Below are 61,333 nucleotides of genomic sequence, written 5' to 3'. Positions count from 1 at the left end.
TTACTATAACCTCCTTAGTTTTAAAGGTATCTACCTCAAACTTCAAATACTAAGTAGATATTTTCGTTTGTGTGAAATATGGAATATATCTTCACGAAACATGATAAAGTGCCACATATTTTCATGAGCCGTGTTGAGTGAAAATATATACCATGTTTCACGAAAAATGAAAAAAAATAACCTTTTTATTTAAATTCATTATTAAAGAAAAATGGTAACGAATCCCCTTGCTTGATACACAACTGCAATTGTACAGGGCGCAGTAATATATTTATTATTTATAGATGCGTCTTGTTTTGCACGCAATATTTGGTGCTACATTGTGACGTCGCGTAAACAACTCTTTAAACGTCTGTACAGCGTTAATGACTGAATTAAAGATATTGGTATTCGATTTATGTTCTTAGTAAGACCATTTTCTATCATTCTAGATAGTTTTCAAAACAAAATTCAACAAAAATTTGTTATTTATATATCAGATTTTTAAACAAAATAGTGAAAGAAGTCCTTTAAAATAAATGAGTTTTGACTCTGCACACTTTCATACATTGGTTGTATTTATATTTCATATTTATTTTTTACAAATATGAAATATATTTGACTGATATAGCACCATATTTCATGGGTAAAATTAAATAAATATTTCTTATTATCAACCACATCTTATGTGACAAGGTTCATAACTCTTGAAGCAATATTTCAGATTTATCTCCCTTTGAACTTAAAATTTTCTTTAATAAATATTATAACTTCTTTACTTTTTAAGGTATCTTCTTTAAACTTCAAATATATATTTCTTATCATTACACACATGTTGTGTGACAAGGTCCATAACACAAGTGCGGCTATTACCAGAATTATTCCCCTTTGAACATGGAATTTATGTTAACAACTGTAACTTCTTGTCATAAGAAGAAATATATTTATTCATAATTGATTTTTCTTGCATAGTTTTGTCTTCCTTACTGTGTCCAGTATTTAATTAGTTGATAAGTTGATAGATGATAAAATTGCAGGTCAATTCTGGTAAATCTGACAATGCAAATTTCTCGTAAGCCAAGTTATGGGGACCTGTAAATAAAGTATTGAATGCTTTGAGTTTCAGGCATGCTTCACACAAAAAAAATACAAGAATTTGTAACAGAGTTACTAATGTCACCCTCCTCAGGGAAGTTTTATATGAAGCATAAAACTGTGCTATTTCAAAAGATTGAGCTATGGATATACCATATAACAGGCTTTGATAACCTTTGATCTCTAAGTGTGACCTTGACCTTGGAATTAGGGGTGCAGATGTTGTACTTGACGCATGACACATCGTCTTATTATAACAAACTTTTGTGCCAAGTTATATCAACTTCCTTTGGTAAATGACATAGTTACGGACCGGACACGAAAGTGTGACAGACAAATGGACGGAGCCTATTTCTATATCCCCCTTTTTTCTTCGAAAAGGCGGGGGACAATAACTTATTTTATTTAATACCATTTTATTTTAGTTCCATTGTGTTGGAAGTAAAAAGGTTATTGAAACACTCGAATCCGTTCCTGAAACCAACCAGTACTAAGCAATGAGTGTTAAGTTGCTTGCTCACGGAAACAACGGCTTGCCCCTGAAGGGGTTTGAACTCATACAGTCAGCAATCCTTATTTTACATTTATTTATTTTGTCACACGGACAGACTCAAGCTCTTATAGTGACTTTCCAGCTTTAATGGTGGAGGAAGATCTCAGGTGCCCCTTCATGCATTACTTCAGGCATATCTGGGCAGGGAAGAATCACGGACTTGGAATAACAAATTGGAATTATCTTACATATTTCAAAAAACGTATATTAATTATCTTCCCTTGTGCTATTGCATTACATTTTGATAAGGAATAAGATTAACAAGAGCTGTTGCCCAAGTGACCAATGCCCCCCAAAAGCATGCAGGTATTATGAAAAGAAAAGAGAATGAAAGTAACTAATTGCTTAATATTGTTCTTTGTATTATTGTACGTGTCCCTCAATGCACGACAAAGTTACAGTCTGGAAATGATTGTTGTGTGAGTGGAATCAAAATCTCGAGAGAATGAGTATCTTCAAACTATAAGTGTGACCTTGACCTTGAAGGTAGGGACATGGGTCTAAGTCGTGACATGTCGTCTTGGTGTGGTAGACATTTATGCCTAGTTATTATAAAATCCTTAACTGCATGACAAAGTTACAGTTCAGACACGGATGTGTGTACCTATAAACTCTAAGTGTGGTAAATTGAACTTCAAAATGGCAGTGTGACCTTGACTTTTGAGGTAGGTACGTGATTATTGGACACGACACATCATCTTGATGTGGTAGACATTTATGCCAAGTTATTCTAAAATCCTTAAATGCATGACAAAGTTACAATCTTATCTGGACACAAATGTGTGTACCTATAAACTCTTGTGATAAATGAAACTTCAAAATGTTGGTGTGACCTTGACCTTTGAGGTAGAGACGTGATTATTGGACGTGACACATTGTCTCTGTGTGTTGACATTTATGCCAAGTTATTCTAAAATCCCTCGATGCTGGACAAAGTCACAGCCCGGACACGATTATGTGTACCTATTAATTTTAATAGTAATAATGTAAAACTTCAATGTAAGTGTGACCTTGACCTTTGAGGTAGGGACGTAATTCTTGGAAGCGACACATTGTCTTGATGTGGTAGACATTTATGCCTAGTTATTTTAAAATCATTCTATGCATGACAAAGTTTCAGTACGGACACAAATGGTGGGGATGCACAGACAGACGGACAGACAGACAGTGCGATTTTAATATGCCTCCCTTCGGGGGCATAAAAAGATAGAAGTGAATAGTTCTGATACTTTTCTGAGACAATGGACCTTTAACTATTACAGGTATCAGTAACCTCCAACCATTTATCACCTGAAAAAGGGTTTGGCATGGTGCATTAACATATCAAATTTTAGTTCAATAACTAAATTACAGTAGAATCCCTACTAAAGACCACCTCGGATTTAAGACCACCCCGCTTTTAAGACCAGTTTTTAAAAGAACGGAATTTTCTGTTCTTTATGTCAATGGTTACATGATCCAGAATTAAGACCACCTCACTTATCCACTTTTAAGACCACCAAAATCAGTCCCAATTCATTATTTTGTTCTTTATTTGACCTCACTATTGAGACCACTGATATTAAAATCAACACCTTTAAAGATCCTAAATGTGTTGTTATGTTGTTATTATCTGCTTGATTGCTCTTAGGCATGACACAAGGTGTCAAAAGCTGTTATTTATGGGATATTTAATGAAAAAAGGTGAGAATGTTAATTTCATAGTGGTTTAATGTTGCTTTATCCACATTTGTTTTGTGAAGAAATAATGTCTGATATTGTATGTGAATTATGTAAGAAAGAAACTATTGAAAGAAAGAAAATTTGATATTAAATTTCTTCAGAAATATGTTTTCTTCCCATCAGATGTAACATTATAACATACTTTCATATTGTATTTGCAGGTTAAGATACATATTGTTTGTTCATACAAAATGACTAAAATAGGTCCTGGTCATAACGTGTGTAAGCAATGATAAGAATATTCACAATTAAGACCACCCCGCAATTAAGACCACTTTGGTCCAGTCCCGATGGTGGTCTTAATTGAGGGTTTTTACTGTAAATGCTTTAAACGAAAACTCCAAAACCAAGGTGGAGTTGGTTATGACAAGAGCCTTGCTTTATCTATAAAAGCTACAATGCTAATTTATGTTACTAGAATGAAGTCACATGGTATTCGTCCCTTAGTAAGGCATCTTTTTGGAATAAAAGAATAGAAACAACTTCACCATTCAAGGGATTTATTCACATTTACATTATGGCCCAAAATGAAAAAGCAATGGAAATAGCACAAAATACGATTTCAGTACAACAAATATAATTACGTAATGCCTTAAACTATACATGTATATCTATACAAATATATTCTGACATGTTTCTAGCATTGTGTATCTAGAGACATGACTTCAGTTACAAAAAAAGACAAAATAAACTAAATGATCTGCTAACATGTAAGTTTTCTGTACAAATCTATAAACACATACTTTGAGCATGCTGATTGTGTATAAACACACTAGTAGCTAGGCTTTCATTGTTTATACAGTAGAATCCCTACTAAAGACCACCTCGGATTTAAGACCACCCCGCTTTTAAGACCAGTTTTTAAAAGAACGGAATTTTCTGTTCTTTATGTCAATGGTTACATGATCCAGAATTAAGACCACCTCACTTATCCACTTTTAAGACCACCAAATTCAGTCCCAATTCATTATTTTGTTCTTTATTTGACCTCACTATTGAGACCACTGATATTAAAATCAACACCTTTAAAGATCCTAAATGTGTTGTTATGTTGTTATTATCTGCTTGATTGCTCTTAGGCATGACACAAGGTGTCAAAAACTGTTATTTATGGGATATTTAATGAAAAAAGGTGAGAATGTTAATTTCATAGTGGTTTAATGTTGCTTTATGCACATTTGTTTTGTGAAGAAATAATGTCTGATATTGTATGTGAATTATGTAAGAAAGAAACTATTGAAAGAAAGAAAATTTGATATCAAATTTCTTCAGAAATATGTTTTCTTCCCATCAGATGTAACATTATAACATACTTTCATATTGAATTTGCAGGTTAAGATACATATTGTTTGTTCATACAAAATGACTAAAATAGGTCCTGGTCATAACGTGTGTAAGCAATGATAAGAATATTCACAATTAAGACCACCCCGCAATTAAGACCACTTTGGTCCAGTCCCGATGGTGGTCTTAATTGAGGGTTTTTACTGTACCTATATATCTATAAGAAAACTCCCAAAAAAGTCCTTAAAAATTCTTTAATTTCAAGTTTTTTTCTTAAACAATATCAATCCCAAATTCATGCAAAAACTTCATATGCTGCAAGTTTCAAATTTTCAGGTTTTTGGTATTTTGAGACAGAAATGTTTGCTATTCAGGCAATACACATTTTGAAATTATCACTTGAATAATGATGAATAGTTTTGTTAAGACTGAAAAATGTATAGGACCATTTATAATATTTAGTGTGGTAAGAGTTAATATCAAAACGTACATTTAACTGATAAAAACAAACCCTGAATGACAAATAAAAAATTGAAAGAAGCAAGTTAAACAATTCTTTTAGCTGAGAATCAGTACAATGATTTATAAAATTAACAATATGCAACTCATTTATCAATATAGGCCACACATACTGATAAATAGTGGAGCAATCAAAGCTTAAGAAATATATGTAACATAGCTGTATGTAATGGAGTTGATCAATTTGCGTAACAGACTTATCGTCTATCTATTGTTGGTATCTTCAATTTTACAGCTAACATAAACTGTTGACAAAGTGTTGTCATCTTCATATCTACCATAAACTGTTGTCATCTTTATAGCTAACATAAACTATTATCATCTTCATAGCTAACATAAACTGTTGTCATCTTCATATCTACCATAAACTGTTGTCATCTTTATAGCTAACATAAACTATTATCATCTTCATAGCTAACATAAACTGTTGTCATCTTCATAGCAACCATAAAATGTTATCATCTTTAAGCTAACATATACTTCATAGTTAACAAAAAATGCTGTCATTTTCAAACCTAACATAAACTGTTGTCGTCTTGACAGTCATTAATTGGATATAAAATGTTGAGCATAAAGATGAGCATAAATATTTTAAAATCAACCCGCAGAAAAATGTATTAAGATTTTAAGAAAATTAAACATATTCACAATTCAAGAAATAATTAACATTTTATATCCAATTAATGACTGATTTTGCAATATTTATCACCATATGCTTCGTTACTAACGCAGTAAGGACTATTTCTTAATATTGTAACCTACTATTTGGTAATTTTCGTACATTTAAAATGTCGTTTGCAATGTGTAAATTACTTTCTTTGTTCATTTGAAAATATTGGACATTTAAGTTTATTTTAAAATTTTCATAAATATCAGCATGAATCTGGAGGCATGCTGTTACTTGACCGGGAATACCATTTCCATTTGCAAGCAAATTGGGGTCAATATATCAATGGTGCTAAAGATGGAAATGTGAAAAATGATAATAAAAAAAGACTTTCTGCTGGACAGAAAATGACTTAATTTTCATATATATTACAAACTTCAAGATTTGATAAAATACTTTTAATTGCAGACGTTTAATGAAATCTAGGCAATACTTTATGAATATATCTACTTTTAATTAGAGAATGCACAACCTTTGTTTGGAAGATTCTTTCCATTTTATTTGATCTGCCAGTTTTTAATGACACCGTGTACTCATACTGCGTTTACCTGTACTGTTTTGCGGACGCGATGACCTTTGTTTCTTAGATACGCGATGACCTTTGTTTCTTAGATATTCTAGGTTCTAATTTTTTTTTTTCAATTTGCAATATGAAAGGTCATTTGCTTCACTGGTGATAAAGCATTGCTGATGCCTTATTCTAAAACAATGGCAAACGTGTGCGTGTATCATTTCATATCCATACTAGGATGAGCTTCAATATTTATATGTGTTTTACAGACGTTTTAAACAATTCAAAATAATACAAATAATACAAAATCGATGATAAAATGTCTGCAGCCAAAACAGTGCATTTGTAAATCAAAGGCAACGTGTATCCATGGATATTTTAGTCACTTCGACTCGCTTACTTTTCTTTGTGTACTCGAATCTTAAAGCTGCAAGTCAAACTATTTCTTGAAAAAAAAATGTATTATGATTTTAAGAAATGTAAATAGATTCAACATTCAAGTTATAGTTAATTCAAGATTCAAGTTATAGTTTACATGTTGTTTGCGATTAACGACTGATTTTGTAGTATTTATCACTATATCTCTACTGCGTTACTAACGCAGTAAGGACTATTTTTGCATATTTTGATCTCTTATTGGTAATTTACGTGGATTAATAGTGCCATTTGCAATGTTTAAATTACTCTCGTTGTTTCATTGACAGTATTTTACTTTTGAATAATCATAAATCTGGAGGCATGCTGCTTTAATGAGAATAGTGTATTGTATCTCTTATGAGGAATCAACTCAGTTTGCTTATGGAAAGTCGGTTATTTTTTTTTATTATATTTTTTTTTGCTGTTTTTGTTGTTTGTTTTTTGTGGTTGTTGTTTTGGGTGGGGTTGTTGTTTTGTTCTTTTTTCTGTTGTTGTTTGCATTTATGTGTCCGATCATGAATTGATACTTTATACAGATGGAAATCGGGGTAGAGTAAATCTTGTAAGAAGCCATATGATCTGACTACATACCAGTGCGAATGTTGCATTATACTAGTGTATGAACATATATGTATTGAACGAGAATATAAAGACAACAAACTTGAACAGTATGCAGGTGACGGTTTCTGTGGTCACTTCAACAACTTCAGTTTCAGTTTTTATTAAAACAAGACATGTAATATGCAAATGGTTGTAACAAACAATTAAACAGAAATCCACTTTATAAGAATACAATTATGATTAGCTAAATAAACAAAAATAGGAGATCATATTGTTCAGTTTCATCTACTGAATTTCAATAAGATTGAAATCGGACCCGAAATTTGTGTTCCATTGTAAAGTACATGTAGTATTGAATACAGTCTCTGCCAGCATGTTTTTTTTTTTTGTCTTTACTTCAGAAGTTTCCGGATTTAGAAGTACCGGAAGTTCGTGTTATATGCACAGCCGCCCATATGGAAAATGCACGTTAAAACAGCATGCCTCATAATTCATCCCAATTGCCATGAATTTATTTCAAAAGTAAATTATTTTCAAGAAAACAAAGAAAGCAATATACACATAAAATCTACGAACATTACCAAAAATAAGTCAGAATATGCAAAAATAGTCCTTAATGTGTTAGTCACGCTGATTACTACTGTTAAATCGGTCATTAATTGCATATAACGTGAAAATTGTTTCATGAATTCTGAATATTTTACTTACCTTAAAATCTTAGTACATTATTCTCAAGGTGGATTTTCTGTCATCTGGAGGCATAGTATTTAGTCGATTACCAAACATTTATTGCATATTTTTAAGAGTCATTTTGTAGAAAATAAGTCTGCTTGTTTCTGAGTCATATTTCCCATTGCATTCGACAGGTCCGTCATTGTATAGAATGCCTTTATTTGTGTTTTTGTGCATTCATACTGATGAGGCAAGTTGTTTGTTTGTGCTCACAAAGGGAGACCACCAAAATAACCTTGATAGTCTGATCAATAATGAGTGGCGCCCCTTTATCTATGCTTCGGCCACTTTCGTTTATACAGAAATTACTTATACCGCTAATCAGCATTAAATTTTATTTTTCATGAAAATAAATTAAATTCCTTCTCGGCAACAAATTATCTACATATAGTTTGTGCTACATATATTTTTGGCAGAGAACATGCTATATCCAGCAGATTTATTGTTTGTTTTTATTTCGATTTACGTCTCATGGACACAGTATATATAGGTCACATGGCGACAATCCAGCTAATAAACTGGTGGAGAAAGACCTCAGATGCCCTTCCGTGCAGTATTTCAGGCACAAAAGGACCACTGACGTTCAGTAAGCTAGTTAGATAGCTTCCTCCCATGAAAGAATCCAAAGTCACTGTCGGGATTCGAGTGGTTTGAAGTTAACGACCTTAACCACTCGGCCACGGAAGCTCCGTAATTATTTCAAGGCAGTATTACCTATGTCATCCTCGATTTATATTGGGCTATTGACAAATACGCGAAGAAACCGAAACTATATTTAAACACTCATCACGTAACAATTAACAATACATAGCCTACTATCTTAATTATCTTGAATATCTGATATATTATACCTGATAACATTTTCATGTGAATTGTACTAATTGTCACAATATCATTTCAATGAAGTTAATCATGGTTGATAGTTTAGATAGTTATTGAAGCTCAGATAACATATCTCTGGGCGTTTTATAAGCTGAGAGACGTAGCTGAGTTAATTACTTTAAGTCCAAAGTTAACTACATTTAGATCAATTTTTACTTAGGTTAATTGTCTTTATTGACAATGAATTATATTTGAATATACCATGGCTTCAGCGGGATATACCAATGAAAACAAAAATTTTATTCGCGCACTTCGTCTGCAAGTTGATATCGGTACAAGCGTTCTAAAGGAATTACTCAAAAAACACGTTAACCAACACGGTAGTATTGCTAACTTTCTCAAAACTCACTCGAAGAAATTGAAAAATTGTTTGCAGAAATACACTCTTCAAAAACATCAATATGAGTGCCTTTATCCAGCAGGAGGACAACCCGTCGATATAGAGACATGGGATATTTCTTTGTTATGTGCGGTGTTAAACATTTGCTGTCATTTGTCTTCGATTGAGAAGCAAGCAATAGATAAAATAAGAAATACACGAAACACCGTGTTCTGTCATACATCGAACTTTAATCTAAATGATGCCGCATTTAGTTCTGTATGGACTGATCTAGAAACTGAATATGTCAACATATTGAATTGTATTGGAGATGCAAATTTTGCTCAAGAGATTACAAATAGTATGAGGGACGTCAAGGAAAAACGTATTGATGGCGATGAAATTGCCTCAGATGACATCCAAGGCTTATTAGAACGACTGGCAAGCATTACAGAAAACAGTGCATCCGATGTAGAACGACTGGCAAGCATTACAGAAAACAGTGCATCCAATTTAGAACTGCTGACAAGTATTACTAAAAGCAGTGCACCCGAGACAAAGCTAAATGATCGTGAGTACAAATTCTAATGATGATTAAGGTATAATTTTTGCAGTACTTAGTGAATAAATTATCAGTTTCATCAGTGTTATTTCCGATACGGCAAAACTAAAAATTAGTGAGATAAGTATTTTTTATCTTACTCTTCAAATCTGTTCCCTAAATGTAACTTATGAAACTGAATGTTGAACGTATTAAAAATGAATGTATAGTATTTTTTATTTCAGGCATTCTCAATCTCCAGTCTTATCTTCTTAAAGCATACATAGAATATACAAATATGAAAAGCCTTCCGATTGGTCCTTTTGGGGCAACTGATGTTGAGAAGATTTACGTTGAAGAGAATTTAGATGACATGTCTATTGAAATATATAATCGCATTGAATCAACAGGAAATTGTCATATTAACATACCATATTCAGATTATCAGAAACTTTTCAAATTGTTCCATGCTGAAGAGGAAACAAGACATATTGTTATTGCTGGCTCGGCAGGAAGAGGAAAAACTACTTTCTGTCTCGAATTGGTCAGTATGTGGTGTTCAGCCGTTCAGAAATCTTTGAATGCCGACACCAGTTTAACACTGTATGAACAAGAGCTGTTAGATCGTTTTAATCTATTGTACTTTGTTTCCATACAGAACGCTGTCGATGAAGACTCAGTAATTAAAATGATAGCAGCACAACTATTCATTGAGAACAAGGGTCTTATGAAAGATGTTGAAGAATGTTTTAAGGAAATTCCAGATAATTGTTTGGTAATAATCGACGGACTTGATGAATGGCATGATGCCTTTTCAAACAAATTACCAAAATTTGATCAATTGAATTTTTGCAGAATATTGTGGACCACAAGGCATTCAAAACTGTACCTTCTGTCAAAGCTACAGAACACTAGAATATTAGACATTGCCCCATTAAGTAAGGAAAGCGTTGAAAAACTGGCACGAAACTTCCTGAGCATCATTCATACAGATAGTTCTCCAGCAGTCGATGAACAGGTTCGGTATTTCTTAAGCGATTTAATGAAATACAAAATGCAGTTACTGGCAGAAAATCCGCTGATTTTAATGTACCTTGTCTATCATTGGTACGAAGAACACGGGTTAGAAGATTCAGTAACATTAAACTACATAGGTGTTTTAAACCTCGTAATGAAAACTAAAGAAGCGTCATCAAATGAAACACAGCAAGTTGTGAGCTCTTTCCCAAACTTGCCAAGTGCTTTAGCATACAAAAGCAATATCAGTCACAATGCCCCGGTTCTTCGACGACTATGTCCGTTTGCATACGAGTGTTGCCTGCAATCTCTTTATGTCTTTGAAGAAGGATCAGTATGTGATACTATTGGAAAGGCAGATACTCAAAAGTGCTTACAATCCGGTTTGCTCTCATCAGTGGTTCATATGACGTGCCAGCAACCGAACTCACCCAAACGTCGTATCAAGTTTTTTCATAAAACGTTGCAAGAGCTTTTAGCTGCAATATGGATTTGTTGGAAAGATCCTAAAAGCCATAGAGAACTTGAACATTTTCTTAAAGAACAAGGCACTATACAGAAGATACAAGAAATGTCGTTGATTTTAATCTTTGTTTGTGGTATAGATCCAACAAAAGCAGAGATAATTTCGAAACATGTGGCAACAGTAGCTTTAAGGGACGAGGAACTTAAAAACTATAGGCAATCACTTCAAGGTCGTTACTCATTTAGAAGTTCAGAAGATGTCTCTATGTCATACCGAAAGATAAAGAGTCTTCAGCAGTTGATACTTGAATGTCAAAAGGAGATGCAGTATAGGTACAGCAAGAATTCTACTCGCCACTATTTAGTAACAAATTTTGGTACAATTTTTGGCATGATGAGTGACGCATCAGAGTTCCAGTTGTATGATATTATTATTGCAGATAGGTTGGATAAATCTGTTTGTAAGTTGTTGAATGAAAACACAAAGAGCTTACGATCGATTTACATTGATCTTCCAAAAGCAGAGAGTACTGAGAAAATTGAACTTGCAATTTGCAAAACAACTGAAATGGAGAAACTCACTTTGGACCAAACCAGTTCGCTCATAATTTATAAATTGACTCCATTGCAAATGCAAAGACTCCGCTCTCTATCTTTGTGCCTTGACAAAATAGACAAACTGCCGGAATCCATGAGTCATCTTGTGAATATAACAGGCATGTCTTTGAACATTTCTGGGAGTCACAGAGTCGTTGAAGAGTTGGGAGATATTTTACACTCATTAGCGAATCTGAAGGAACTAGAGCTTGAAAGTATTGTTTGCGAGGAAAACAGGCACGAAAATCACCACTGCGAGATTGCAATTGATTTGAGTAATTGTAACAATCTGAAAAAATTAAAATTAGAAGATGTGCGTTCTTCCCGCGCAACACTACCTACCTCTGTTCAGCTTGAAGAAATTCGACTTTCTGGAGCAGTTTCAAATTTATCTTCGTGTATCAGTCGTCTATCTGAATCTATGTCGTTGTCTTTAATTGTTTTGGGCGATTTTAAACCATTCATCTGGAATGAACCGGACTTCAAAGCTATAAAATCGGAGTTACCCAGATGGTACTATTTAGAGTATGTTTATTTGATTGGAATAAACTTTGAAAGATACGGTATGGCTCCAACATTCAGTGCACAAAAGAACCTTAAATATTTATCCCTGGAAGATATTCAGCTTTCTAGATCAGGCTGGATTAAGCTTCTTCTAAGCCTTGTGGCAGATACGGATAGAGAGATTGAAAGCGTAGCAGAAGTGCAAATTATTACTATTACAACAACAATGCACAAGGACATAGTGTCAAGGATTAAAGGAGAAAATGCTTCAATGAATGTGAAAAGAATTTTTCTTGATCTGAAGCTGCATCAATGCCGCGACAAACTTTTGAGACTATCTGAACTCAGGTGTGCGTCCACTGTGTAGCTGGAGTGGAGAAATACACATGCCAAGTGAATTAACCGATGTTCATGAATATCTTTTTTGTGGCTGCGTCGTGTGAACGTTGTCCTTGCCTTGTTGATCTTTGTTCTCATTTTGATACCTCTAACCAGCCCTGTACATTTCACCTCTTCACAATTTTACTTTAAATGTAAATATAAAGTTAAACCTTGTTAAAGATAAACTTTGTAAAATATTTTCATATATTGTCAGCTCCAGTGTTTCGTGACAGGTAGATATCTGCATAACATAAGTTTTATCATTATATGATATCAAAAGAGATAAAACACAATAGATAAAAACAATTATACAATTACGAAATATTTCACCCAATTAAAGCCGTGACTTTATCAATGATAAACAGATATTCAATTCTTCCTTGTCGATTTGTCATTATATCCGAACTCTTACAAAACCTTTAACCTTTAGCACGAAAGTGATCAACTTTGTGATCCGTACATATTTTCCAGGCTTTAAACTGTTGGCTTTTAATCTTGGTAACCCACAAATGATCGTCTTGGTGTCTAGAATAATATCTATCGCGCTGGACAACCAGACAGTCGCGAATATTCGGCTCTACCCGTCACTGATCCACGTATGAATTGCAATATAACTAATGGAAGACATTGCAAGTTACTGACGTATACCCATTGATTAGGTCATTAAAATGCTTGATAAACAATTTGTATGAAATAATGTAAAATATAAATAACGTTAAAACGCTAATTCGTAAGACGATAGAAGTCTTTTCGGGAATACCAGTTTTCAACGACGGAATGGTACAAAAACAATGACACTGATAAAGGTTCAGATACACAGTACATGTATTGTTTTGACATTCGAGAAGATTTTAAGAAAGCCATTCATGCGAATGACACAGGATGAGATAAACGTGCAGCCAGTTTAAAGGACCTCCACTAAGCCTAAAAACATTTTATTTTATTTCTTGCATAGATCCTCTGGGTCATTTAAAGTATAAATATATGCAAAATATAAGCGAGATACTAATAGTCGGGAAAAAATAAAAATCGTAACTTTGCGCCATTCTTGGCCTGATTTGAGTGAAAAGCGTTGTAACTCTTTTCAAAAAAGTAATCCTTGAATAATGAAGTGCGCGAATAATTTGAAATTTCGCACACAAGTTATGGGTCTTGACCTATAATCAAATGGAAGATTAATCTCGAAAAAAGTATTTTAAGCACTGTCATGTAAAAAAATAACCTCAGTTGAGTCCCTATAGACCTAATTTCTAGTTTTGATGGTCTACCGACTGAGCTTATTAGGTGACCAAAGTTATTTTGTAGTGATCTTTGGCATCATACGACAATATTTTTTCCAAATCAATCGAATTGTTGTTTGTTGTTGTTGTTGTTTTGTATTAAAGGTCAAGTAAAGTTGGTCTTTTCTTAAAAAACTGCCAGTTTTTTTTTCTAAAGACACTATACGTAAATTCATATTGTGGCCACCTATAGGTTGTAGAATGTTAAGCGTGTGCACATGTCAGTTTATTTTATATTTACAAAGATACTGTGTAACAATTATCAATATTTTCTAATATCAAATTTTAAATTTGAGCATAGTATATCTTTAAGTCATCGTTGCCAATTACCAATCTGATAAAATATCAGTTCATATCTCATGGCTTCATGTAAAGCATTAGAACTTAACAGACACGGACTATCTGCTAGTATTCAGTTATGATTTAATAAAACACAATAAAAACAAGAAAACAATGTTTGTTATTGTATCTTTGGTTTATAAAATACATCGTAAAACAATCAGTAATGAATAGATTACAAAATTATACAATACTGTGAATAGGACTATGTAAATGAGACACTAACAGATATAATGACATCACTTGATGTTTATATGAGACAGAATTATATATCACAGAATATAAACACTACATTGAAATTTTAATGTTCATCTAGGCACTACATAAGGTTGTATAGTGTGTAATGTTCCGGAGATGTGCCGTCATTCGGCTATTTGTACTCTCCTGCGCATCAGTCAAATGTTCCCACTACCGTTCACTTTCTTTGAAGTGAAGAAGTGTATTCAAAGCTGCTAAAGGGGCGCTAACGTATTCTGGCTAACACGTTCTTACCAGTACAATTGAAAAATACTCATTAGAAATATTAGTAACTAAGCAGAACTACAAACATATTGATTTCACTATGATCAATCTTAAATGTAAGTCATTCATTTCTTTATAAGCTTTTTTACCTCCTTACTGGCACGAGAAGCACAATTATGGTATACATGTATAATGAATTTCCATGCTGATAAAACAAGATTTAGGAATTAATACATTTTTTCTGACAACAGCTGAGCAAACAAATGTAATATTGGATCACAGTTTTGAAATACATTGTCAAATTTTGATGTACTTTCATCAATCAATCGATTTTGTTTCTCATTTTTACACGAAATTTTAATTGCAATAATCAAATATTATATTGTATTTATTCCGCATCACGGTACCCGTAGAATGTGCTTGGTCCATAAATTGGCGGTACACAGGTGCTCTCATAAGTGGTGCCGAACGTGTCTACATTAATATTTTCCTTATTTTTATCTGGAGTTATATGAACCGCACTCGGTGACGAAACACTTGGGCATTCCGTGAAAAAGTTAAAAGGAATAAGGTGGAGGGACAGTTTATTCCACGACGTTGAGGTGGACGGAACGTCTTCTGTATGCGGAATATGGTACATTCCAAGTGTTGCCCAGGCAACGAGATCTTCATTAACAATTGTATCATTGTCAGAAACAAAACGTTCAAAGTCAACAACAGGATTCCAAGGATCGTTCTGAGCATAAATAGAGCTAGAGAGATCTTCAGTGTCGTCATACTTTGTTATAACAAGAGGATATTTCGCCCATTTAGCCGCGTTAGTGACAGGCACATAATCAAGTAAATATTTAGAACTACTTTTGTTTAAAATACGATACGCTCGCTTTGTCTTGTATTTGTTGTGTAAATATTTATCATAGATGAGATGATATCTCGGATTATCAGAATCGTCGACAACAATGTCCATCTCCCGCTCCATCTTCCGTTCACTGAGCACAAATTGGGTCTTATTTGATTTGGAATACCACGGATGACGTATTGTTTCTAAATCAACATCTAATACTGAATACCTATTTTCTTGACGTCCTATATCTAGATCTATCTTAAAATGAAATAACTGTTGATGCACATTAGCGTTTACATCGAAATATAAAGGGTTTCCGTACTGTTGTTCAAATGGAAGTTTATACGTTGCCTGAACATACCCAGTTGTTGAAACGCGTATTTCTATCTCCCCGTTTAGTCGGAAGATGTAATCGAAAATGTAATCTCCATTCCATATGGTTGCTATATGACGCACTATCAGGTGGTAATCAACTATACCTCCATAATGTTTATATCCGCCCGCGTAATTATTTGTATAATGCCTCCGTAGGGGAATACCTGGGTTTACCTCAAAAATACATATAGAATTCTTATAATGTAACGGTACTCCTGAGTTTACAAAGTTATGTGTATCAAGAAAGGACGCCGTATCAGGACAGTCGATGCCACGTACAAGCTCAAAAGATGAAGCTCCTATCATCCACGATGTTAGATACAGGTTTGATATTGTCTGTGATGGACCATATCCCGTATGAAATATCACTGCATCTTGTAAACTTATTTCATATGCAATACGTTCACTTTGAAACCTGACATCAAAAATCTGTAATCCCGTCGAGGGACGCATCCGGACGTCAAAATCCCAGTGCATATATTTCACGTGTTGCCCAAATATTGTGTATCTTTTAGCATCGGGTTCATAGAATCTAGGTCCTTGTAAAGGTTTTGCCATTTCAGATTGGCCGCGTCTAGTATACGATGAATATATATCCCTATGTTGCCGACTAGGGTTTTCGAACTTTATCTTTCTCATGCGTTTAGACTCGTATTGCTCAATTAAATCTCTGACTGTGTACACAAGTTGTCCGTTATAAACAATTTTGTCAATTTTCCACTCTTTGATATTATTAGACGTGTGATTAATTTGAAGCTCCAAACCCAACGGCTGTAAGTAGTAGCCCTCAACATCTCGGAATGACCAAAACCACGTGTCTCTTTGTCCGCTCTTTTGACCACGTGGTGCGACGTCGCGAAAAATCATACAATTTACACCTTTCGTGCAGTTATGATAGCAAAGTCCATAACTTTCAATTAAAATATGATACGCCTTTTCGGAGAAATCGTTTATCATTTTAAATAACTGATCATAATCTATATTGTCCACCGGCCTGCTTGTGTACGGTATTGGAAATCGAGCGTACGATGGATTTCTTGCGAGTATATGAGTTCTTGGATTTGGAATGGGTGAAACTAAATACTCTTCCACTTTCGGCGTGGCAAGGTTACCCCTTATCACCACTACTTTTGCTGCTCTTTTTATTCTAATGCTCCCTCTGTCTAAATGTTCCAGCACAGATGTTTTCAGTGGAATGTGAAGATCTATCATATAAATATAACTACTGTTTACCGTTGCTTTCTCGAATCTAGTCAATCCTATCTTAGATTTGTAAAGCATATAATCAAGGACTGCCTTATACTCGTCCACTGACATGTCCTGGAACACTCCAGGGTTTTCAGTGTCCACGGGAATGATTGGGATACCTATGAAACAGTAATGTATAACGCCGATATGGACGGCTAGAATAATCACAGCGGCAAGGAGTATCACAGAACAAAAGAAGATGATAATGGCGAAGAGTTTCAGTTTCTTTATAGGTCTGTCTGATTTTGTACCGACTGTTCTAGCTTTTATACCCTTCGTCAATGGGACCTGAAAAAAACACATCATGAAATAATATTTGAGGAAAATATACTCGTACGTCCAGATTTAAAATAAATGAATGTATAAAGTTGAAGTAGATTTAAAAGCGGCATGCCTCCAGATTCATGATTCATGCTTATTTTCATGTAGTTTTTAATGTTTCAAAAGTACAATATATTGTCTAGTGAACAAAGGAAGTAATTTACACGCTGAAAACGGCACTTAAAATTTACGAAAATGACCAAAAAATAGGTAAGATTATGCCCAAATAGTCCTTACCACGTTAGTCACGCAATAGAAATATGGTGATTAAAGCAGAAAAAATAGTCATAATATGCATATACATATATCATGTAAATTACTTTTTCTTAAAATCTTAGTACATCTTTCTCTGAAATCTGTTGGGTCATCTGGAGGCATGCAGCTTTAAAATATATAAGCCAACCGTTGTACACAAACGCACGTTTCGCAAACGTTTATATTTTTTTAGATATAGAAAGATATCAAGAAGAATGACTTGCTAATGTCAGATTAGATAATATATTATTGTTATCTTCTTTTGTATAGTGTCTAAACAAGTTTGTCAAATATTCTAAGTTTATAATCAACTTTATACCTTTTCAAATACAGTTTAATGTTTCGAAATATCATAACTGCAGTAAAGTAAAAAATGTTGTTTGGGTGGTTATTTTATTGTTTTCTTTAATCTGATTTTATTATTATATTTTTTTTCAAGCTATTTTGAATTGTGTGAGTTATTCCTGCATTCCCATGTTTCTCGTTTTCTGGAAATATCATTCGCAGTTGTTCTGTTATTATCATTTCACAAAAAAAAAATAAAGATTAACACTTGTTTACTGCAAGCCCCTTCATACACTTGTATTATAAACGATGTGAAGTTAATGCCGAAAGCATTACAAAACTTGGCATAATATGCTGGCAACATCTTCCAACAATTTGACTTTTGCTTCTATGCTAAAGCATAAATGTCGCTCAAGTATTTATTTAGGAAAATATTTCTCGCGATCTTGTAAACAAAATAAAACGGAGTAAAAAGCATTGCCGTGTTTTTTATCTTTCTGGTGAAGGCTGATAATGTAATTCTTTCAATACCCTAGCAGAAATCCGGAAAGAGGAAACACACAAATAAATATATAAACAGTGTAACTGAGAATATAAGCTTGATGGTTGATATATAAGCATTATAATATTGTTTTATGTACTGTTTATGAGATTTTATTTGGCATATGTCCATTACAACAAAGCAATATTCTCATATCACATATACAATTTATATTTCAGACATAGAAGTAGTATATAAAGTAAAGTACATTATTATACATGTATTTAAAAGTGCATGTTCGTTATTTCTGACAGAATTTGCCCTATCTGGTAGCTATGGCTTACTAGACCAAATGATATTCAAAGTTTAAAAATGTTTATTTTGTGATCATACTTAATTTCGATAGTTTTCATTTGATTCTTTTGATTGTTCTGCTTCGGACTGCTTCGGGTATTAAAATTTTAGAACACTAGTATTAGATTGTTGATATCAGACATCTTGGGTTCGAGCCCTTTTTGAGTCATAAACATTTTTCACCATATAAAATACAAATACTGGTTGATTCCAGGAAGCGAAGACGAGGTGCAAATACGCTACAATCCTAATGAGTGTAATATTCGCCCTTGCAACAATGCCATTTTTATTGAAATCATTTTTTTTTTCATGTAGACTTATAGTCTTGAACCGCATGTTTCTGCAGGTGGGATTTTTAGCTCTATTTTTAAATATATTACATACACAAGTACTTTAAAGTCACAAGATTTTAAAAAGAAATGAAGTAAATACCAACAGTCTTAATGAATCTACTAAGACATACATAAGATGAAAATTTTTGTTTTTCTGTTAAAATTATTCTTATAACATTAATATGGATCCTACAAATTCTGTACGTACTGTTTATATGTTTTGATTAAGATATTACTCACCCTGCAAGCAGAATCATCGTCATCGGCTGCTTTAATGGCGGTGTCGCTTGCTGCTGTACCGCCAGTGCCGTTTGCTCCTTTACCGCCAGTGTCGTTTGTATATTTACAGCCAGTGTCGTTTGTATATTTACAGCCAGTGTCGTCTGCATATTTGCTGTTAGCGTCAGTATCTTCTATAGTGATCTTGACCTTGTGTTTCACCTTTTTCTCCCTACCCATAGTAGAAGTTTCACTTATGTCTCCATTAGCCTACCATCCTGAAAATTGTAAATGTGAAAAAAAGTGTATAAAAGGCACATTATGTCTCAGATAATAATATATTTTGTTCTCCTCTAATAAGATCAAAGAAATTTATAACTTTTAACTAATGTTTAATAGGCATGTTATAGATGCTGTTCACCTACAGAAATAGCAATGTTTTACATTTTTTGTCATTAAAGTAGTAAAATGTAAATTAAATAATATTTTGACTTCCATGCAAAATACTAAATAAGTATAGCTGTATTAATCTTTGTTTAAGTACATTTGGCTTTCAAAATGTTTATAAAAACCTTAGATCTATTATTATAACGCTGTTTTCTTTAATTCAGTTAGAATATTGCATTATTTTCATTTCGGAATTCATTATCTCATTGACTAACTTCTTTGTAATAAAGAAAGAAAGAAAACAACACATGAAACTATGGTACAAAAATGTCATAAGCTGTAACATATAGGTATTTTTTACTGCATGACACAAGGAAACAACAATATATTTAGTCAAAATCAGTTTTAATGGGCCAGACGTAGACCATATGTCGGCCATTTTGAGAACAGTATGTCATCATTTAAATCGCGGTAATGGTGTTTTATTTCATTTTATTTTTCATGTTTCAGTTCAAAGTTCTACGTGTTATTTTGCATAATTTTAAATATTAAAATATTATCTTTACATTGTAACTCAATATTTATTTTTTCAACAAACAAAAACATTTAGAATATGACGTATGCACAAATTTAACGGACTAGTGTTGCTTTTGGCAGAAGTTTGTAAAATGTTGTTATGTTTTATAGATTTAAAATATTTTGCACAAAAACTTTGTTGTTTAGGTGTTTGAATAAAATATGTCAATTCTGACCAATTTATGGAAATATGCCATTACCGTGAAATAAGTGATGACGCAGAATTAGTGATGTTGAGTATAATTGGCTTTTAATGGAATACATTTAAGTTTAAAGGCAATAAATTTTACATAAAATACTTTATATTAAAAATTATGGAAGCCTTGGAGGGTCATTTTTGAGTTTCGACTTATAGATTTATTTTACTATTTTCTTATGACTTTTGATTTGTGACTTTTGATTTATGACTTTTGATTTTGGACTTATGGATTTTGTTATTGTCCCACGTGCTTGCCCCATAATTTCCAAGGAAAATATGGCAGAATATGACAACGATTCAAACGAGGTAAGTTCATTTACCTAAGTTTCCTTGAGACTTATTAAAGGAAAATATATGTGGGCTCATATGCAAGAACATAATGTTTTTCTTGTATAAGTCTTTTAAATTGATTAAGAACAGAAAATACTTTGCTTGCATTGCATTGCATTGGGTATACATCTTTTATTTTGATTTCCGGAACAGGGATATATAATCTCAAATTGACATACAGCGTATGAATCAAACGCTTTGTTTCTTATATGGGTTCCAGTTTTAAATCCAAATCAGTCTCGCATTGTTGTTTGCTGCAGTTTTAATCGGTTTTCACCCGTTCTTTCATTCTTCGTCCATCTTTTATTGAATATAGACCAAATTATAGGCATTATTTTGACAAAAAAATTTGTAGTTAAGAAGTTTCATGAAACATGGTATTTCAAAAACAATAAACCATACAGCTTTGAAATTTCACACACTTGTTTAGAACATGCTCTAAGTTAAAACTCTCTGAATTGCATTGTTATCAAATTATGCCTTTTTTCGACTTTGACTTTATGGTTTAGAATTTTCATGAAAAATGGTTTCTCAAAAACTATTTTAGCGATTCCTTTGAAACTTATAACACATATTAAGTGTTGATATTTAAGGTCAATGACCAAGTTTCGTATGAGTGGCTCACGACTCGACATACTTATGCAAATTTTAAAGCTAAAATGTTTTGTCAGAAGGTTTATGAAATATGGTCCCATAAACCAGTTATGATATAATATTTGAATTTACTGGCAGATACATCTCGGCGAGACAGAGTGCATTGTGTTGTTAACAAAATTTTTGATTTTAACATTTAATCGTTCTCCTTTTTCGACAGTCTGTGGGTTTGGGGTATGCTCATTACGAAAGACAATGAGATTTCCATTACATATATAAAGTCGGCCATTCTTCGGAAAAAAACTTGTGAACGTTATTTAATATACACATTATACAATGTATACAGTTTCTTAAAGTTAACTAGGAAATTTTTAGCTAGAGACTGTGTTTGTTTTTTCTCTCTTTTGAGCATTTAGAAATGAAGAAATAACGCGCTGACAAAGATTTTAAAAATCTTGACTTCAATAATAATACAGACACTCTAGCGTTGCTATTTTACCTAATTTATCTTATGTTTTCAAAAGCTTCGTTAGAATACTCATGATTTTCTTAGTTTTTCATCAGTAACGTATCAACAATGTGTTGTTTTGTAGAAATATGTCTTCTGTGACGTAAATACTTTTGTTGATGGCAGTGTTTATTTTTAGCTGTGCCTTAGTGTTAGCTTTTAAGTAAGGCATATGTGCTATTTTAGAAAATAATCCTTACCTCTGTATTTCTTATCTCTTTTTTTTTTAAATTAAATATAATGAAGCTCAAATGCAGTTTGTTTAGCATATCTAATACATTTTTTTACTTATAAGACAACCATTTTGTTACGGTTGTAGAATAAAAAATGTTTGTTGTTATCTGTTTAAACGCATTTATTACAAAAAAACTATTGATAGCTCTGCCAACCTGTTACGGTCTACCGTGAGGTAAAAACCTTTGGTAGTGTGGTCTCTCGGTAGAGATATATTTAGGTAGTCTGTTGAGGGTGTTGGCTGGTTCCACACAGTTTTCTTTGCTATTCTATGTCTACTTTGCTCATTTCAACCTCTTACTTATAATTTTAATGGAACACTATCTCTACATAGATAATAAATTTTCTGTATCATTTAAATACTGTTTATTCAGGTGGTAAATTACAAGTTTATTTTGGTTACATGTATAACAAAGTTACAATAAAACAATAATAAATTGTCTACATATGAGGACAATGTCTTTTTATCATTCAGGACCAGATTTAATATGATAATGTAAATAAGTACAAGTTTGAAGTAGAAATTATCAAGAGTTTTCAAGTCATATTTGTGTCAAAACCGTTTTCTATATTTTATTTTATACCTATAAATTTTATTCCAACGGATAGAAAATTCCGCATTATGTTAGTGACAAATACGGAACCATATTTGGAAATGCCGGATTATTTTTGACGTTGGTTCCGATCTTACCTTTGCCTTACGTAACATTAGGAAACGGGAACAAAAATTATAAGAGGCGTCGCCGGTTTTGCATAAATTACGACGTCGCGCCATTTTTTACGTATAAATACGCAAGATATACGAAAAATGCATTAAAAAATAAAAAAGATATAGCAAAAGTCCACGTAATTCTGGGACACCCCTCGTACGTATTCATCCGTCAGTCATAAATTTATTTTTCATTTTCTGAAATTTCTTATAGAAGTGTAGTTTAATGTAAATCATTTTACTAAAAACGAAAATGTATATAATAAAAGTAAAATTATGTTGTAGTAGCTTTCTAAGGCTATGCATTTTTCTACTTGCAACATTGGAAAATTGATATCTCACTCGACCTTCGGTCTCGCGAGATATCAATTTTCCACCGCTGCTCGTAGCAAAATACAAAGTCTTAAAAAGCTACTACTACATAATATTCCGTATATATCTCCTTTAATTTAATATTATAATGCCTAAGCTTGTACAACACGGAAAAATAGCGTACCAGTCAACCGTGACTAAATTCAACAAAGAATTAAATAATCTATTTCAAGATGTAAAATGTTAATAAAAATTTGTAATAAAGCTACACATCTAGAAAATAGCTCAGAACTTTTTAATCTGAATAAAAAATTCGTTATTGATCAAGAATAGTTTATTTAGTTTAATACTTAATGCTGCAGACGTCACTTATAATTGAATGTTCCGAATTAAAACTTCTATACATATGATTTCACATAAACAATTGATTTTGATTCTTCATGTAAAAAAAGATCAACAATGATAAAAACATATGAATGCAATTATTCTAATGCAAAAATGAGGCTAGTGGCTAAATGTACTTGTAAACATTATATGACTTCAACACCACTCCCGGCCGATGTGCTCTCTTGCGTTTGGTGATTGTATCACACATTTGCTTATTTTGCATTAATCTAAAATCAAGTAAAACTAATGTTTAAACCAAGGCAAAGAGTAACAGCAAATGGCAAAAGTTATAAGTCAAAAGATAAAAGTCATAAGTAAAAAGTGATAAATTATAAGTGATAAAAGTCATAAGTAAAAAGTGATAAATTATAAGTGAAAAGTCACAAGTCAAAACCTAAAAAAAACGAGAAAATAAGTCAGCATTGATTACAAAGATCAATTATTATTTTTGAAATAACAATCATATATATATATTCCTTTTAAAATCCATAATACATCCTATAAAGTATGGTTGCTATTTGTTGCGAATGAATAAGACGTTTGAATCTAATTACACAATGACATACTTGAAATTACACATATATAATTAAATGTTACGGTACGAATCCTATTCAGCCAGATGATGTGCAATCTCGGACGGGACAGAACTAGCCCTGTAAGGGGTTCCGGGTTCGATTCCCGGTATGGCTGCATATCTTTCTTCCCCTGTGACATCTCCCCCTGTGACATTTGGCATAGTGGAAAGTGTCCCTGCCAATCACGCGGCAGACCGAGGTTCTATTACTAGTCGGGCAGCCGTTTTGTAACCAGGGCTTGATAGAAGAGACAAAACCAGAAGGCGATTCATATAGTGCAGTTAATCTCGTAATACGTATGCCAAAAAAGAAAAGAAATATTGCATGTATTTTACGTAAAAAGTCACAAAAATTGCACATACATATATTGTGATGTAAAAACTTTACAAATTAATATTTACAGGCTGCTGAGTTGAAAATCTTTAAAAGGACCATTCACTTGTACAATAAATGGTTTAGATTTGTTTTGTCTTTAGGAAGATTCCCACTACACGTATAGCTCATGAGGCTCTTACGTTATAATTACATTTTCGTGTGTTATAAACGTTCCTTTGAACCTTAAAATGGATTTGATGTGTTTTATTTGATAAAATGACAGTCGAAATCGTATTAACATTAATGATGTTATCAGGAAATATTCCTGTAATATATAAGTTATACTTTTTAAAATGCATTAGTGGGTGCGGTAATATTTTTATGCAGTTTTAGTAAAAAAAAGTTAGTAATCGTGTACTAACTGCATTTTTATTGATTATCCTTTGACACTATAATTTCTTAATTACGGTTTGATATTGTAATGATATATTTAATAAAATTTTACAATAAATATTGATATGTAAACTGACTTCCTGATTCTGTATAATTTTTCATGAAATCCAAGGTACCATGTAATTAAGGCATTATTTTCTCAGCAATGGCAACAGCAAAAGTTCGGGACTTTTTATGGGTAAATGTACATACATACTAGTTTCAGAAAAACAAACATTTAAAACTGTTGCAATCAGTTCTAGGTTGACCCCCATATTAGGGTATATTGACTGGACTAGTACGCTTTTCGTGAAAAATTACATGCAAAGACTGTTTAAGAAATGACCCGTTAAGATATGACCATTCTAATGCACTACCTCTATTTCAAGAGTATTTACATTAGTTGCATGAAATCAGAGGGTTGTGGGTTCGAATCTCATAGGATCCAACTTTTTTGTTCTTCATTTTTTCTTTTAACAGTATTCTTGTATTTTTCTAGCTATATTTTGATGGAAAAATATGCTCGTTTTCTATTATTATCATTTTTTAGAGATATTCATTGATCTAAGAGCAAATACGACATATAAGATTTTCAATGTTTTATATACCCGGTATTACAAACTAGCCAGTAAAAGCCCTCCATATTTCACAGAATGAATCAATATACTTCTAGAAAGATTCTAGCAAACTTTGATATAAGCCCTTTGACTAAATGTAATTTTAGTGATTTTTAAAATTTAGAATGATATGATAGAAAATGTTCAAATGGGTGGGGTAGAGAAACATTTCCATGCATATTTCTATCGTGTTGGGAATAGTCAAGCATTTAACATGCATAGTTCATTACTAGAATGTTATTATAAATTTGCATCTAAACAAACAACACTTGCAAAACATATTTAAACGAGATGACACGGATATTTTTTAGACTTTCAATACATGTATTTCTTTAAAAAAGCCTTTTTAATGTATTTGTTCTGACTCATAGTAATGCCGACAACTCCAAATCCGTACGGTAAATTTTGCTTAAATTTTGCATACAGGTGTCCTTTAGGTATACCACTCAACAATGTTGTCAATTTTACAATGCCTTATAGTGCAAATTAGAGTGGTTATAACTTCATTGATAATTTACAAATATATAATGTTTACAAACCAATATTTTAAAACAACCATATAATGCAGTGAAATCGTAGACTATCGTCTTAATGATTTTCAAACATCGTTTTTGAAACTTAACCTCTAGTAACCTAGTATATATCAATAACACGAAAAAAAATCAGTATAAGTCGTTTCAAAGCGTATTTATATTAAATCTATTCTCAAAATTTAATCGTTCAACTCGGTACACAGTTGTAGTGCTGAATCAGCGTTCAATGGCATTTGTAAATCTGGCTTCAGAAGGGGTGCTAATTCTACGAATTCCTCACATTGTCTTTTTGGGCGTGAATACTTGCAAATATATACGTCTCTCAAGTTAACTGCATTGCCTAAGTCGTGAGTTTCATACAGACCTGGTAAAAAACAGTGTGTCAGGTTTACCGCAAATAACAGAAGAACTGGTTTGTTGCCTTATTTCATATGCAATCCGGTCTAACTCGGTTTGTATGAGATCCATGAAGCTCAATTTTAAGTTCTCACATTGTATCGGGTCCAGATCATTAAATACACATGTATCGCGTAAGTCTTTGAAAAAATCTACCAATGGATCCATTTTGTAGTAATGTACACCACCACTTCTCAATGCGTTGGAAAAAATCTACCAATGGATCCATTTTGTCGTAATGTACACAACCACTTCTCAATGCGTTGGTTAGATGTGCTTTTTCCAGCTACAATGCTTTGAGTACCAGCAATCGGATCTGTAGAATCGTGTCTGAAATCACAACGTAGTATTGGGTGTGGGAACGTAGTATTGGGTGTGTGTGTGGGGGGGGGGGGGCTTGATAATGTTCATTAAAGGTGTCTAAAGGTATCTTGCAATAAGGTGTGGGTCGTTATTTGAGTCCGAAACCTCTTACCATATTTTTTTCTACTATACCCATTCACATCACCATGGATACAAAATCCTTATGGTTTAAGTTTGTCTTAACCGTCCATATGTCATATAAACTGGTCCTTTTGCGTAGTATACGCGTCGGCATAAGCGATGAGCTTTCCGCATCTCAACACCATCTGGATCAAGCGCTCTCATTATTCCCATGACGTCGTCCCCATTGACGTACATGTGATAATCCAGCATTAACCTACGCCATATTGTACGGTATCTTATGCATTGTCCACTTATTTATATTTCTCTGTTTATAACATCAGGCACAGTCTCAAAAGGAGTATATATTCCATTACGCCGTTTAAAATCTAAGCTATCCACTGTACTAAATGACGTCGTAATGCCATGCCGTAACAGAAAGTACTCTATTATCAGCAGAGTTTTATTTGCTATAGATGTTGAGGGTAGGTATCTTAGCACGGTAGCTTTGGTAATGCCGAACAGTATAATGATGAAGACACAGAACAACATCAAGGTTTTCGTCCTCGTTACCTTTTGTCCAGTAGTTGTGTCTGAAATAAGAGTTTATCTTTTATCTTAATCTTTATACATTCATAGTATAAAAATGGGTAAATCTCTTAGCTCCGTCTTTTAAAGATTGATAGGTGCGATAAAAATATAACATTTAAAATGTTAGTAGAATATTTTGTTCTAACTGGTCCTATATCTATGTTTGTTCTTATGTTTTCTTTTCTCAATTGTTAAAATATACAACAAAATTAGACATTGATGCAAAATGCAAATTGTGCTCGATCACAATTATAAGTTAACTTCGTACTTGTGTGTATGAACATAGCATTTGCCGTTCTTTATGGAATTGGTCAACACTATCTAAGTACCGGTACTTTAGAGAAATACTGATTCTGTGGTAGCTCAATAAAATGCTGAATTGCGATACATGTTTAATACTGTGCACCATGCCATTTTAAGACGTAAAACTTGTAGGGGCGTCCGTGGCCGAATGGTTAAGGTTGTTGACTTCAAACCACTTGCCCCTCACCGCTGTGGGTTCGAATCCCGACATGGACTTTGGATTCTTTCATGTGAGGAAGCTATCCAGCTAGCTTACGGAACGTCGGTGGTTTTACTCAGGTGACCGTTCGTGCCTGAAATAATGCACGGAAGGGCACCTGAGGTCTTCCTCCACCAGTAAAGCTGAACGTCGCGATATGACCTGTACTGTGTCGATGTGACGTAAAACCCAAAACAAACAAACAAACGTAAAACTTGTATTCCCTGTCTACTTGTAAAACAAATATTTGTTTGTTACTCATGGACAGATTTTGTGATGAGGACAAAAAATGTATAAGCATTAATATAATGAACATATTTAGAACATAGCAGATTGCACAAAACACACAGTCACACTTGTGAAGTTAAGTGTGTGATATATTACCACTGTGGGATTATATCAAATAACATTAAATTCCCTCCTGAACACATCCTCTCCTCATTGACAAATCTCAATGAAATTATTTAAAACGTTTAAAAACATACCTGAAACCAAAGTTGCTGCTTTCAGCTTCTAAAGCACGTGTAAAATGGGTTAGCCAAAAGTCATAAGACGTAAGTCACAAATCAAAAGTCAAAAGTCGAAAGTCAAAAGTAAAACATCCAAAAGTTGAAACTCAAAAGTGACCCTCCAAGGCTTCCATAAAAAATACATTTGGCTTTCAAAATGTTTATAAAATCCTATGATCTATTATTATAACGCAGTTTTCTTCAATTCAGTTAGAATCTTACATTATTTTCATTTCAGTTCGTTCTCTCATTGACTAACATCTTTGTAATTTCAAAGATAACAATTTTTACCTGAACACTTAATTTCGGTTAATTTATATGGTATCCCCTTCACAAACATGTTAACAAGCCTCTCGTACTTACTGATAATGATTTTCACCTAGAAGTGTGTTTTTTAGATAAATATTCCGTTCCTATGAATTGAGTCATTTTGCGAATGTTTTACACGAAAAACTGGAACAATTTATTATATAATCTTATTTTCTGACAGGTTCCATATGTTCAACAGTTTTTTGTGTAAACTTTTTTTTCCTGTATAAGCTATAAACAATTCTACCGAGGCCACAAACGATATGCACCGGTGCAAGTTATGGAACTGAAATTCGTGATAGAGATAATAATCCGCAGCTGTTTTTAAATGATTAAAATTTCATTTCATGAATTAACAGTTGAAGCTATTCTAGTTCACCACTTCTTTATTATTATATTAAGGCCTCAGTGGCCGAGAAGTGGCATGATCAGTATGACTGGAAAATCGCCATATGATGATTTGGCTTAAAACCTAAGTAATGATAATAATAACAACAAAACAATAACAATAATAATAATAATATAAAGAGAAAATTGAATATCCATATACCGAGAGGAAAATAAGATTTAACAGTAACATTTTTAGCTTGAATCGTGTAATGGACTTGCACTGCATCAGATTTGGTGCATTCCATTTTTAATTTAATTTATATAGTTAAGAGATTGGTCTGTAAGACACGGTTATTAACTGGTGGTGCCGTCTGCCTTAAAAAGTATAAAACGGTGAAAACTATGAAGCGATTCGTGCTTATCTTTTGCTCCTGTCCATTGAAAACCCGGCCCGCCCAGTGACAGTCGAGGGATAGGGGTGGGGGATAATTTGTTTCCGTTCTGTTTGACCCCGCAATGCCGGGCATCTGTGGTGATTCTATTTGGACGCCAAACAAGCTTTAATACATGGGCAATATGAGGTTCTCCGTATGCAGCAGATCATTTACAGTTCTCCGCATGCAGCAGGACATTTGCAGTTCTCCGCATGCAGAAGGACATTTACAGTTCACTGCATGCAGCAGGACATTACCAGTTCTCCGCATGCAGCAGGACATTAACAGTTCTCCGCATGCAGCAGGACATTACCAGTTCTCCGCATGCAGCAGGACATTTACAGTTCTCCATAGTCAGGATATTTACAGTTCTCCGCATGCAGCAGGACATTTACAGTTCTCCGCATGCAGCAGGATATTTACAGTACTCCGCATGCAGCTGGACATTTACAGTACTCCGAATGCAGCTGGACATTTGCAGTTCTCCGCATGCAGCTTGACATTTACAGTTCTCTATATTCAGGGTATTTACAGATCTCTGCATGCAGCTGTACATTTACAGTTCTCCGCATGCAGCAGGACATTTGCAGTTCTCCGCATGCAGCAGGAAATTTACAGTACTCCGCATGCAGCTGGACATTTACAGTTCTCTATATTCAGGGTATTTACAGCTCTCCGCATGCAGAAGGAAATTTACAGTTCTCCGCATGCAGCAGGATATTTACAGTACTCCGCATGCAGCAGGACATTTGCAGTTCTCTGAATGCAGCAGGACATTTACAGTACTTCGCATGCAGCTGGACATTAACAGTTCTCTATATTCAGGATATTTACAGTTCTCCGCATGCAGCAGGACATTTGCAGTTCTCCGCATGTAGCAAGACATTTGCAGTTCTCCACATGCAGCAGGACATTTACAGTACTCCGCATGCAGCAGGACATTTACAGTTCTCCGCATGCAGCAGGACATTTGCAGTTCTCCGCATGCAGCAGGACATTACCAGTTCTCCGCATGCAGCAGGACATTTACAGTTCTCCGCATGCAACTGGACATTTACAGTTCTCTATATTCAGGATATTTACAGTTCTCCGCATGCAGCAGGACATTAACATTTCTCTATATTCAGGTTATTTACAGTTCTCCGCATGCAGCAAGACATTTGCAATTCTCCGCATGCATTAGGACATTTACAGTTCTCCACATGCAGCAGGACATTTGCAGTTCTCCGCATGCAGCAGGACATTTACAGTTCTCCGCATGCAGCAGGACATTTACAGTTCTCCGCATGCAACTGGACATTTACAGTTCTCTATATTCAGGATATTTACAGTTCTCCGCATGCAGCAGGACATTAACATTTCTCTATATTCAGGATATTTACAGTTCTCCGCATGCAGCAAGACATTTGCAATTCTCCGCATGCAGCAGGACATTTACAGTTCTCCACATGCAGCAGGACATTTACAGTTCTCCATATTCAGGATATTTACAGTTCTCCGCATGCAGCAGGCTTTTTACAGTTCTCCGCATGCAGCAGGACATTTGCAGTTCTCCGCATGCATTAGGACATTTACAGGTCTCCACATGCAGCAGGACATTTACAGTTCTCAATATTCAGGATATTTACAGTTCTCCGCATGCAGAAGGACATTTACAGTTCTCCACATGCAGCAGGACATTTGCAGTTCTCCGTATTCAGGACATTTAGAAGTTCTCCACATGTAGGAAATGTTCAGAGAGTATGAGAATCCAAAAGTTAAACCTGGTCACTATTCAACCGGGAGCATAGGCAACGAGTATTAAATCGAATAAGTAACTGAATATTTATTGACAATGTAAATGTTTATTTTTTTTCTCCAAAAAAAATTAAGAGCCCATTATACATTTGATGCCAATGAAAATATATAAAAACTCATTAAATATCAAACGAATGATAATCCAAAATAATCAAAATCATTTAGAATCCTTTAATATCAATAAAATAGTTTGACAGTTGAAAGAATGCAGAAATTTAGATAAATCAAAACCACATGGCAGTTATAGTAATCATGTATGTTTTCAAACAACATATGTTACATAACACTGTTAGTTGAATTGGAATATATGCATTCTCTAACTTAAACAGGGATGTTTATTATTCTTCCATATACCTTTAATTTGTTTCAATCTGGTACGTTTATCTTTACGAAGCTATAATAATATTGTTCCTCAGCTACTATTTTGAGAACCGTCACGCAAACATGCATAATTTAAGTAACAAGATTAAAACGTTCAAGGAAATAAAAAAAAATTGCAGCATAGATCAAATGCTCTCGTCGTCTTATGACTGTCATAGTTTTCGGCAAAGTGATAAAATGATGTTGGTATAAGAACTTGTTAGACGCATGAAGAAATAAGCAATGACTAACACTTATTGATTGATGGCGGTCACAGCCTGTCTAGTGTTCGGGATACTTTGACATTATCCATAGCAATAGCATGATAGACTGGTTATGTTTTGTTCTAGAAAAAAGTTCAAGTCGACCAGATCGATAATAAAACAATATTTTATGAAGCGCATAAAAAACTGATTAACAACAGCAACAGTTGCAGATTAAAAATCAGTTGTTATGCATACGGGCACTTTACTATTCATGTGACTGACAATACACGTAAAATCGATTGGCATCTGATGACAGAATATTTAAGGTTCTAAATACTGAAAAAGAGGGGCATGTACCAATCAAATGAATCATATCCAACTGTTACAGAATAAGTTTTATCAAGTGGCGATACAATTTATAACAAATTCGGTTCATTTATTTTAAGGTCTGTGAAGGATTAAGAAGTTATATAATGAATAAATAATATAGGTAATAAAGATGGAAACAACCAGACTACTTAATGTATTATAATGAAATATCCCATCGAAATATTTACTTTTATTGTGTATGCTTAAAACATAATGTAAGAAACAGCGTTAACTGAAGCGGTACTAAAATTCAAGTGATGTACTTTAAATGAAACGTTGATCTATTTACCACAATCTAAACTACAAATATGGTCACATGTGTATACCTTTCAATAATAAAGCATTCCATTATATAATCCACTCACAAAATCTGAAAACTTCTGTCTACAAATTCAGAAAACAGAACTCCATAAAACTGACATATTCTTTAAGAAAATAAATTCCTCCTACAACTTGCAGTCTAATAATCCAAGTTATGATTCATAATATTCCAGCGGTAATTCCACCGTGTAATTTATTCGTAGAGCTTTTCTAGCTAGTTATATTTCACTAGTGGATATACTCCACAAAGTTATTCTACTGATGCGAGGAACTCTGCGGCAGATCTCAAGGTTGTTTTGATATTAGAATGTGAAATAGTTTAGAAATAATGGCATGTTTGTGATGTACCAGCAAATAATATGCGTATTGATTCCACAATCGAGAATTACGGGAACTTTTGCACATGGCATGAATGCTAAATATATAAAATGATTTTTTTCATTATAATCTGATAAATTTCGATGCGTGAATATAAATCATTTTATCGTGTAAGGGAAGCTAATTGCCATTTAACCCATGATTGATTCAGGTTACGTGTCTGGTGCTTGTAAAACACGTGGCCTCTTATGTTATGAAATAGTTCTCACATAATTGTAAATTAATTGTTTGATTAGCACGTAGCATGTCATAAATAAAAGATGATTTTTTCATCTCGAATTATACGAAAAAAATCGGAAAATGACACTGAGATGTACATTGCAAAACTTTTATTATATCTCAATTAATTTAACTTTTGTTAATTTAAAAAAAAACTGCGCATAATTTCTAATGGGAATGGGAATCTTTTGTTTCAGATTTAAGTCACTTCAAATGTGCACTTTTGTATATATATAACGTGCAAAAACAGATGCGTCGTACAGACATTTTTGAGATAACTTGGATTGTTTTGATGGATTTAGATTCAGATTTGCAGTAACTTAATGTCTCTCCATGTGTTCAAGAATGTATAGAATAGCCTTCGATCTGAAGGTAACACTGTTCTAAAAATAGATTTTACCTTATCACCACTACATCACCTGTACTGACTTTCGGACAAGGGATTAGGGAGTTCACACTACACATAATGTTAATCAGCGTATATTTACTTTGTTTACATGCAATATTTTAAGAAATTGTAGAATGCAAACAAGTTGGAAATGGAATTTAGTGTGAAAAGAAAAGGGACAACTACACACTGTACTTTTGAAAAGTTAAATTTAAACATATGTCACAATCTGCTCTGGCCTCTATATTTGTCAATAAAACGGTTTTTGTCATTCAGGCAGAAAAAAAGTTTGACTCTTTTGATTGATGAGGCGATTTTTACAAAATGCACCAGTAATTCTAAATTGGCGATGATTTAAAAAAAACAAATATTTTGTGTGAGACATAAAATAAAAAAAACAAATGTATCTTATTGTCTATACGTTAACAGTGTATGTTAAATCACGGACCTCAATTGTCAATTCAGTTTAAATATACATGCAAGCATGCATGTACGTATACATTATTTCTGATACAGTAACTTCTGGAATCGGCATTTTTTATTAGGAAAAATAGGAAAAACGCATAGTTTTGCGTATTCTAAAATTAATAAAGAATTAATTTAAGATATTATAGTAATTAATATAATACTCGTAGCACTTTGGTGGATAGATTCATGACTTCTCCAATCTGCGTATTTTACATATTAACAAAATTTTGTACGGTATATCTGGGACAGAAAGATACTTTTTCATTTTTAGTCCCAATTTCTTAAAATCATACCATATCATATCACCATTTCTAATTTTGATAAACAGTGAAACAAAAACAAATTGCCAAGCGCCGGCATTTTTCTCAAATTGACATGCAGGGAAAGTATTGCCCCGAAAGTTATTTCTTTTTCACCATATCATCTTTTTTTTCCTGATGGTTTTAAACCATCTCAATCATGCTTTACGCAAGTTTAACCCCAGGAACATCATTTCCATTGAGAGAAATGTGAATAAAAGCATTCGTAACCATTACATGTTGTATAATCTACATGTAGATTAACCAGTTTCCTTGTCCGAAAGTTATCGATATGTTGCTATTTTTAGAACAGGTCTCTTATCAGTGACGTATACGATGCTCATCTCAAATCGTTCCCTATTGCAGATTCTTCCAAATTTCCAAGCATTCAAAATGTATAATTGAGCCATTCAAAACGTTAGGTAGCATAGCCAAAGGGCGTATAAACATATGATTGATAACTGATTTAGTACAATGTTTCCTTAGAGACTATCAAGATAATTTGATTACATGGAGTTCATTATCTTAATTATCTTCACCAATTGTATAGTATTACAATCGACATATGCACTTATTCACATTATTGGTGCAAGATCTTACAAATGATATGCTAAACCAACAGCCAATGGCGTAAATTAACAGCCAATGGCACAAAACTAACGGTCAAATATGCAAAATAACAGTCAAGGATGCTAAATTAACGGCCGAGGATGCTAAACTAATAGCCGATGCATCTAAATTAACAGTCAAGGACGCTGAACTTACAGTCAAGGATGCTTAACTTACAACCAGGGATGCTTAACTAACAAAGGTGGAAATGTCGCTCAAATAAGTATAAATTGGGCCAATTCTTCGATAAAATATTTTCTTCACATTATTATGAAACTGTGTTCTTAACTGACAAAGAATTAGCTAAACACAAACACCTTAATAACAAGCATAACCGTATATTTTTAGATTTAGACCTTGTTCTATATTGCCAAAAATGTACATAAAGAAATAGCTCACGTAAAATAGCATACACAATCACATTGATGCTATTCACAAATCAATAAAAGATCAATATCAGATTGGAGCATAATTTCCTGGTTGAGAAACATACGTTAAACATTATAATTTATAAAACAGATTATGGATCGATCAATAACAGAGCAGAACATATATTTTATTTGACTTATGCATTACAAGCTAATCGTCGTAACATACAATATACTTGTATAAGTATATATATTGAATAAATTAACAAGGCACACTACTTCAAAGGCCACAATGGTGCCTTTGCTTGAACAAACTTCGTTTTCTCTGAATAAGACGTTTTCTAATTATAATTTCAAAGGCATATACTATATACACTGTCTAACAGTATGTAGTCTTAATACAAAAAAAAAACACGCATACGTTCATATACATTTGTAATATACAGTAAATTCAAACCTATATAGAGAGCGCCTTCATTGAATGCCATACGTAATGTTAAAACTAGCTTTTTTATACAATCCCATTGATGAGGAGTGTACTGTATTTATACTTTTATACATTAACTATTTCAATAAAACAAAACAAAAATAATCGAAACTTTTTATTTACCTGTTGGTACAACTACAAATAATCAGAAATCCTGAAATTCCGTGACAATTTACCGTTGTACTTTTATTAAAAATAACTCAAAAATTGTAACATATATACGCATTCATTAGGATATGAACGCTGCATATGAATCATAAATATTCCAACAGAACACTATTCACTTGTAGAATATATTCAACCACTGGAACCACATAGATCGGTCTGCGAAGATCAGGAACTAGTAAACGCTTGTTTTGCTAAGCGTTGTTTGCACAGTATCGATAAAATGCCTCTCTATTGAGGTTTTTACTGGAAATGTTATAGTTCTAACATTGATAACATCGTAAAGGTTGTCAGTTAATCTGATAAACTTATTTACATGTCAGTAAATTAGATATCTAAATTTCTGCATCAGACTGCGATTTCTGAGTCATTTGAAAATCATATGTTTATTGCTTGCACCTTACCTTCTCAATTTGCAGAGCTATTGCTTTTTTTCCTTGAAAAAATAAATTGTGCTTTTCACATTTTACATTTTCTATAATGGACAAAGATGAATTTTGCTTCAGTGGTAAACTGAACTTAGTCTTTATTATTATAATTCCACATGTGTTTCTGTGATGATATCTATTTGAGTTGTTATAATTTTCGTATGTTTAAATGTCTTTTGTTGTTTACGATTATGAACATGGTGTCTGTAGATTATATAAGTAAAAGTTTCCTTTCTGTTTTAGTTTAAAGCAGCACGCCCCCAGATTCTCTCTTATTTTCATTAAATTTTGAAAATGAACTAAAAAGTAAAATATTGTGAAGTGAACAAAGAAAATTATTTTCGAATTGCAAGCAACATTAATTTTAATACCAATGTAAAATACCAAAAAGGTCAAAATATACAAAAATAGCCCTTACTGCATTACTAACGCAGTAGAAAAATGGTGGAAAAAAGTGCAAAGTTGTTAATAAACCGTTCATAACGTGATAATTGTTACTTTTATTTTGAACATTTTTACTTTTCTTAAAATCTCGAAACTTTTTTTCTCAAGTTTGATTTTTTGAAATATTTTCGTTCATCTAGTACATGTTATGACAATATTTACATACAAATGTACACATAAAACAGCAAGTTTTCGAATAAACAAAGGCAAAATGGTTGGACAAAGTCCTTTCAACATTAACGATTGGCACTTCCTCCGCAGTCAGTACGTCATGTATATAACTATGAACGTAGAAGTAGTATTTTGAATGTTAAAGGAAATTCATTGTTAATTTGCAAAATCCCTGAATGTAAACCTGCACCGTACATATTTTTGTTCCAAGTAGGAAATTATTCTTAATTATATCCCATCTAACAGATGTTTATTTTGTACAATAAGTACTTGTATATACGGGAAATGTCTGTCACTGACAACAAGTGTACTCCTTCATGCCATAATATCTGCACGCTGTGGTAACACCTGCAGTTCCTGAAGGCGACATTGTTTTAGGATTTTACCAATTAACATTACATACATACATATCATATATAATAAGCGAACAGTGTGTGTAAGTGAATTAATTGACAAGTTTCTCTCTTATTTATTTTACGATCGACTCGGCCAATATAATGAATTTGATTTACAAAAAACTTTATAATAATATAAGAGATTGTATGGCTGCCTCAAGTAAAATGCATTTTTTCCCCTATTAACATAATGCCATCGATAAATAACAACATAACTTAGTACCATATCTTATGTATCAATAAGCAAAATTGATTTTTAACTGATTTTCTTGTATCATTTGACGCATCTGTTCGACATAACATGTAATCGGTCATAACGAAGTAAAATATTGTACGGTATTATAGATTGTAAAACAGACTCCTGGCATTAAGGTGTAACATGACCTCTTTGGTGAGGAAATTCCTGCTACATGTAGTAACTGTAATTTTAACGAAGATTAAATCTACAAGATTATCAAATAATCTAACAAAGTTTATGTATGTGTGTGTTACCAAGTTGTTATTTCAACACAAGCATACTTTTGTCATAATGGTCCGATAAATGAACAGAATTTATATATGACATGAATAAAAACAGTTCCTCAACATTACGTATATTTTTTATTAAAACATGCATTAAAATATTGATGGGACAAAACAAACATACAGAATTATGAATGAAGGATGACTGTCCAGATGCTGTACTTATCATCATATTTTCCCTATATATCCTGAAGAAACACAGACCGTATATGAAGAAACACAGAAGGTCCCTGAGGATGGTTTGCACGGACAACACGTGCAGCTTTTAGGAGATCTATATAACGAGCATGTAGGTAAATCAATGTCACCTGAAATGCTCTCGCAAGTTCGGACCATTTTTTTTTTTTTGCAAAATTGCGCAGAAATTAGAAATATATAATTCGTAAAAAACATAAGGAAATATTTTCCATACAGAACTGTGTGAGCCAGATGTTCTTTGAGCCTTACCACCGGCGTCAAGGCACCACTTGTTTCTGTACCAGGTCCTGTTTTCTTTGTTTTCACTTTCATTGTTTTCATGATTACAAGTTCTTTTAGTATTTCATTGAAAATATTATTTATCATGAACAGATTAATCGTATCTTTGAATATCTTCTACGCTGTCATAGCCCTTTTGAGCATGCACGAGAGGTGAGAAAGAACGTTGTAGTATGTAACACTAATAAAATTGAACACGGACATGATGTTCTGGAATTAACAAGAAAAAAGTCATTTTATATGTCGGGTAGTCTTTTGCAATCAACAAAAGTAGCAAAACTTAATAGCTTAGTTTTAAGAACAAAACTTGGCCGAGTGGTTAACGCGTCGGACTAGTAATCTAAGGCTTTGCTGACCGCGTGGGTTCAAACCATGTCAGGGGCAAGCCGTTGTTTCCTTGAGCAAGAAACTTTACATTCATTGCTAAGTACTGCATGGTTGGTTCCAGGAACGGATTCGAGTGTGTTTCAATAAGCTTATAGCTTCCAACATAATCGAACTAAAATAAATTTGTATAAACTAAACTAACAAAACTTGACTTCTTAATCAAGTATTCGCTGAAATTTTCGGTAGAATTAGGTAAATCTCTGTGAAGGCCAGGAAAATTGTAATTTTGATTTGTTTTTCGTACAGAAACATCCCAGCGTTTCCGTTGCAGACTCGTGTCATGACCAAATGATATTTAGAGTTTGTTCATATTTCTGTATTATTCACATAAAATATAATTCTGCTTAAAGTATAATACTTACATTCACAAAAATGTAAGCAGTTGAATCAGCACGAGTTGTTTTAATTACTTTATCGTGGTTAGAACATTAATTTCATATACATGTATATTGTATATATTACTATCATAATAGCTTTATCAATTAATATACGATTTAAAATTGTTTATTGTCATAAATACAAATCGAACAAATTCTTTATTGTCATAATAATATTCAGTACTTTTTTTATAAATAAAAGTTTCTGAACGAATTTTATTGACGTCGGTCCTCTAAGTCTCGTTCTGGGACAGAGTTAACCCCCGTGTCGTTTGCAATTGCTTATTATAATACAGTCAAATAATACCCCTTTTGAGATAATTCAAGTATTTCAAAAATATTTCTAGATTATTATTTAAAAATATTGATTTATACTTTGTAAATGGTGTAAATCACGCAATCACATACCAATCAATTACATGTAGTTCATTCGTTTAAATCAGATCACCGTTCTGTTGTATTTTCGGTTTGTGTTTTATTTTATGACTGGAACCGACAGAGACCTATTGATTTAGTCACAGCCGGTCTTTCTTCATGTCGCATATGTCGCAACATTCGCCCTGTGAACAGGAATAGGGAAATATGCACATCGAGATTTGCACCAACGTGGTCGCTCAGACCTGATCAATACATGGCAATACCATGTATGAATGAAAATATTGCAACACTAACATCAGTGAAAAGATTTTTCCATAAAAAATTCAAAAAGCAAACTGTATAATTTACATACTCTATATAATTTCAAGACAAAAGCAGGCATAATGCGATATTAAAACTACATGTCTATGCCTTGTGCAATTTGAGGTACATGTAGTTTAAACACAACGCTCTTCAGTAAATGGAACTACTGTTGATAGAATATTGTCATTTTTAAACAGTACTTAAATTTACAACAGAACACTATATATATGGATAATTTTGCGCATCATTGTGTCAATTTTCATTATAAATCAATGAAAATGAGTTTTAACAAAATCTGTAATTATACATTGTACATGTCATCTCCTAACAATCATTCAAAATACTGTCAATTGTCACAGATAATTTCAGCGTAAAATTTTACTTCATTTTTTTATAACAATTTAAAACTGGGGATATTGCCGGTAAGTTGTATCGATCAGTTAAAAGAGTGACAAAGAAACATTGTATTAAACATGACCAATAGGTATTCTGTCTAATTGAATACAAAAGTCTTACAATACAAAACGAAAACATGCGTGCACATAAAAAATCGGAAAATCTTAAGAAAAACTAGCTATAGTTTACGTATCCCTAGACAGAGGTATACATGTATATTACTAATAGTTAACATATACATAACACAAACCAATATATTAAAATCTATAATATTCACCTTAACACTGACTAGTTATTTATGTGTATTAACATGATCCAATAGCCAAAAATAAAGCTATAACTTCTTTTAGTTTAAACAATTTCAACTTGTACTGTATATTACCATTATTATTATCATAATTACATAGTTGATATACATGCGACGCCATGCATTGCCGTACCATAATACAAGCATATGTAGTTCTATATCTATTGAATGAATGATCGACCTGGAGCCAAAGGGATGAAAAGTAAGGAATGTCAAACTGTTTGCTAAGAATCGATTGGTGGTTGTGTTGGTAGTTTCCACTCCGGATCACGACAGTTAGCCACATTGAATTTACGAGAGCACAGTTCAGCCACCGCATTGCAAGAATTGATTAAAATGAAAAACCGATATTATATTAATAACATATAGGCTTATAAGTAATAGTAGAAATATCATCCCGTGGGAGAGGCATAAGCCGAGGGTATTAAGCAGTAATTTTACGAGAGATGATATTTTTGTTGTTAATCTCAAACCTATGTGTTACCCAGAACAAATACTTCATTGGGACACTGTTCCTATTTTTTCCCAGATTTTTACTGTGGTTCACTTGAATTAACAGTAAGAATATCTCTCATTTGCCTATGGGAAATTCGAATTACAAAAGTAGAGGGGTAAAATCTGTTGTACTTTTGTCAAAAACTTAAGTGCAATGCGCAAAAAATATCCACTTGGTCCTCTATTCACATACCAAGTATTATCAACATAGTTTTTGTAACTTATGCATTACATGTATGGCGGGATCGGATACAGATTTCTACAGACAGACGGAATGACAGACTGTCGGATGGATGAAAAAATTTAAATGACGTGCACAATGTTTATATTGTTCTTTATCCACATACGTACCTAGCTTTTTTAGCTTTTTATTCCTTTTATGTTGTAAAAGTAGGAACAAAACGACAGACTGAAGCAAAAAAAATCAAATAATGTGCATAATTTCAATATTGTCCTCTATCCACATCTCAAATACTATGAAGTTAGATTTGTACGTTTTGCCTCTGGCAAGATCCAATTTTTTTTCGTTACGTGGGTTGACAAATAAAAAACATGATTTCATTTGTTTCTCTATCCACATACCAATTAATTTTCATCAAAGTAGCTTCTGTCATACAGCCCTCCACTTACCAAATAACAACCTGACTTTTGTACTTCATGAGTTATGGCAGGATCCACATTTTAATTTTCTAAATTTCAGTAACCATACGTACTAACCACAACGAAAAATAGAATAAATTAATTTCCAACCAAACTTTTTTCTCTCACAGTGGAAAATGTACATGCTTATACATTATGCTTTAATCCAAATGCATAGTAATATAAAATAGTTTTACAACTGAAAAGTTTCAATTGAAAGCTTATGATAAAATTAAAGTTCTTAATAAGACAATAATTCCATGTGTTATTGTGACCTTGACCTGTGAAAAGTCAATGGCCTCAAAATTACAAGGGGTCATCTAGACATAAACCCAAACATCAAACCTTAGTATTGAAGGCCTTAGTTTCAATTTTATAAGTAGTCAACATACCGTAACCTTGAATATTGACATAATGACCGGTCATATAAATAAATACTGGTCATGACAACACACTCAATCTTTGCTTTCAAGGCCAAAGTTCCAAAGCTTCTAGCAGCATTATCCAGTAATAGGTCGGCCAAGCTTTTAGTTATAGTCATTGTACTTCCATCATTTGACCTAAAAATCAACAGGGGCCATCCACTAGTCAATCAACCACTACACTACATCTTAGAACTGTAAGGCAAAGGTGTTCTCAGTAATTGGTCGGACAAGAGGTGACATACGTGGAGACTCCATCACTGCATGCCCCCACTTATAAAATTGGGGAGTGGGGGGGATAAAAATTAAATGAATATGCCTAATCTCCATGTGGTCTTCTACCACACACAAGTACCATTAACCTATATTTTGTACTTTTGTGTTATGACTGGAATGACAGACAGAGGGTAAACCTCCCATCAAGTATATCATATATCATGATCACCAGTTGGATCAACTTTTAAATGTTCACATCTTATAAGAACTAAACCCTTAGTCTGCTGGCAGAAAGATAATTTACCCATGCAACCAAGATCAGTCGGAACATCCACACAGTCTCAAAGGTTCACTATTCAACCATTACTTATTTGGAAATATTTAGACTAAAAATGAGAATGGTCTATCCCAAATTAACCTTTTACCCCATGAGCATATTGCGAAAAATGGCCGTTTTCACTGAAAAGCCTCCTGTAACAAGTTCAAACTGCTATGAAACTGTGAAAAATGCTTCAATACTAATGAAACTTGGCACAAATGTTGACTACACCATAGCCTCTGTAACAGCATGCTTAATGGTAAATTTCCTGTTACAATGGCAACGGGGGGACGTCTCAAAATTGCCAAAAATCACTATTTTGCATTGTTTTTTTTCCATCAAAACTGGTTTACTCTATATCAATCCATTGAGAAGTTGCAGCACTTTGATATCAGTTTTGGTGGGGAAAAAACAATGCAAAATAGCGATTTTTGGCAATTTTGAGACGTCCCAGCGGGACCATGGAAACAGGAAATTTCAGATGGAGCATGCAGTTAAAGAGGCAATGGTCCAGTCAACATTTGTGCCAAATTTCATCTCCTCAAATAACAAATTTCATCAGTATTGAAGCACTTTTAATAGTTTCATAGCAGTTTGAACTTGTAACACGAGGCTCATCATTGAAAACGGCCATTTTTCACAATATGCTGAGGTAAAGGGTTCAATTTTAAATCAAATGCAAACCGAAACAAAATTTTTAAAATAATTAATTTTGATCCTACTCAAATCTTTGTGAACATGGCCTTGGGGCTGTCTGTGCAAACAAACATGCATCCGAATACTATAGAATTATTTGAGGAGAGATTCTTTAAATTTCATTTGTAATTAAAATCTAGATGCCCTACCTACGAGTATATCACTATCTTTCTGGATACATTTTACTAGTAGGGATTAAGTTTGATCAATATTAGAATAAGTGAGTCAGTTTTATCACAGTACCAGAATTCCAGCTGTTTTATTTGAATTTGGCCCTATGGGCGATTTAAGTCAGCAAATAATTATAGTACCTAATCCAAGATCAGTAGTAGTTAGTAATCATTTGTGATCAGTAGTCTAACATGTGTATAGCATCATTTCTTGGACATGGTGTGTATAAGCCAATATTAATTTTATAATTACAGGTCACAGGTGACTTTTACCTTTTGACCTGCAAATGGGCAACGAAGGTACAGTTCATTAATAAGGTAATATCAATACAATGTTTTAAGGTTCTATGACAAATTTAATTATTATACTGTCAGTGACATTTTGATCTACAAATGGGTGTAGGTAGTAAGTCATGAAGTTGCAAGTTTGAGCAAGATTCGCATCAGGCTGTTTTCAAATGTACAATTCCAGCTGCTTTATTTCAATTTGCAGCTTGAAAAGAGCCAGCAAATAAATAGTATAGTACTAAATCCAAGATCAGTAGTAGTTAGTAATCATTTGCAATCAGTAGTCTAACATGTATATTCCATCATTTCTTGGACATGGTGTGTATAAGCTATCATTACATGTACTACACAAATAGGATTATTTTTCAAATACTATACTCCAATTTGAAATAATGTATATGCCTTGCAGGTCTGATGAAAAATATATTCATTTCACTGAAATTTTCTTGTATTTTATCAAAAATTAATGTATTTTTAAGCAGAAAAACTATATTAACTCAAGTGAAAAACAACTTGCTTATATTATATGGACTATAGTGTACTTATGATAAACAATGAGGAACTAAGTTATTTTGTAAATTTGTAGGGTTTTACAGAGACATAAAAAGGAAACAAAAGTACAACAAAAAACATTTCAAAAGCTTGGATCTATATGAAATACTTATTGATAATGTTTTATGTATATTCATTTCAACTTTGTTCAAGTGAAGGTACAAGATGTTGTTGAAGATCATTGTTTTACTTCTTAATACTTATGAAATGCAGACAGTAAAAATGTTTTTCAAATTTGCTTCAATAGCAAACTTACAGCTAAAGGGGAACAACTCAAATTGTAGAAGTGTTGTTTAACCAAAGTAGTTGTCTTTTTTCATTGGGTAGAATCAGTTGCAATCAGCAGGGTAAGGAATAAACATATTGAGTATTTCATTCAAATGCTTCAAAAAAAGCTACACCGAATACCCAATAATTGAACATATACGCATAACTGGTAAAATGAATACATGTATGTCTAAGATCAGTAAAAGTTAGTAATCATTATGTATCAGTAGTCTAACATGTATATAACATCATTTCTTAGACACAATTTACCAGTGTTATTTTGGTACTATTTTTGCATTCATTCTTAAAGAAAATCTGTAGTGTTGAAGAAATTAGCACAGTTTTACAATATCACATCACAGCAATTAAAAGATTCATGAATCTTCAATATTCTTTCAAATGACATTATCTTGTAGAAAAACCAAACAATTGTGACATTACTGCTAAAGGACATAAAACTTTTTCAGCCAGAATGAAAAGGACAGTTCAGTTAAACTTTAAAGACATTTGTCAGTCCACAAAGAAATTAATACTCAAAAATTTTTTGATAGAATGATCAACGTATTTGAAGAATATTATCCATGCAAAATATATCAAAAACTTTTCAAGGTTTAAAAATAAATTTGAACAATCTTCAACAGGAGCCAAAAAGGACAAGGCCACACCCTAGGCCAAGTTTGAATTAATCTGAGCAGCTGGTTCAAAGAAGTGTTGATGCCACGCACAGCATGCACAAGTATCGATCAAACTTTGACCCTTGACCTCTTGATTCTACAAGCACTCAAGAAAAATGAGTAAAATAAAATACAAAATTTCATCCAAGATCAGTATGAGTTATCTATCACTGTATTTCAGTAGTCTAACATGTATACAACATCATGTCTTGGACAAAAGTTTATTATTCAATGCCCATAAAATGCAAAAAATATTTGAGAACGGAAATGTTTAAAATCATATAGCATCTTAAATCACTGACACTTGATAAAGTTTATATGCAGGGTTATAAACATGGAAACCATTTTTGATTTTTTAATTTTATTCAAATAAGAATGTCTATTTTACAACATGATACACATATTAAAAAGAATGAACAACATACAACTTGTGTGAAAAATGAAGGACCTTCTTAAACAGATGATATTTTTACATGTAGCAATGTTGATGATTTATAAGTAACAAAAAAAATCTTTTAAAATGTTTGCAGAAATGCCGGATATCTGCACATCAACAAGTTTAAAATTGGAGAATGCAACAGTTGTTGATGTTCTTTCAATGAGATCTTGACACTGTCAGAATTTTCTTCTTTTAAAATCAGATAATGAATCGGTGTAAACAATATAAATTATTTTGTATTTGGTCACTCGACTCATACCTGTTATCACTTCCTGAATTTTTTTTACTTTTTCAGTTTCCAATTCATACTGATCAATGTTCAGATCCCAAGGCTGTTTTATATTCTATTCTCTTTTAGAGAAAACCAAATTATTTACACTAGAATGTTTTATCTTCAAAGTTTGTTCCTACTATCAGACCCTGTCTAAAGCCTCCAGTATGATTATGCTGTTCCCACGTACAACCTGCAAAAACAATATACATTTTATACTAAAATAAGACATAAAATTACAAGTATCAACATATATAATTCAATTGCTTGTAAATAAATGTACCATTACCATCTAACAGATCCAGAGACAGTCTGCAAAAAATAGGCAAAGCCCGAGCCCCAGTCTAGTAAAATTTTGTTCAGGCTAGCATAAAATGAAGGGATCCTAGTCTGACAGTCTAGCAATGTTTTGAGATCCAATAAAAATACATGTACAATATGTATGCAACATCGGAGAGAAATATTGATTTTTTAAGGTATTGGCATGACATATTCTGAAATAATTTATATATAGAATCATTTACGCCTATTGTACTTATAATGACAGAGAGAGATATCCATATTGATTTTTTTAGAGTAGGCTATGACACAAGAGGGGTAAGCTAAATGTAATCATTTGACCTTTGAGTTTCAGTCTACAGTACACCCTGTCTAAAAATATCAGAAATAAATGTTAATCAAGTGATACCACTTTGCATTAATTTCTTTGGATTTAAGTTAATTTGAAAAACCTGGCCACATCTTTTGTTAGAATTTTCAGGCTAGTTAAAATTGGTTTGGGCTACATGATATTTGTGTGTTTGTTTGTTTGGGTTTTACGTCACATCATCAAAGTATAGGTCATATCGCAACGTTCCAGCTTTACTGATGGAGGAAGACCTCAGGTGCCCTTCCGTGAATTATTTCAGGCACGAACGGGCACCTGAGTAGAACCACCGACGTTCCGTAAGCTAGCTGGATAGCTTTCTCACATGAAAGAATTAAAAGTCCCTGTCGGGATTCGAACCCACAGCGGTGAGGGGCAATTGGTTTGAAGTCAACGACCTTAACCACTCGGCCACGTACGCCCCGGGCTACATGATATTTTGATGGACAAAGCCCAAATGTCTTCAGGTTTAAAAAGTATTTTAGCTATAAAAAGTATAACAATAGTCACTATTGTTATATATCTATTAGTGGTTATTGTAGGAGTATCTTAACCTTGTACTACTATTTTACACGGGTAAATTTTGCTTTGCCAGGCCAGCATATATCACAGAAGTGTCAAATATGATTTGGAAGAGACTTGAAATTTCTCACATGAAGATATTCAACATCTTTAGCAAGATTTAAACCAACAACAGTGGCGAGCTATAGAACTAAAATCCAACTACTTAACAGTAAACCTTGCAAGATACAGGTTTTAGAGAAAGTTCAGCATTTTAGATTTATAGCAAACCTGATTGCAAGAATTAGAATTAATAGAAAACAGATTTAAATTCGACTTTTCTTTTTCTTAAGCTCAAAACTTGTTAAAACATGAAGGCAGTGACTTTTTAACTACATAAAAAGAGGCCTCCTAATGTAAAGTTTCTTTAGAATTATGAAGTTTTCCCTAATATCTGAACCTACACTAGCTTTTTTACTTCCAAAATTAGTAATTTTATGGATAAAATTTCCAAAAAACAACAGTCTTAAAGCCCTTTTCCCCCCGACTAAATTGGACAAGAATTTGTAACAGAGTTACCAACGTCCCCCGCCCCGGGAGTTTTATATGAAGCATAAAATTTTGCTATTTCAAAAGATTGAGGTATGGATCTCAGGACATTCAGTCCAAAATTATGATCAATGCTAGATCTGCAAATGTAACAATAAATTTGTTAAAAAAATAAAATGAAACACGGAATTTAAAAATCTATCATGTTAAGCTTTGACCTCTAAGTGTGAACTTGACCTTGGAGGTAGGGGAGCAGGTGTTGTGCATGACATAACGTCTTATTATTGTGACTATTTGTGCCAAGCTATTTCAAAATCCCTTGAACTATGAAGAAGTTCTAGATTCAACACAAAATATACCCTATAACAGACTATGTTAATTTTTGACCTCTAAGTGTGACCTTGACCTTGGAGGTAGGGATGCAGGTGTTGCGCATGACACATCCTCTTATTATAGTGACTATTTGTGCAAAGTATTTTCACAATCCTTTGATCTATGAAAAAATTATAGACCTGACACAAAATATACCCTGTAACAGACTATGTAAGTATTTGACCTCCAAGTGTGACCTTGACCTTGGAGGTAGGTGACCGGTTTTTGCGCATGACACATCATCTGATTATTGTTAACAATTATGGCAAGTATTTACAAAAGTCCTTCATAGATAAGAAAGTTATGGACTGGACACGACATATACCCTCAAATACACAATGTTGACCTTGAATGAACAAGTACGACCTTGACCCTGAAGGTACGGGTCTGGTTGTTGCGCATGACACATAATCTTATTATAACAAACATTTGTGCCAAGTTATCTCAGATTCCTTTGATAAATGACAAAGTTATGGACCGGACACGAAATATACCCTGTAACAGACTATGTTAATATTTGACCTCCAAGTGTGACCTTGACATTGAAGGTAGGTGACTGGTTTTTGCGCATGACACATCGTCTGATTATTATGAACAATTATGGCAAGTATTTACAAAAACCCTTCATAGATAAGAAAGTTATGGACCGGACACGAAATATACCTGTAACAGACTATGTTAATATTTGACCTCCAAGTGTGACCTTGACCTTGAAGGTAGGTGACTGCTTTTTCCGCATGACACATCGTCTGATAATTGTGAACAATTATGGCAAGTATTTACAAAATCCCTTCATAGATAAGAAAGTTATGGACCGGACACGAAATATAACCTGTAACAGACTATGTTAATATTTGACCTCAAAGTGTGACCTTGACCTTGAAGGTAGGTGACTGGTTTTTGCGCATGACACATCGTCTGATTATTGTGAACAATTATGGCAAGTATTTACAAAATCCCTTCATAGATAAGAAAGTTATGGACCGGACACGACATATACCCTCAAATACACAATGTTGACCTTGAATGAGCAAGTGTGACCTTGACCCTGGAGGTAGGGGTCTGGTTGTTGCGCATGACACATCGTCTTATTATAATAAACATTTGTGCCAAGTTATTTCAAATTCCTTTCATAAATGACAAAGTTATGGACCGGACACGAAAGTGTGACGGACGGACAGACGGACGGACGGACAGAGCCTATTTCTATATCCCCCTTTTTTCTTCGAAAAGGCGGGGGACAAAAATCAAGTGACTGTCATACTTTATGATGCTTCTTATTAAGTTAACAATAACTACAGGCATCATATAAGCCTGGAATACATTATAGTATACATACCACCATTCCGATTGCATGTTTCTCGCCTGTTTTTGTTTCTTCAACTGTCTCATCTATAACGAGGTTCATGAAAGGATCAAACCCACGTAAGATACCATTGATTCTTCTACCACCATTCAGCTTCACTAAAATCATATAAATTCATATATATATTATTGAATTTTTCTACAGAATATTTTTTTCATAACTCGGTGGTCAAAATTATATTCTGTGAGTGTCTAATTAAATTGTTCCATTTTCAATTTCTTTGAGACATCTAAAACCAATATGTCTAAGATCAGTAAAAGTTAGTAATCATTATGTGTCAGTAGTCTAACATGTATACAACATCATTTCTTAGACACAATGTACCAGTTTTATTTTGAAACTTTAAATGACTTGATCTATAATCAATTAAACAAAATATCAAGAAAAATATATCACAATGTCTACATAATTACAGATTCATATAAAGCTACATTTTGTTCATGTTTCACTTAATTCTTTATGTCCTTTTAGGCGTACAGAAAGTTAAACGTGAAAATAATTGTATCCATAAGCCAATATTAGCTTCAAACTTACATGCAAGTCTCTTTTCCATGTACCTGAAATAAAAATTGAAAGCTGTTTCAAATTGTCATATAATAAACTTTTCTTATTAAGACCCTGTTGAATTACTATTTATCTAAATACAAATGTATAAAAATATTTATATAGTTTAATATCAATTTACTTATTTTAAATAATAGCAACAGACACTATGGTTCACCCTATCCTTCGGCCTAAAACCAATATGTCTAAGATCAGTAAAGGTTAGTAATCATTGTGTATCAGTAGTCTAACATGTATACAACATCATTTCTTAGACAAATAGTTAAATAATAACCAGACACTTGGGGGTCAAACCCTATCCTCCGGCTAAAATCGCCCTTCAGCCCTGAAAACGATCAATAAAATCTTAAAGATCAATAAAAACTTGTAACTTTTTAACATAAATGGGACATCTCTCTCAATCACTGAACTACTTTTTAAACCATTTCCACAGGAATAAAGAAACAACCATTTACTGTAAAGTTCCAAAAACGTACAGATGGCTAATGCAGAGACAAAGTTTCAATACACATCACCGATCAGTGTTTGAAATTATTTTTTGTCTGATAGGATTGCAGTATTTCAAATGAATCAAAACAAATTTACTTTGGTAAATCAGAAAACTGTTTATCAATCTAGTAAATCAACTTTTTATAAAAATAATTTTAAACAAGAGGGCCATGATGGCCCTAGATCGCTCACCTGACTTATCAAACTCATCCAAACAATTACCTAGACAAGCATTCTGACCAAGTCTCATGACAGGTGAGTCAAAAATGTGACCACTACAGTATTAACAAGGATTATCCATATTTGAGCAGTGCGACCTAGTTTTTTACCCAGGTGACACATATTCAAACTTGACCTAGAAATCATCAAAACAAACTTTCAGACCAATTTCCAGGATACTTGGATCAAAACAGTAGCAACTAGAGTGTTAACAAGATTTTTTCTATTTTTAGCTCCGGTGACCTAGTTTCACATTCGATTTCGAACTCATCCAAGCAATTACCTAGACAAGCATCCTGACCAAGTTTGATGATAATTGAGTCGAAAATGTGACCACTAGAATGTTAACAAGGTTTTTCCATATTTGGGCGGGTGACCTAGTTTTTCATCAAAGATGACCCATGTTCGATCTTGACTTAGAAATCATCAAAACAAACTTTCAGACCAATTAACAGAATATTTGGATCACAACAGTAGCCACTAGAGTGTTAACAAGATTTTTCTAGTTTTAGCTCCTGTGACCTAGTTTTTCATCCGAGATGTCCCATGTTCGATTTATTCCCAGCAATGACCTAGACAAGTTTCCTGACCAAGTTTAATGACAATTGAGTCAAAATTGTGACCACTAGAGTGTTAACAAGGTTTTACTATTTTTAGCTCTGGTGACCTACTTTTTCATCTGAGATGACCCATGTTCGAACTCATCCGAGCTATCACCTAGACAAGCATCTTGATCAAGTTTGATGATGATTGATGCAAAAATGTGACCGCTAGAGTGTTAACAAGGTTTTTCTATTTTTAGCTCCGGTGACCTACTTTTTCATCCGAGATGACCCATGTTCAAACTCATCCGAGCTGTCACCTAGACAAACATCTTGACAAAGTTTGATGATGACTGATGCAAAAATGTGACCACTAGAGTGTTAACAAGGTTTTTCTATTTTTAGCTCCGGTGACCTACTTTTTCATCCGAGATGACCCATGTTCAAACTCATCCGAGCTATCACCTAGACAAGCATCTTGACCAAGTTTGATGATGATTGATGCAAAAATGTGACCACTAGAGTGTTAACAAGGTTTTTCTATTTTTAGCTCCGGTGACCTACTTTTTCATCCGAGATGACCCATGTTCGAACTCATCCAAGCTATCAACTAGATAAGCATCCTGACCAAGTTTGATGATGATTGATGCAAAAATGTGACCGCTAGAGTGTTAACAAGGTTTTTCTATTTATAGCTCCGGTGACCTAGTTTTTCATCCGAGATGACCCATATTCGAACTCATCCGAGCTATTATCTAAACAAGCATCCTGACAAAGTTTGATGATGATTGGGTCAAAAATGTGACCACTAGAGTGTTCACAAGGTTTTTCTATTTTTAGCTCCGGTGACCTACTTTTTCATCTGAGATGACCCATGTTCGAACTCATCCGAGTTATCACCTAGACAAACATCCTGACCAAGTTTGATGATGATTGGGTCAAAAATGTGACCTCTAGAGTGTTCACAAGGTTTTTCTATTTTTAGCTCTTGTGACCTAGTTTTTCATCCGAGATGAGCCATGTTCGAACTCATCCGAGCTTTCAACTAGATAAGCATCCTGACCAAGTTTGATGATGATTGAGGCAAAAATGCGACCGCTAGAGTGTTCACAAGCAGTTGTGGACGTACGACGGACGGACGACGGACATTCACCGATCCTAAAAGCTCACCCTGAGCAAGCTCAGGTGAGCTAAAAACTAAGCTGGTTAAAATTTATAAGTACATATTCCATATTAATTTAAATTGGTAGCGCGGATCGTCTTATGATTTGTTTTCTAGAAAAACAACATTGAACAGTGTTAAATGATTCAGAACAAGTCCCAGTATTTTCTTTACCAAAATATTTATCAAATTTGGCGCCATTCCCCCTCAAAATAGTATGTTTTTTCCATCCTCAAAGCCAAAATTTTCCCCTCATACAGCAGCCCGAATTAGCCTGCAATGAATATCGTTTTTTGCAACTAACTGCCGAAGAATGTTTTATTTTATGGCTGTAAGAGTTACTGTAAACAGGTCTAGTATATCGCAAATTGGTGTATAATACACAAATTGGAGTATTTAATCATACACCGATTGGTGAATAAAAATTTTGATAAATGCGTTTAAAAAATAGCTTTAATGGGGTACATATGTACTGTACTGTACGTATTTTGGTTCAAAACACAATGATAGGAAAATGTATATTTGGGTATTTTTAATTATGATAGGAAGATGTATATTTGGGTATTTTTAATTATATCTTAGAATAGTGAAAGTGTATATTGTATACATGATTAAAACAGCACTTTTTTAGTATGAAACATTTATTTTTAGTATAACTGGACAATATTTTGGTATATTTAGGCAATATTTGGATATTTTGTGCTGCCCCACCGAGAATCCGGGTCAGCTCAGCCCTAAAACATACTCGGCCCTATTCCAACTCAGCACGGGTCAACTCGGCCCACTTTTAAACATCAAAGGACTCACGGGCTATTTTTATCAATCAATGTGTATGTTAAGGATACCGATTAATTAGGTGATAATTATGATTGACTCATTCATTCGAATTTGATTAGTGACCACCTGCAATTAATTAGAAGCTTATGCTATTAAGTAAACACGTTTTTGTTTCATATTTTTTTTGAAAATTACTTTACAAACAAAATGCATCTAAGGAAACACATTTTCATTATATCTATATTCACAGGCACAAGTATCGGACCTGGGAAGAAAAAATATGAAGTTACTTTATCAATCTGTTCATATTTTTTCTTCCCAGGTCCGATAATTGTGCCTGTGGCCATATTAATTTTATCAAATCTGCAAGACATCTTTTTTTTCTAAATATACTTTATTTCAGCAGAGGTACAATATATAATTATATAATACGGGGAAGTCAAAGTCCGGGCCCGCATGGCTTGCCCGGCTATAGACTACATGTGTATATTTAAAAGAAAATCAAATAAAAAAAAACAATTAAAAAATATATAGAATTCTTTACATATCAATGAAATTTTCAGTGTCAGTTCTAGTTAGGCGCCGCCATTTACAATGTAAGTCAATGATAAAAGGCGATGTACTCCGATAACGGAACAAATCTCAACTTTTCGGATTAATAATAATCGTCGAGTGTTCCGAGTGAAAACGGAAGTGGGTACATATAATACCGAATGACACCTTTAAAACGGAAAAATGAAAGGATTTTTTACCGACTTCCCCGTTCATAGGCTTTGCCTAATTTCATATTAATAATAAGATATTTCTCATTATTCATTTACCTTAACAACATGCAAAGCAAAGTAAATACGTTATAGGCCTATATATTTTTGTAAAGTGGGCCGAATTGACCCGTGCCGAGTTGGTATAGGCACGGATTTATATTACAAGGATCGGACACTTTCGTTTAGCTTAAAGTCCCGTCACGCGCATGCGCGGAATCGGATAAAGGTGGACAGAATGAGATGGCGGAACGCGCGGAGTACGAAATATGACAGATTTTCACAGGAGTATGTGGTGTTATTGCAGCTTTGTGAAAAATTATACACATATGAATGTATTGATGCAGTATTATTTTGTGTCGCTAAAGTATTAATATATGAAAATATGCTGATAGAACGCTGCAACGCTTAGTTAAAAAGTACCTAATTTAAAAAATATTCGCCTATTGTTTAGGCATACTCTCTACACTTCGTCGCCCTTTTACTTCAAGCACGAATTATTACCGCGATTCAGAATAAAGATAATTATTTTCTACATGGTTTAATGATGGCATTGCAAAAAAATGTTTCTTGATTGCTAAAAAAACTTTTAAAGAAATTCATGTTTTAAATGTGTCTTTATTTCTGTGAATTATTTCCAAATGATTTGTACATTTTTTATTTGATTACCTGTATATTAGTATAAATATAGTAAATATTCTACTAATAAGTGTATCAAATATATTTTCAGACCATTCTAGACAAGCATTCCTATAGATGAATTCATTAGATTGGCAAGGAAGAAACTTTTATTGGCATAGAGAACAGCTGTTTTATAATATTATTTTTTATTTTGAAACATAATTTTTTCATGGTTATCCTTAACAATTCACGTCAAATGTTTTATTTATCACATGTTTATTTTCATTATTTTTCAGAGAAAGGACTATACAAATTTAGTTGTATATTTTCAATTTCATTTATAAATGTTAATAAAGAAAATAGATTTACATTGTATTTATATATATCCTCTTCAGAATCATTTTCTTAACGCATATATGCCATGGACTGTTGTTAAAGACCGCGCATATACAAAATATACATTCAAATTCTTATTGTTTTTGAAGATTGAGTGTTGCAATTATCACTTGTAACCTGGTAATGAAAGTTTGGAAATAAAGTTTTTTAATTATCACACCCCTTCAAAAGTAATTACACTTGAAAGAAATTTAAGCGATGTGTAAAAAATAATCAACAGTTACTTTTATTTCGCAAAATACTGACTCAAACTGTAAAGATTTTTATTGTTTTTCTAGTGTTACATTAAAAAGTATCATAAATATCTTTCTACAGGCATTCAAATAAAAAGAATAATTAAAATATACGGATTAAAATATACGAGTGACATTAAAAAGGTCGGAATCGAGACAGCCACACGAGAGAACTTTACTGTTACGATGATTGTCTACTTCACTGCGTTGCGGACAGATAAACTGTACCTTTAAAAAATAAATTAGATACTTGAATGAAACAAGTACTTTTCTTCAAAATAAACTTTAAATTTCCAAAATCGCATAATAAATGGAAAAGTTATATGGTATTTTGTAAAGTAGGTATCTGTTGCGAACGGACATTTACGCTTAGCGCCGGTAAATTATCGATCGATGTACCTTTATCGTGCGCACGACAAGATATTAAAGCATTTATATAGGGTTAACTGGGAGTGTCCGATCCCTGTAATATAAATCCTTGGTATAGGGCCGAGTTGACTCTTTTCCCCCCACCGACCCCCTTCCCAATAGAGTGAGAAAAAAAACACTGGGTCGAAACTGGATAAATGATCAATTTATAATATGCATGTATTTAACAATTGAGACTTGACAGTAGATGGAATTATTTTATCATTGTAGAAATAGATTATAGGCAAGTTTAAGCAGATGGTTGATGTTTATAAGTGGAGAATTTCTCAGAAAATAAACATCATTGCTCCATTTTACTTAAAACACGGATTGAAATTTAAAACCGACGGACAGTCTAAAACGAATTCAAAATCATGAAAATGAATTAAATAAATAAGAAAGAATTCAATGAAAACATGATTCTTCCCTCTTTACACACCCAAATTATTGCATTTAGATTTAAAACGTATCTTTCGAATATAGCTAATTATAAATAAACTATAACACAATAATTTACTTCTTCAGCTCTGGTGGATGCGCTTTACTCATCTTTGATTTATGTGGATTTTCTCAGATTGGGCCTACCCGGCAAATTTGTAAACAACAATGGACGTTAAAATAACGTTACAATACTCTCGCGTGAAACGAGATCACGGCTGTTAAACAAAACTCGAAATGGACAATTTAATTAGCGGAAAGAACATGTATTGCAAATAGTTTCACCTCCTCTACTTACTGTTTCTTTCTTTTTTCCCCTTTCTTTTTCAGTTTTATACCGATTAACTGCTTCTTACAGTTTTGTACTGACTGATTAGTACATAATTATTCAATTATTTTACTATTCTTTCAAAAAGAGATAAGCAGAATCCCTAAAGAAAGCCCAACACGGCAATGTGCAGGCTCCTGTTCATGGACGGTACTGGAAAGTACAAGTTACCGTCCACGCCCCCTAGCACCGACTTAAGCAGAATTCAACATTTAAACACGAAAATGGGGAAAATTTGAATTTAGAAACATTCGCAGATGTAATCACGATCACGGATTTATAATATAAATCCGTGTCACGATGTAATCATCACTCACGTTCAAAACAGAAAAAAAACGTAACTGTGTTGCCAAAAACTGTAAAATAGAAACTGTAACCTGTTTATGACGGGAGTGACCTAAGTGCAAGCTACCTCCCACGCCTCTTGCTCTGACAATAATCACTGAACTGCAAAATGCCGACGATATGCACAACTAGACATGCTGCAATTAAATTTTGGAAGAAATTGTATCAGTAATATGGGCGGATGGAAAGACGGATGCAGAAGTGACCCCTAGCAAATTTAACATTCTTCAAGAATTATTCTTGTCGTGGATATTTTTAATTTAAAACTACACACATTATAATTACTAGTATTTTATTATATAATAAAAGTTTTAAATTAACACATAGCGTGAAAAATATTACTGTTAATACCGATAGATTTGTTTAATGATTTAATTGTTTCAAAGTCATCAAGTTTTGTTTCAACATGTGTAACTATACAGAAGTCCTGAAACTTTTTAAACTTTAGTTTACTATTTATATCACAAACATCTAATAAAACAAGATTTAAACCGAAATGTAGCACACAATTAAAAGAATAAATGTGATCATGTTTATCGGAACAGTCATGAAATACATATGATTGTGTAAGTTTTGGTTTCAGTCAGAGTATGTGTTTTCACCTTCAAATAGCTCCAAGATATGAGAACCCATTCCTTGCTCCTCGTAATTTGGCTTGATATACATATTTATCGAACAAGTCACCGGGGTGGATGGAACAAATCTCTTCTTACTCTTGGCATGCAGTAAATAATATGAAAAAGGCAAAGCCTCAAAGCGAGCTCGATGTACTTTTAACGTGAAATAGTATGAAATAGTCGCTCATTTTTATTTCAAATGCAGTGACGAGTGCGTTTGACGTTACACGTACTGTGTTAAATATGGCTCCGCCCCTGTCGTTAAATGAATAATGCCAACGTTAATAACACTTCGTTTATTTTGTTTAACTCTATAATTTTTCAAGCGAAATGAAGATTATTAAAAGTGAAATAAATGTAAAACTTAAAACGTTTGCGACATTAAAATAGCGTACTTAATTTGTTTGTTTTGCACGTGCTGTTTGGCGCTACATTGTGACGTCACATAAACAATACTTTAAACGTCTGTACAGCGTTAACGACTGAATAAAAGATATTGGTGTTCGGATTCATTTTCTTAGTTAGACCATTTTCTTTCATTCTAGATAGTTTTCACAACAAAATTCGACAAAAAATTGTTTTTATTTATCAGATTTTTCAAACAAAATTGCGCCTTCAATTTTCATTTTACATTTCCGTTCGATATTTTATCGATAGCTTCCGTTATTCTGGTTCCCTGTCCAATTATGGTTCCCATAGACGTGCGCGGGTGACCAGTCTACACATCCGTTTTCAGTCAGAATTCCTCAGTTTTTATCCTTATCTTTAAATTCGAAAGGTTGCGATGTGTCCAATTCGGTACTTCGGACGAAAGTTTTCAAAACCATCACTTAGCAGGTACTCGCGTTACCGTAAAGCTCGCTTTGCGAGCAGGCCCTTCGGGCCAGCTCGTCGAGCTCGCTATTACCAACCATGATAAACCTTCCCGATTCTTAACATAATCTTACAAAATTAAGTTACGTGAGATCCTCATTAATATATATTGACTTCTAGCGGATATGTTCTGATTTGTTGGCATCACTTTGACATTTTTCTTATATTTTAAGTTTCATGGATGGTTTAGTAACACTTATTGAGCGTTTGTCCATATTCCTTCCCCTATCGGTTCACCAACGTACGTAGTACAGTGTTCCGTGTAGACAATCGTGACTTTTTTATTTAGCCTGTACCCGCGATGCACGATGGTACGATGGTGAAAACGCGATGACACGATGGTACGATGGTGAAAACACGATGGTACGATGATAAAAATGCAATGGTACGATGGTGAAATCGCGATGGAACTTTACATATTAAGTTTCCAGTTGATATATTAAATAAAGCAAGAGAAAAAATTATATATTATATAGCATATATAACCATATATATCCATATAAGAAATAGTCGTTGATCTATATATATATTCACATATACAGTATCACGACATAAATGGAAAATTTAATGTAAAGACGCTGATAAAAATAAATGATTTAAACAAATCAAAAGGAGCGACTGTACTGTAACTGTTAATTTCCTTTTTTTTATCAGCGTATGAAATGACCGTTTTATTTATATGTTATACACATTACATGTAAAACATTCCAAATGCAGGAGAAAAAGTAGGGCATATACTAAAAACACGGATAACTAATACTTAATACACGCGGAAGATTTAAACAGGTCACTCGCTCAAGTAAACAGAAAATACATCAGATAAAAAGTTTAGATCTGGCGATTAACAGGGTATGTTGATTTCTTTCCTCTTCTATTAAATCTAAATTTACTCATAAGATAGTCACTAGCAATAGTGATAGATTCAAATACATGCATCCTAACTAGCATGTGGCTACAGCAATCGCATCTTCTCGACACTTTCCGTCAACCTTCGGATACTTAAATAATCTCATGTATACATTTCGACAGCTATTTCGGTAGAAGTGGGCATTTTTAAATCTGACTATGATTTTTAGGGATATCTGCTAACAAAATTTTACTCAAATAGACTATATTCTTTTTGATGTCAAATAAATACACGTTTTCCTAGTGAATAGGAAGTTTATTTAATTACTGCATGGGCATTATGAATTTCCTACGACATGACAAACATGTTTTCTAACGCAGAAGAAACATGTTTTACAGCACGAGCAACTTATTCTCTCGCACATATGCAATACGTTTTTATTACGGCACGAGAAAAATACGTTTTTGGTGCGCAGGAAAAACGTACAACACAGACACCACGTTTTCTAAAAGTACAGAAAAATGTTTTCAAACAATACGTAAGGAATTACAGCACGTGTGAAACACGTTTTCTTACGGCATAGGAAACCAGTTTTCATGGAAGTACATTACTTACAGCAAAGGCAACAGGAAAAATGTTTTCTTACAGCACAGAGAGCACGTTCTGTTGCAGCACGAGAGTAACACGTTTTCTTGGAGCATGTGAAACACGTTTGCTTGCTTCACAGGAATCACGCTTTCTTGCATCACAGGACGGGTAAAGCATGAAATACTTTTAACGCTATAGAAAGCAATCGTGAATAAAATAGCATATTATAATACATGTATATGTGCTATCATTTAAGCCGACGTTTAATACAGTGTACATGTACTTGATTTTATATCAGTTCGGGTACACACAGAGATAAACTTCATATTCGATAGGTCATAGTGAAACTTCAGACTAAAATGCGTTACACTGAAACGGGTATATGCATGTATACAAGAATCAAATGTTAAAAGAGGAGATGGTACATGTGTGCATGCTTTAAAAGAACTTTTAACTTTCTTAATTAATTTGCTCTATTTTTTTTAAACCACTGTGGATTATTGAAGCATTAACTCACGGTATATATATGTACTTATATTTTATTATATTATCGACGTTTTCATATACATAATATACGTTAAGGTTATTAGTTATTAAGAATTTTGACGGGTTATATGGCCCTATATAAACGGTTGTTTGTATATAAAACCCGAACCGCTAGTATATAAAACCACGTTGTATAAAATCGCCACTATTATCCAATGAAAAGCGACGTTACAAATGTGCAGTATCATAAAACTAGATGCATTATATATACATGTATATTAAACCTAAAAAGTGTTAGATGGTCGCCGATGCCGTTGTTATCCTCGTCATACTCATTATCATCGTCGCCGTCATCGTCAAAATCATCATCATCATCAACAACATAGTTATCGTCGCCATCATAATTATCATCATTATTACGTTTTTATTTTGTGTTACTCATGTTTTTACTTTTCTAATAATTAAACAGTCACAGTTAAATTTGAGACATTTCAGTCATGAGAGCTTTTACGTGTTACTGATTTATTTTCTTCTAAATTTCTTCTTCTTCTTCTTCTTCTTCTTCTTCTTCTTCTTCTTCTATACGTAAAGTAAAAAATTGAAAATGTTTGTGATACATCGAGCGTGGATAAAAATTAATGCATCACTTATCATTGGCCTTGATTATAAAGTGACATACTAATTTATTTTGCGGCCGAATCGAACTGTCGGCTATATTTCGCAAACGATTAGATTTAAAAAAAAACTTTAAATGCAGAATGTTCACTCTACGATATTTCCTTGGGTATTCAGTATTGAATATTCATGCAAAGCAAAAACAAATATGACAAAATTGAAAGTTAGTTTGATTATTCAAGTACATGTATAACCCTCCTGGGCATGTCACTTTAAGCGACTATCTCATACATGTACTTTTATGATGAATCTGTGTGATATTTATGTACTGTACGTTGCGCCTTGAAAGGTAAATTAAAATTGTATTACTATACATGTAT

General features: G+C 33.3%; 4 protein-coding genes across 6 annotated transcripts in view; 2 read left to right on the top strand and 2 right to left on the bottom strand.

The window, feature by feature from the left end:
• Positions 1-8,980: 8,980 nt before the first annotated feature.
• On the top strand, positions 8,981-13,122 carry LOC132713292 (uncharacterized). The gene is made up of 2 exons (XM_060695811.1): positions 8,981-9,812; positions 10,028-13,122. The coding sequence occupies exons 1-2, from the start codon at positions 9,125-9,127 to the stop codon at positions 12,730-12,732; spliced, it is 3,393 nt and encodes a 1,130-aa protein (XP_060551794.1). The 5' UTR covers positions 8,981-9,124; the 3' UTR covers positions 12,733-13,122.
• A 1,356-nt stretch (positions 13,123-14,478) lies between these two features.
• LOC132713293 (amiloride-sensitive amine oxidase [copper-containing]-like) lies at positions 14,479-36,405 on the bottom strand. 2 transcript variants are annotated; one of them, XM_060695814.1, is made up of 3 exons: positions 36,136-36,405; positions 19,563-19,819; positions 14,479-17,582 (listed from the first exon to the last, which is right to left on the bottom strand). In XM_060695814.1, exons 2-3 carry the CDS (start codon positions 19,779-19,781, stop codon positions 15,216-15,218), a joined length of 2,586 nt encoding a protein of 861 aa, XP_060551797.1. In that variant the 5' UTR covers positions 19,782-19,819; positions 36,136-36,405; the 3' UTR covers positions 14,479-15,215. The 2 variants fall into 2 exon arrangements, with proteins under 2 accessions (XP_060551797.1, XP_060551795.1); XM_060695812.1 differs by lacking the exon at positions 36,136-36,405 and adding an exon at positions 32,802-33,108.
• Positions 36,406-45,844: 9,439 nt separating this feature from the next.
• On the bottom strand, positions 45,845-56,470 carry LOC132713291 (probable small nuclear ribonucleoprotein G). Its single transcript, XM_060695810.1, has 4 exons — positions 56,334-56,470; positions 50,179-50,201; positions 49,618-49,742; positions 45,845-46,403 (listed from the first exon to the last, which is right to left on the bottom strand). The coding sequence occupies exons 1-4, from the start codon at positions 56,363-56,365 to the stop codon at positions 46,353-46,355; spliced, it is 231 nt and encodes a 76-aa protein (XP_060551793.1). The 5' UTR covers positions 56,366-56,470; the 3' UTR covers positions 45,845-46,352.
• A 2,649-nt stretch (positions 56,471-59,119) lies between these two features.
• LOC132713290 (hydroxylysine kinase-like) overlaps positions 59,120-61,333 on the top strand; it is a 7,253-nt gene continuing 5,039 nt past the window's right edge. Inside the window, exon 1 of one of the 2 annotated variants that reach the window (XM_060695809.1) lies at positions 59,120-59,266. The gene's annotated coding sequence lies outside the window, so the exon portion shown is untranslated. Of the gene's footprint in view, positions 59,267-60,058; positions 60,371-61,333 lie in introns of those variants that run through there. The other variant, XM_060695808.1, reaches the window with a different exon arrangement.

Source organism: Ruditapes philippinarum, unplaced genomic scaffold, assembly GCF_026571515.1.
Source record: "Ruditapes philippinarum isolate M1 unplaced genomic scaffold, ASM2657151v2 ctg253_1_1_1_1, whole genome shotgun sequence".
Lineage (NCBI taxonomy): Eukaryota > Metazoa > Mollusca > Bivalvia > Venerida > Veneridae > Ruditapes > Ruditapes philippinarum.
This window is presented reverse-complemented; position numbering and strand designations above follow the sequence as displayed.

Excerpts from the sequence above, each read along its gene's own strand:
- LOC132713292 (XM_060695811.1), top strand. The coding sequence starts at position 9,125 with ATGGCTTCAGCGGGATATACCAATGAAAACAAAAATTTTATTCGCGCA. Across the intron at positions 9,813-10,027 it reads CGAGACAAAGCTAAATGATC|GCATTCTCAATCTCCAGTCT; the intron begins GTGAGTACAAAT and ends TTTTTATTTCAG.
- LOC132713293 (XM_060695814.1), bottom strand. The coding sequence starts at position 19,781 with ATGGGTAGGGAGAAAAAGGTGAAACACAAGGTCAAGATCACTATAGAA. Across the intron at positions 17,583-19,562 it reads ACGATGATTCTGCTTGCAGG|GTCCCATTGACGAAGGGTAT; the intron begins GTGAGTAATATC and ends TGTTTTTTTCAG.
- LOC132713291 (XM_060695810.1), bottom strand. The coding sequence starts at position 56,365 with ATGAGTAAAGCGCATCCACCAGAGCTGAAGAA. Across the intron at positions 49,743-50,178 it reads CATGGAAAAGAGACTTGCAT|TGAAGCTGAATGGTGGTAGA; the intron begins GTAAGTTTGAAG and ends ATATGATTTTAG. Across the intron at positions 46,404-49,617 it reads AACATGCAATCGGAATGGTG|GTTGTACGTGGGAACAGCAT; the intron begins GTATGTATACTA and ends TTGTTTTTGCAG.